Source organism: Canis lupus, chromosome 2 (genome assembly GCF_011100685.1).
Source record: "Canis lupus familiaris isolate Mischka breed German Shepherd chromosome 2, alternate assembly UU_Cfam_GSD_1.0, whole genome shotgun sequence".
In the NCBI taxonomy this organism is placed as follows: Eukaryota; Metazoa; Chordata; class Mammalia; order Carnivora; family Canidae; genus Canis; species Canis lupus.
The window spans coordinates 28229428-28301516 of NC_049223.1; the positions used below are offsets into that span (position 1 = coordinate 28229428).

Consider the following 72089-nt stretch of genomic DNA (forward strand, 5'->3'; position numbering starts at 1 on the left):
CAGGCTCAGTAAAATCAAACTGTTGGGGGGAAGGGGGGTAAAAGCATCACTGCCCAGGAACTGATGTGGACACACGTTAGCTTGTGGCTTAGGAAAGTCAAGTAAACTATACATAGGCCAAGGCGTTATTATTTTTTTTCTGACTTGTCTCATAATGTGTTTGTAGTTCCAGTGACTTCCAGGGGGATTTCAATTTTCAAAGCGTAGGTGTAGCTGAAGTAGAATGCTATGGAGAGAGCTCATTGGAAAGGAGGATTACAATCTAAAAAATTGTTTCCATCTCTCTACTTGCCATTAATATACATCATTGATTCAATCTCTGTGCCCAGATGTTACCCAAAATGTAAGGCTTATGATTATAGAAAAATGGCACAGGGAAGGTGATCAATCGTCAGATCTGCAATCTTGGTTTGGCAATCTTGGTTTGACACAGAATAGGTGATTTAGAAATGTTTTTGAATTCTGCTAGAAGGGAAACAAAACTATTCACTATTCCTTTGCAGAAATGAATTCTAAGAAAGAATTTGAAGGCTTTCACTATTCATCAGGTCTCTGGAAAATGAATCCAATTAATGCAGTAATCAATTGAAAGGGATGGACTTTGTAAATATAGCAAGTTTTGGAGAATTTTTGTTTGTTTGTTTTAAACAAGCAGCACAACCACAATCACAAGCCAATTTCCTATGTTAATGTTTTTGATTTTATTTTATTTTTTTTTGCATGACATGAAGCAAAGCAAGGGCAGGTGGGACGACGTGTTTTGTCTAGTTCTATTAAATAATTGGAAACCAGCTCACCAGTTGCTCCCAGCTGAGAGCAAACATTAATATAATTTCCAACCTGCTCTTCCAAAGTTCAAAGCTGAATATGAACTTAAATACTTGAATATTTCCCACATGTAAAATATATTTCTCTGAAACCGTGGTAGCGCGTGGACTTCACTAAATCGTGCCATGTAATTTCAGAGGGGATTAAGAATTAAGTTCTTTTTAAATGTTGTTGAGTTGTGTGTATTCAAGATAGTTCCTTATTCTCCTGACTCAAAAATGTACTATCATTAGAAGTGGAAATTCATAATAAAAAAGTTTTCAAAAATCCCTTTGATTATTTGTATTACTCTTTGCTAAACAATGGGGAAATGGGTCCTGAACTTCTAAAAGCTCTAGAATTATTACATTTTCCAACTGTAAGAGGCTTAATTTTTTGAGTCTATAGCATTAGAATATTTAAGAATTGACTTTCCTGTTTAGAATCTGAGTTATTGTACTCTTTTATATCAGATTATTTTGTATTTGAAGAATTTCTAAGTAATGTTTGTGCACAAATCAAATATTTTTTTCTTGTCATTGCTTCCTGGTGTCTATCTTACCCCCGAGTCCTGACCCCTAGTTCCCCTTGTCTGGACACGAGTTCTAAGGGGCACAGGATCCTGGCTTTATAGCCACATTATCCTTGAAAGAATAGGTAGGAAGTGGTAAAAGTCATGTCCTCCATGCAGTAAGGCTGCCATTAACACAGTACAGAATGCTAAGTAAACAATGGAAACTGTCTTTCGTTCAGGCTACTGTTACAAAACACGAGAGCCAAGTGCCTTAACCTACAGACATTTACTTCTTGAAGTTTCTGGAGGCTGGAAGTCCAGGACTGAGGTGCGGGCAGATTCTGTCTCTGGTGAGAGCCCACTTCCTGACTCACAGATGTCCACCTTCTCTCTGCAGCTTCACGTGGTGGAGAGAGCGCTCTCTCTGTTTCTTATAAAGCCACTGATGCCCTCACGAGGGCCTCACCCCTGTGACCTAATCTAACCTTAGTTACCTCCCAGAGTCCCATCTCCAAATAGCATCACATGGGGTAAGAGCTTCAGCATATAGAGTCCGGGGGAGGGGGGAGGGGATATGATTCATTCTAAAGCTCAAACCAAAGCAAGAGGAGCCCAAGGGAACCATGGCAAGACCCAAACTGAAAAAAATTCACTGCAGAACGTTGATTTGAATTAATTCCAGAGACAGAAATGTCAGTGTACCTGCAGAAGCTTCTTGCACATTCCACGTTGCATTTGTAAAGGGATGTGCCATCGAAGGGGACCAGGTCAGCATGCAGCCCCCGTAGCTGATTTAGGACCCTCCACACAAGCTTGTCTGCAAGCAGACACTCGGGGCCTTTGAGCACTGACCTCCTGCTCTACCTAGACCTACCTGGGGTCTTCGTTTTGTGAGTTTTGGATTGCTAGACATAGCCTCACTGTGATTGAATGCGTACAACTTGCTGCAGCAGAGCAGCAAGAGGGAGCCAGGATGGCATCTGGCGGAGCGTGTCTGATGCTGTTGCTGTCCCAGCTCATCCTCCCCACTGCCCTCATGTATGAGGAAACCTCCCCGTACTTAGTCTGGATGGGGTTGAGAGCAGGAGCCAGGGACGCTGGTTAGCCCCTGGGTTGCTCTCACTATCGCCAAAATAAGAGGAGATGAAGTGCTCTTGAGGCCGACATAGCCCTAGTTCAGGCACCTATTTTGCAAGCAGCTGAGGTTGAAGAAGAGGAAGAAGAAGAAGAAGAAGAAGAAGAAGAAGAAGGAGAAGGAGAAGGAGAAGGAGAAGGAGAAGGAGAAGGAGAAGGAGAAGGAGAAGGAGAAGGAGAAGGAGAAGGAGAAGGAGAAGGAGAAGGAGAAGGAGAAGGAGAAGGAGAAGAAGAAGAAGAAGAAAGAGATGGATTTTTTTTTTAAGATTGACCAAAGATACAAAGGGATTATTGGATTTGAAAGTCAAATGTCTGATCTGGTGAGAGGAAATGAAAAACGGAAAAGTATAATTAGAAATAATATTAACAGTGAGGAAAGGAAGGAGGGAGGCAAGGGGAGAGAGAGAGAGAGAGAGATTGTGCCTAAAAGTCAGATTTCTAAATACTTTGGTCATTTCCCAAACAATCACTAAGGACTGATTACGCATATGACATAATCAATATGGGATTCAGAAGTCTTCTGGAAAAATTTATTTATTTATTTATTTATTTATTTATTTATTTATTTATTTAAATTTATTTTTTATTGGTGTTCAATTTGCCAACATATAGAATAACACTCAGTGCTCATCCCACCCAGTGCCCCCCTCAGTGCCCATCACCCAGTCACCCCCACCCCCCGCCCACCTCCCTTTCTACCACCCCTAGTTCATTTCCCAGAGTTAGGAATTTAAAAGAAAATAAAACAAAATAAAAGTCCTGTTGCTTGAAGCCCTGTCCGTCAGTCCCTTTCCCCAGGGCTCCATATCCTGGCCCAGACAGATCTCCCTTACCACTCCCCAACCAGGCCTCCGCAGGACCCCTGGATGCTGACCTCAGCATTGTAAAGCACAGCAGTCCAGAGTCCAAGTACAAGGGCCTGATTTGCTGACAGTTTTATAAGCCTCCGTAAATGCCAACGGCTCCCTCCTCCTGCCTTTGTGGGGCTTACAGGTTTGCATTCTGGGGGCTCGCAGGCTGCAAAGCTCCAGCTCTGCAGTTCCCATCTGAGGCTCGGGAAGGAGCTGCCCAAAGAATCACAAAATGTGGCCCTGCCCTGGAAGGCAGCTGCCACATGAGGCAGCTGTGGCATGAGGCTGCATGGATAGCAGCAGGTCGGGGTCCCTGTGTCGGGGGGAATCTCTCTCTCCTGCTTGGGTAACCACCCTTCTACAAGTGTGCAGAAGCTTAGGACAGGCATGCTGACCAACTCAAAGGCTGGGGAGACACATGCCACCGTCCTGTGACAACTTCTTCTCTTTTAAAACATCATTAATTCCAAGAAATGGAATGCAATAATGCAATAATGGGAACCCAGATGAAGTGAGGACACCCTGCAATAATGGGAACCCAGATGAAGTGAGGACACCCTGCAGAATCTTGGAGAAGCAGAAATACTCCCCACCTCTGCTCCCACTGCAGTCAGAATAAACACACACACTGGCACAAGAGGGTACACACACACACACAACACACACAAACACACAGGTTCACACACACACACTCACACACACACACACACACACACACACCACTCTCTCAGGCTGAGAATGTTCAGCACTTAAGAAGTTGAATCTGCTAAACGGGTACATCCATGTCGCTTCTCCCCACTTAACTTGCAAAACCTGAACACCACAGAACTCATCAGTAGACACAGATCTGCCGTGCAGAGTATTGGCACCCAATACGCAGAGCCTCCTGCCTGGGGGGCCCTCGCCAGGGCCCTCCTGTCCTTAGGGCCACCACGATGACAGGTAACACAGTGTAACTCGTGCCAGGGGCCACACTAAGCATTTTACCCCCATTGTCTCATTCATTCATCACAGAGAAATACAAAACCTTTCATGGGTTGGAGTTCCTATTTTCCTATCCTTTATGATAAACACTATGGCTTAGAAAGCTTAAAAAGGGCCAAAGTTAATGACAGACGTTGCTTTGAAGCCCATATCATATAATTCAAACATATTTTGTATTTGCCACAAAGATACAGAATAGCAAAACCCCCCAAAATATAATGGTTTAAAACAATAATTTATTCTCAGGAATGTGCAGGGCAGCAGGGCAGCTGATCTAGGTGAGTGCAGGCAGAGGTGGCCCTGCTCCACGTGACCTTCACCCTTTCAGTGAACTGGCCAAAGCACCTTCGTATGACTATGACAGCAGAGGTGCAAACGTGCACATGGAAGTGCACGAGCCCTTGGTGTAGTTTTGGAACTGGCACACCAATGCTGTCTTCCCATTCTACTGGGCAAAGAAGGACATGTGCCCAGACCCAGACCCAGACCCAAGGCTGGAGAAATACATGTCACTTCTTTTATGGGAGGACATCTGAAGTCATTTAGGCAGAGGACAGATACACAACCTGCTGCCCCCAACACACCCCCCTGCCCCCATCTCTTGGCCTCACACTGTCTCCCCAGGACTATCCTGGTGAGGTCGACCATTCTGGAAACCCCCAGGCCTATCCTGGTGAGGTGGACAATTCTGGGAACCCCCAGAACTATCCTGGTGAGGTAGACAGTCTGGGAACCTCCAGAACTATCCTGGTGAGGTGGACAGTCTGGGAACCTCCAGAACTACCCTGGTGAGGTGGACCGTTCTAGGAACCCCCAGGCCTATCCTGGTGAGGTGGACCATTCTGGGAACCCCCAGGACTATCCTGGTGAGGTAGACAGTCTGGGAACCTCCAGAACTACCCTGGTGAGGTGGACCGTTCTAGGAACCCCCAGGACTATCCTGGTGAGGTGGACCATTCTGGGAACCCCCAGGACTACCCTGGTGAGGTGGACCATTCTGGGAACCCCCAGGACTATCCTGGTGAAGTAGATGGTCTGGGAACCCCCAGGCCTATCCTGGTGAGGTGGACCGTCTGGGAACCCCCAGGCCTATCCTGGTGAGGTGGACGGTCTGGGAACCCCCAGGACTATCCTGGTGAGGTGGATGGTCTGGGAACCCCCAGGACTATCCTGGTGAAGTGGATGGTCTGGAAACCCCCAGGACTATCCTGGTGACAAGGACCATTCTGGGAACTCCATAAATTCAGTCTAATGTATATTGTTTTATGCTGGGAGATAACATAGATTCTGGTTAAGAACACTGCTTCGGCATTAACATCAAAAGATGCTCTTCCTGGGGATCCCTGGGTGGCTCAGCAGTTTAGTGCCTGCCTTCGGCCCAGGGCGTGATCCTGGAGTCCTGGGATCAAGTCCCACGTCGGGATCCCTGCATGGAGCCTGCTTCTCCCTCTGTCTATGTCTCTGCCTCTCTCTGTGTGTGTCTCTAATGAATAAATAAATAAAATCTTAAAAAAAAAAAAAAAGAAGATGCTCTTCCTAAATTCCAGCTGTTGCCCACTAACTGGGGGACCTTGACCAATTAATTTAAATTCTCAAAGCCTCATTTTCCCAGTAGACAATAAATGCCATGTGCTCAAATCTGGTGAAGTGAATGTTCTCTGCCATTTAAGACTTTACAGCTCAGCAGGAGATCAACGTCTTCGTTGTCGAGACTCTTTGGCAAGCATCCGTGATGTGGTGGTGGGATGGGATAACTTTCATCTGGAAGGACAAGCTAACACTGAGCTCCTTCAACCCCAGAGGACTCCCTCTTCCCCTCCAAGGGACGGATATGAATGCAGAGGGGGCCGCTCCTCTGACTCCAGAGCTGGTGCAGATGTGCTCACCTTCCCCTAGTGGGCTCCCACTTAAAGTCCTCGAAACTCTTCGGCCCAATATATTCCCAACCAACATTACTTTCAGTGTCCCTTGACTTTGGAGTTCAAATGTGTGTGCCAGGTGAACTGCCGTATGACCTTACTTGGCATCTAATATTTGAGGAGCTGTGCATGTAGCTCTGTTGGAAATAGGTTTTTTGTCTCCTTGAACTGTTCTCAATGGGACCTTCAACAGACATGCATCCCCTTGCCCAAGTCTTTAAATCCTTCTATTTTCTAGTTCAGGTAAACCCATTTTGAATCCATTTTGATGTTTCTGTGTGTTACCAAAGGGCCGTTCGAAGTAGATGGGCTTTCAGCGTGCAGAGGGACATGCTCTAGCACTGTCCTGGCATGAGGATCACCCAACAACCCCGCAGAACCGTGGGTGTGTGGCGGGGTGCTAACAAGAGTCTAAGTTTGGGGCAGTCTGCATTAACCAGACAGAAATAAAGCAAGGGTGAAACAGTGAGTTGGGGACCCGGGAGGTGTCTATGTCCTTGCTTGACTTCTTCAGTGAAATCTGAGAAAGAAAAGAAGCTTCCCTGATGTGTGTATGGATGTGACCTTATGTGGAATCTTCAGTGTTATCACAATCTGGCCTGATGCTCCCACTGAGCCTTGCATTCTCTCAAGGGACATAAATAATCTCAGAGCATCCACTCAGACCCAGGTCACACGAGATACCCAAATCATCCAATCTTACTAAATAAGTGGCTATCACATCTTTACCAATTCTTGCTTTATCTTGGCTCTAGTGTGCCCTGCCTCTGGATGAGATTTATTAAGATACTCACTTACAGACTTGTTCCTGCTTTTTGACAATTCCCAGTTATTTAGTGCAAACCTCTGTTTCCTTACACCCTCCCCCAAATTACCCAACCAGAGCCCAAATCCTGTAACAGTTTCTTTCCAACAACGTCTTACACTGAGATGCCCTCTGTCCCCAAGCTGTACGTTCTCTCTCACTGCAACTAGTCATAAATCCCCCTTGTTTAACCACAGACATGCTCCTGGTGGCCTTCGGCTGCAGGACTTTGACGTATCTTCAGTACGGAGTTGAGTTCTAACATCTTGGTTTTGGTTACTTATTTTTTTGCTTCTGACTACTGAACACTTTGTTCATCCAGAACCACTGGGCATCTCAGGCCACCCACACAGTCAGAATCCCCGAGAAATCCTCTCTGTGTTCTGCTTGCTGTGGCATCTCGCTCACCTGGGTCAAGCGTGGTCTCCCACACCACAGGTCAGGAATCCCAGCCAGTGGACAAATCCCTACGGAGCGTCCGCAGGCTAAGCTCTGGGCTAAAGCTTGAGAGGGAATCACTTTGCCCCAAACATCATTTTAACTCTCCACCAACTACTTTACACGGTGTGGAGACAGCTGGCAGGGTTCAACTTGGTTTTCAGGGGATCCCAGCGACCTGGGTTACCATCCGTCTGGCACCTCCCACACACACATCCCCATTCCAGAGAGTCTTGAGCCCACTTTGAACCAGGATGCTGCTTCTCCAAAGTCTAACTCTGAGCTCAGAAAAGCTCACAAGAGGTGAGCCCAGAGAAACAAAGCAGGAGGAAATACTTAAGGGAGGACCCGTATCTGCGCTGATGGGCTGAGGGTTACTTGGAAATTTCGCTTATTCCATGGACAGGCTTGGGTTGAAATCATCCTTGGATTGTTCGTCACCTTCAAATCTGCAAAATTGCCTTTGACATCACAGCCGAACAGACTCCCCTCATGGGCTGTGGTTGCATTTTGTTTCCATCTGAAGTGGAAACACCCCAAGAAGTGCTTTGCTTTGCAACATCCTGTATAATTTTATTCTGTTTGGATTTCCCATCATCTGTAAAGAAAATAAATAGCTTTCTTGCGAGCAGTGTTTGGGGCAGTATAACTATAATCAGTTTCCATTTCAAGTTTCTTCTGCTCATCTTTTCATTGCAGCCAGAGGTATTAGATTCTGATGGTCCTTCTTCTCTTTGTGTATTGATCTTGGTCTGTAGCAACTGGCTGATAAACATAAAAATCTTGTGTTTATCATGTGCCAGATTTTTTTAGTGAGGTTTAATTTTTTTCCTTTACAAGCTGTTCAAGTGTGCTCGCTGTAGAGACCAGATGGTTTTTCTATCGCCTTGATGTTTCCTTCATGTGAATGATTGTCCAGAGATTTCTGAGGCTGGGCTGGGGTAGTATAGTTTCTATAGTTACTCTGGTTAGCATCTCTGCATTTATGCCTTTGCCAGCACAAAAGAATATTCAATCTATCAAAGTCTGGAAACCGCTTAAAAGTAAATGGCCCTGTGTGTTTTGAAATTATGCGAGGAAACCCCAGGTTTCAAGTGACCATTAATAAATAATTACCCTTTTCTTAACGTGTCCTGCCGATTCCTGATAAGAAAGAGTTGCTGGATGGCATAGCTGGTCTACAGCTTCGGGTGGTTCGAATGTGCCTGTCTTCTATTCCCCACAGATGTAAGCTTCCAGAGGGCAGAGGAAAGCCTCAGCCAGGTGGTTTCTCCTGTGATTTCCAGGTCTCCAGTCAGCAGCAATCTGAAGAGTGGGCAACATAACAATAATAATACTTTTAACTGAGTAGGGCATTTCGATTTTTTCTAAGTCTTTCTAGGGCCATTTAATGTATATTCACACACATGGGTGTGTGGATGTAGCTGTCTCACCAAAACGACAATATCCTTTAAAAGCGTCCCTTTGCCTCCTAATCCCATCACCCTGAAGTATCCACCGTTACTAGTTTCATATGAGTTTTTCTATACTCATCAGACACTCACTTTAAAAAAATTTTTTTGCATCATACTTTACATCACTTTCTACAACTTTCTATTTTACCTTGTGACCATTATGGACAACATGACATTCTAACTCGTCCCTTGCAGACGTGCCTTCTGCATATTAAGGGCTGCAGGGCTCCGCTGTGCAAAGTTGGCCTCCTTTGTCCACTCTGCCCTAATTCCTTCTAACGACAGACAGAGTCGCAATAAACATCTTTGAGCGTGAAAAAAAAATTACAATGGCCTACCAAGGTTTTGTTTTTGTTTTTGTTTTTTTTTACCTGTTTAGCCAAATGGGGATCTAAGGCTCTTGTCTTCTCACGTACATCACCCGATGAGCGCCCCTGCGTCAGTGAGCTGAGGTTGGCAACAAGCTTCTAAGAGATGGCACCCAGTTTCAAATGCAAGAATTATAGATATTTTAGGGAAACTCCATCCTGTTGCTTACCCCTACATTTAGTTTGAACACCGAATCCCAACATTTCTTGCTTTTAAGTGTTTCCCAAGTGAATCCACTCTTTTTCCCTCTCCCCTGGATCCCCATCAGCCCCCATCTCTCCTCCGGGTCCCTGGGATGGCCAGGCAGACCTCTCTATGCCTCTCTTACCCCCCCTTCCATCCGGCAGCCTGGCCATCTCTGTAACACTCCACTCACATGACAGCACTGCCCCTCTGAGCCCCCTCCCTGCGGTCCCTCTGCCCTCGGGATCAAGTAAACACTTCTCCACACAGCTTTCACGGTCCCCTGCTTTCTGCCATCACCTGGGATTTTGCCTTTTCCCACCTCATAGCCCATAGTCCAGGCAGGCATTGGAATAACGTTCAGTTCCTCAAAAGCACCCCCTTCCCTCCTCCACCGGGTCTCTACACCTGCCATGCCCTGAGCCCCGGCCAGTCTTGCTCTCTCGTCGCCCTCCCCCCCACACCCCAGTGACTCCAGCTGTATACACGGAGCAGGCAGCATCCCTGTGACCCACAGGGAGCTTCAGCTTTTGGGCCTCGTGGACTCCAGTCACTTTCAATGTCCTGTCCTATTTTTTTTCAAGATGTTATTTATTTGAGAGAGAGATCGAGAACCCGAGAGAGAGCACAAGTGGGGGTGTAAGGAGGGGCAGAGGGAGAATCAGGGTCCCTGCTGAGCAAGAAGCCCAAGTGGGACTCAACCTCAGGACCCAGGGATCATGATCTGAGCCGAATGCAGATGCTTAACCGACTGAGCCACCCAGGTGCCCCTGTGTCCCTAATTTTAAATTAATACTTGTTTTTTCTTGAATTTTTTCTTAAAAAGGACTCACCACACTTTATAAACTCCAGACCCCACAAACCAGGGTCCTCCTTTATCGGCCACCAAACAGCTTTGCCGCGTTATACCTCATGTACAGTGCCATTGCCCTCCTGGGCCTTTCTCTACTATGGTACCCCTGTGGGCTCCTTCATGTAATTCCAGAACCTACTCTTCTACCGATCAACATGTTGAGATTTCCCAGGCGGATCTCCCTGTGCTCCTTCCATCCTCCTCCTCGTACACGCTCATAACGTCTCTGTTTATCCCTCTGCACAGGACCCGATCTTCCGTGCTTTTTCTAACATTTGCTAATTTAGTATTCTTGGCAGAACTCGGGCACATCCTGTTGACTGGCTCTTCCAACTCATTGATAAAGATTTTTAATAAACTCAGAAACCCCTGGGATAGTCTTCTAAACACCTTCCAGCAGCTAAAGCTGCTGCCATTTATACATCACTTCCACTACCTTTGGTGTGTGGTGTGGGAGCCAGTTTTTCAATCTGCATTGGAATTCTCCTATCCCAGCCAATTTGAACTTGTTTTGCAAGTAAAATTTCATGAGACATTTTTATCAAGTGCTTTAGTAAAGTCAAAATAAGTAACATCTGCTGTGTTGCTCTTAACCATCCGTTTGGGTGATGTGTGTGCATGTGTGTACGCGTGCGTGTGCGCATGCAGACGTTTCTTTTCGAGAAGCAGGCAAGGGTGTTTGCTTGGTGGTGTTTGTCCCTAAGAAACCCATGCTGCTGTTGGTCCTGGATTTTGCTGTTCTCTGGTTTGGTGCTAGTTTCCGTCAGTTTTAGGATTTTCCCTTCTCCTTATATGTGCCTGATACTACAAACAATGTTTAGCTGGTCAATGCCGCTGAGCATATAGGACTGAGTTTCACGAGCTCACCTCTTCCTTCATTGGAGGACCTCGGGGGTTCACTCTCTGCTCCCAGCTGATTCCAATCAAAGTGAACTCCCTCCCACAGGCCTCACCCGGCTCCAGGTGCTGGCACCCACTACCCTCCGGCGCAAGATGACTTGGTGCATGGAGAGCAGACTCTCATTTCCTCCACTTTCTGGTAGCTTGCTGCCGGCCTCCCTCTGGTAAATCTTCCCAGTTGACATGTGACTCAGGACCTCCTCAGCCCATGTCTCTTCAATTCTGTGTGCCTGCATTTTCTGGAACGGGACTGGTCCCTCCCTGACAAAGACTCTCTCCCTAAGCAAACTTGAGTCAGACTCCCTGAAGCTCTTCCCCCCAATATGCCTCCCCCTTGCCATACCTGCAGAGGCCAATTTATCATGAACCCTGCTAAGTCAGTCTAGAGAGAATCCTTACCTTCCATAGCTGATCCATGGTATCTGACCGAATTCTTGATCGCATAGATGTCTGATGACCCTGAGCTGCTATTAGCAAGAAACCTGTCAACTGTTCAGCCGGCATCACACCTTTCCCTGACATCTCTTGGTGAGTTCCCATCCACAGATGCCACCCCGCTCCTTGGCTACCTGTCCGTGCTATTTAGAACTGAACCCGGTTCTGTACTGAGGTCTCTTCCTCCCGACCCCTTGTTACTGCTATACTTCCTGGGAAAAAATCTGGTTTTTACTGCTTTAACTACTGTCCAGCTCCAGTTTCCCTGATCATACCCACTCCCCTGCCCCTTGGAAAGAGACATGGAGGCAGAGTTAATTTCTGTAATAGTCCTTAGGCTCTTGAGGTGATGCCACTGAGGATTCAGAGCTTTCGTGGCAGGAGGTTGACAATCAGGGAGGAGCAGGGAAACAGATCGGAGGCTGAAAGGAGGATGTGAAACTTAAGATATTATATACCAGTAGTGATCTGCAGAAGATACAGAAAAAAAGGAAAAACAGAGATTGCATAAAGGTGAGCGTGTAAAGAAAGCTCGAGAGCGGGATCCCTGGGTGGCGCAGCGGTTTGGCGCCTGCCTTTGGCCCAGGGCGCGATCCTGGAGACCTGGGATCGAATCCCACGTCGGGCTCCCGGTGCATGGAGCCTGCCTGCTTCTCCCTCTGCCTGTGTCTCTGCCTCTCTCTCTCTCTCTCTGATGTGACTATCATAAATAAATAAAAAAAAAATTTAAAAAAAAAAAAAAGAAAGCTCGAGAGCTTCAGAGAAATGCAGATTTTGCTACGAACCATCTGTGATGGTGGCACGAAGCCTCTGACCTGAGAGGTGGAGACTCTGTGAATATTGAACGTTTTGGGAAGCTTCTTTCTCCCCACTGACCCTACCCTGTGAGCCGGCAGGTGACAGTGAGCACCCAGGTTGATACTTAGGCTGGGCGCTTGGGGAGAGTGCTGCTGTGCTGCTCTGGGTTCCCCGGGGTGAAGCAGAGGAAGTAAGAGGGTCACAGACACAGCATGTTTGAGTTCTGCTGTTTCCATGCCTAGAGCCTGTGACAGGGCTCATTTCCTGAACCATTTCTGATGCAGTATTTCAGACTTCCTGTCCCTTACGAACATGTCAGAAAATAAGCCTTGCCCCTCCAGGAACTGGGTCATTCTTAGCTTCTAATCTCTTCTCTAAAACCACAGGAGATGCCATCCTACCCATAAAGGGTGGTTTCTGGCCGACGGTTGTCCCTACGAAGACTAACCCTGACTTTATCCTAGGAGTGTCTAAGAAAGAAAATCCATAATACATTTGATGCTTGGCCAATGGCACTCCCATTGCATTTTTCTGGCTAAATGTTAAAAGGAGCATCATGAAATTCTGGGTGAGAGTGTAACTAATAATATAAGGGTCGTTAAACTAGAACTCCTCCTTTATGCTCGTGACCCCTCGCAGCCACCCCACCACCATCCGTTTGCGTACTCAGCACCCATGACTCAAGTTGGCTAGTATTTCCTCCTGGCGTTGCACTAGGCCTTGGGGAAGCTCCCTTCGGTCTGTTATCTGCCTCGAATTTACCTCCTTCCTCATTGTCTTTGTTCCAGCCCACAATCTGGCTCTCCTTTCTCCTTCTCTGCAACTTCCACGCCTGCCATCATCACCTTCCTGATGAAAAAGCAAAAATTATTCCCTACCGAGAAAGTAAAAACCTGCCCGGCCATCCGTCAGGCTAGAATAACAGAGCCAGCTGCAAAGTTAACAGGAAACAATATTTCTCCCAAGGACATACTGCAACTCTCACGAGTCATAACAACTCCTTCTTTGAGTGACTACTGCTTTTTTTTTCTTTTTTTTTTTTTTCTTTTTTTTTTACTCGCTGAGAAACTCTGTTCTCTTAAAATCCTAGACTGGGAGAGCCTTTGCTGTTCAAAATTGTACCAATAAGGGTGAAACCTCCCTGCTTTGGTCTGGAGGACCCAGTCGTTTTTTTGACACAGAGAGGCAGTCACAATTTACAAACCAGGTGCAGAACTTCAGATAAGAGCACAACATGCCATAGCTATCTTAACGTTATTGTTTCCACGGAAACACTTTGCAGGCCAGACCTGACACTGATCCGAACACTACGCTACTTTGCCTTGTGCCTATCAAAACATTGCTTCATTCAAATTTTATCTGAACTCCCATCGTTGCCCCCCCCTTTTTTTTCTTATTTTTTTCTTGGTGAGATAGTCTCCAGAGTGCCTCATTCTCATTGCATTAGATCAATAAACCCAAATGCATCAGTTTGTTCCTAGTGGTCTTACGATCGAGCTAGGACACTGAGTGCCTGTTTATTTACCACAACAGAATGCATTTCCCCAAAGGTTGCCAGAATAGCGACTAGGTGCATCCCTTACACTTACATGTGGTTCTAGATTTCTTTTCAAAGTAGTTAGAAACTGGAACTTCTTCCTTTGTTAGGGATATTCATACAGGAAATAAGCTGTTTAAATTATACAAATCTTGTACTCAAGGAGTCAGTCAGTCAATACTTTCAGGCAAAATTGGAAACAATTACCCTAGACCAGGGATCACTTTTTTTTTTTTCTATAAAAGAGCAATAGTAAATATCTGAGGCTTGATCACATATAGTTAACCCTGTTGTGTAGCACAAAAGCAGCTGTAGACAATGTGTAAATGAGTGAGTGTGACTGTGTTCAGATAAAACTTTATTTACCAAAACAAGCAGTGAGCCGGATTGGGCTCAAGGACCATATAGCTTGCTTGCTTTCTTTCTTATTTTCTTTCTTTCTTTTTCTTTCTTCCTTTCTTTCTTTCTTTCTTTCTTTCTTTCTTTCTTTCTTTCTTTCTTTCTTTCTTTCTAGATTCAGAGAGAGAGGCAGAGACATAGACAGAAGGAGAAACAGGTTTCCTGCAGGGAGCCTGATGCGGGACCCAATCCCAGGACCTGGATCATGGCCTAAGCCAAAGGCAGATGCTCAACCACTGAGCCACCAAGATGCCCAGGGCTTATAGCTCTCTGCCCCTGGTCTTGACCATGTTGATAAAGTGGAATCACAGTTCATGAGTTTGCTAATTATCTTCTCCATTGAGTATATATGTCAAATATTACATGAGTGCCTAAGGAAGGTTGATTGAAATTTGAAGTTCTTTAAGAGCCCACAGAAAAAGAGATAATCCTATAGTTGTGATGAAGGACCATGAGAATTAACCAATGTTTGGTGCCTACTCTGTGCTTGATACGTAATGTAAAATGACAAATCTTCATAGTGCTACCAGGTCGGTATTTAAATCCCCATTTTATATGTAAGAGAATCTGATCCAGAATAATTACGAAGCCTTCCTAAAATCATTAGACTGTTCAATAGTGGCACCAAAATGCAGAACCGAGTCCATCTTACTCCAAAGCGGATCGTTCTCCAATACACCCTGTATGAATTTAAGCAAGTCAGCTCTCCTCTGCCCAGCTATGTCTTCTTTCTCATCATTGTTAACAGAGCCAGGACATTCTATTCTCCTGTGTGTGTTTAATCAGAGACTTCTGTGAAGACTTAGTAAAAGAAACATTTTATAATAGTGAGCCACCAGCTTCTTCCTACAAGAGCCTCCTGACAACATCTTTCTGAGAACAAATGAGAAAGAACTAGAACTACTGAAGATGAAACTCAACTAAGCCAGCCAATGGGAAATAAGCAACAATGGTCCCAGCTGATCAACAGGACACAAAGGTAGACAAGATCAGGGACGCCTGGGTGGTTCAGTGGCTGAGCGTCTGCCTTCTGCTCAGGGCATGATCCTGGGGTCCTGGGATCAAGTCTCACATCGGGCTACTTTCAGGGAGCCTGCTTCTCCCTCTGCCCATGTCTCTGCCTCTCTTTCTGTGTCTCATGAATAAATAAATAAAATTAAAAAAAAAAAAGGGCAGATGAGATCTCTGGAGCTGGTACACGATTGAGGGATTCTGATCCTAAAAGTATTGGGCTTAATCCCTCCAAAGCCCCTGAGGTGTGTCCCGCCCCCAAATTCAAATGCTGAAACTAACCCCTAGTGTGATGGTGCTTGAATGTGGAACCTTTGGGAGATAAATGGGTTTAGATGAGGCCATGACAGTAGGGCTCCCACGATGGGACAAGTGTCCTTATAGGAGGAGACACAGGATAGCTTGCTTTCTCCCTCCATCTGTACACACACACTAGGGAAAGACCATGTGAGGACATAGTGAGAAGGTGACTGTCTGCAACCCAAGGACAGAATTCGAACCAGACACATACCCTGCTGGCACCTCCATATTGTACTTCCCATTTCCAGAACCATGAGAAATAAATTTCTTTGCTTAATCTACCCAGTCTATGGTATTTTGTTATGGCAGCCCATGCTGACCAAGTCACACCTCGAGGAAAAGACATGTATCCACAAAAATCTTTGAAATAACTAGATCTCTTCAGTAAGTTTCACTTGAAAAAAAAAAAAAAAAACTATCTAAAGAAACCACACTCTATTCACCTTTGAGACCTGAATAAAAATAGGCTGTATTGGCAGAGCATTGAAAGCTCTGCCCTTCATGTTCTCAGACAGGAAAATTTGAATTGATTTCTAGACTAGAATCAGAGTATTGTTGCCTCACCCTCAGCAGCAAACAATCAGTGGCCGGCCCTCACAAACTGCATAGATAACATATTCACCCTCTTTAGGAAACACTAAAAAGCTAGCTTCCTTAAAGTATACACTAGGAGTAATCACCACCTTGTCATGATGCATCTTAATGCCATTTTATATTCTTTGGGGAAGAGGAAGAGAGAGGATAGCTGACAGGGAGGGTAATTGAGTTACAGACTATGGTTCATGAAACCCCAGAAAGACCCACCGTGCGGTACAAGTCACAGTATGCAGCTAATATAGGCTAGGCAGGCTTTGTATGTAGGCTACATGGTGGACCAAACAATCCTCACCATGGCCAATTTTAGAAGTTATTTTCTGGTCCATCTGTATCACCCTCACCCACTCAGTCTATACAGAGGAGCTGGAACTGCAGGGAGTCCAAGCAAGTCCAGTTAACACAAGAGTCCCAGGAGTTGACCACAATTAAACACTCATATCTGCCTTATGCATCTGCTTTTGGTTCCCAGATAAGTCAATGAATCTTTTGGGGAAGTTTGAACAGAAGAGCGTCTTGGCAAATGACCACTCTGCTTAAAAAACAGACTAGAGCTAATTTCTCACCTCTGATGTGCTAGGAACGGCTTTCCTGCTTACTGAGGGGAGGTAGGGGTCTTTGCTCTGATATGACAGTTCAGGTGTCAGATAAACCATGAGAGAGCCAGGGATCTAGGACACTCATTTTGTAGGAAAAGGAACTCCAGACCAAGGTGTAGGCCTTAGCTGTCTCACTCACTAACTCTTTAAGTGTGAGTGGATCGCTAAAGCCTGACATGAACCTGAGTTTTCACACAGGGAATTGAGGATTGTAGTATTTACCACCAGGGTTGAGCTAAGAGCAATTGTGTGATGGAAACACAACTAAGGAATTATAACATTTTTTTCTTTTTCTGATCAAAATAATAGTGAAGGGGGCCGTGGGACTAGGTTCCAGGTATTTGTCATGAAAACATCTCAATTCACAATCTTCATTTCATTGGCAAGCCCTTTGAAAGCACACAGTAGGGGCGCCCGGGTGGCTCAGTTGGTTGAGCGTCTGGCACTTGGTTTCGGATCAGGTCATGATCTCATGGGTCATGTGATGGAGCCCTGCATGGGGTTCTGTGCTCAGTGGGCAGTCTGCTTGGGGATTCTTTCCCTCTGACTCTCCCCCTCTCTCTCAAATAAATAACTAAATCTTAAAAAAATAAAATAAAAAAAAGAAAAGCACCCAGGAATTCAGAGAAGGTAATGTCCAGAAAAGGTGGTTATAGAGAAGGCCCTTGGCCAACACATCTTCCTGCCTGTAGAAGCCTGGAGCGCTGGTGGGGCTCCATGATCTATGTCAGGATCATTAGCAGCTGTCACTCTGACATTTAATGATGTGTGCAGAGACATATGAAGCCAAAGTCTTGGGTTTGAGCCCCTGTTATACTGGCCTCTACTCAGGTAATTTGGGCAAGTTATTTAACTTCTTTGCTCTCTCTTTAACCAAACTGGTAAGATAGGGGTGGTATGATAGTAATTTTGATGTGCCAGCTTGTCTGGGCCAAGATGCTCACTTGTATGATCAAAGATTCTGGATGTTTGGTGAGGGTGGTTTTGAGTAAGACTTAACTTATGATGGATTTTGAGTAAAGCATATGGCCCTCCATAGTGGGTGCGTCTCATCCAATAGGTTGAAGGCTTGAATAGAACAAAACACGGACCTCCCCTAAGCAAGAGGAAATTCTCCAGCACACAGCCTTCAGACTTCATCTACAAAATCAGCTCTTCCTGATTGTCTTGAAGTTGAGCTTTGAACTCAAACTGCAGCTTTTTCCTGAGTCTCTAGCTTGCCAGCTTCTCTCTTCAGATTTTGGACTGAAATACACACACACACACACACACACACACACACACACACTCTATTGGTTCTGTTCCTCTGGAGAACCCTGACCAATACTGATGGCAATACCTATCTTGCAACGTTGTTTTGAGGGATAAATGAAAGTACTTGGTAATACCAAGTTAAATATCCTATTTTCATTATCATAAGGAAAATGAAAAAGAGAGAAAAAATCTCCTGTCATGGCTTCTACTTTAGCAAAAAATGATGCCACATCTTATTGTTTTTGTGTGTCAAGGGGATGGCATTACAGAGACAATGATCCTCTTATAGACCCAATGGGGCTAAATGTCCAACCCTGTTGGAACAAAATTGCTGTTTGTATTTGCTTGAATTATCCAATTCACCTGAACTCAAGGGAGAGGGACAACTATAAGAGCTTGCTTCTTTTAGCGCACACCAAATTTTAGGGCAGAGGCATAGAGATTGCCTCTTCCCTTTTTCCACAAAGGTAGCCTCATAAATGTGTGATCATGTGGAATCTGGTAAAGGCCCTCCTAGAGGCTACCTGTTAGGATAAAAGGAGGAAGAGGATGTGCGCCCTTGAGAATGACAGTACAGGTGGGACCCTTGACACTAAGTTTGGCACTAGATGCAGAACAAATCCCAGGGGAAACCCCATTTATGTGTCCTCTAAGCACACCTTGGACACCTAGTCTTCTCTCTACTAACCTGCTCAGAAGGGGTAGCAAAGAACCCCTGAAGATGAATTAAAAAGTTGAGATCCATGGTTAATGAACATATTCAGGAACCTCTGAAGCTCCTGTAATTAAAAAGCCAGCCTTTGGGGAAGGGTGGGGGGAACCACATCTGAGCCATTAGGAGGAGCAGCGAGAAACATGCAGGTGAATGAGCTCCCAGCCCTTCATTCTGACCATGGAATTGAATTTCCCCTTCAACCACAGAATAAAACATAATTGGATTTCTCTAAGTCTTATGGAGGTATAACTCGTAATTCGGAAGAATTTGTGTATTTAACTTTCTTCCTCATCTGACCCAGGGGGATGAATTTGAACGAAATGATGCTGGAACAAGGCTGGAGGGGGCTCTGATGCTCGCCGGGCCCCTCCTTGCTGTACTGCGCTGCTGCTGCCTGCAGAGCCCAGCTGAATACAAAACCCAAGCCTCCTCTCCACCTTCCCTCCAGTGATTAATCTTTCTGTGCTTTCCGCAGGAACCTCCCTCTGCAGTGTGCATCATCTGGCCGGGATTTCCCCTCTCCTTATCACCATCACTGTCTTTGTTTTGGGAAAAAGAAGGAAAAAAATCCATGGCTCGTAGAGCCTGCATGGGAGGGCAGCTATGTGTGGAACCCACCCCATCACATGTAAAATTCATGTGGCTCCCTCCCTCTGCCAACCCGAGCATCCTTCCTCTCCCTAAGAACTCGGGACATGCAGTGCCAACCTACGTTCTCTCTAAGACTAGAATCCCCAAATTTTTACTTATTAATAACTAAAATCATTCTCTAACGAGTGCACTACTGCTTTGAAGACACCAAAACCCCCTTCCTGAGCATGGAGATACTCCATTTCTGTGCCGAAAGAAACCAATATTTCTGAACTCCTTTACCCTTCACTGAGGTAGTTGCCATGGAAACCATAACATTAAGCCAGGCAGTTACTTACTTCCACATTACATAATATTATCTAATGCTTAGTTACTCCTGAACAAACCTGTTTATTCAGTAGCTTTTTGGTCCATGTAATCAACCATATCTGCCTTGATTTGATTAAACAAGGAGCAGCAGCATAAAATCGTCCATCGCTGCGCACCTTGCGCCTGTTACTCATCCAGAAAATGACATGCTCTGCATTTGCCAAAAGGTCTATATATGTGAAGTTGTGGAAGAGGCTCTGTCACTGCTTATGCTATGTGTGGTTATGGATTAAAGTAATTGAGATTAAAAGGACATGAAGTTAGAAACTGGAGAAGTGTTTAAGATGAAATTACGATAGTTTTGAGCACTTTTTAAAATGTGTTATTTTTTTAATCAAAAGGGGAGGAGACAGCACAGATTCTCTGGAAGTCTGTATGTAAAGTCCTTCAAGGGAAGAAAATGTTCCCACTTAGGAACATCGTCCCCCGTATTCGTAGTGGGTTTCAAGAGTACTCACTCTCCATTTCCATGTTATTTCTGGGACCATAATGGATGACCATTCTCCATGACCTTGGGGCTCCTTCCTTGTTTAGGTATGGCATTAGACAATCCCTTATACCTCTTCTGGACTAATTTTAATGCACAATTTTTGGTTATTTCTGATTCATTTTTATGCACAATTTTTGGTTATTTCTCAATGAGGGCAATAATGGATAGAATACTAAGACATAAGTAATGCTTATTGAGACAAGGTTCTTGAAGGAGTAGTGAAACTTGCTCTTGCCCATGGGTCAGTCTACTGTCCATATATAGCAAGATCTGGAGAAATTTATTACTGCCCATTTTTTCCTCCCTCCCTCCCTTTTTCCCTCCTTTCTTCCTTTTGGTTCGTCTTTTTTTTCTTCCTTCCTTCCTTCCTTCTTTCTTTCTTTCTTTCTTTCTTTCTTTCTTTCTTTCTTTCTTTCTTTCTTTCTTCTTTCTTTCTCTCTTTCTTTCTCTCTTTCTTTTCTTTTTTTCTTTCTTTCTTCTTTCTTCTTTCTTTCTTTCTCTCATCTTTTAAAAATACTGCTTTAGGGATCCCTGGGTGGCGCAGCGGTTTGGCGCCTGCCTTTGGCCCAGGGCGTGATCCTGGAGACCTGGGATCGAATCCCACGTCGGGCTCCCGGTGCATGGAGCTTGCTTCTACCTCTGCCTGTGTCTCTGCCTCTCTCTCTTTCTCTCTCTCTGACTATCATAAATAAATTTAAAAAATTTAAAAAAAATTAAAATAAAAATACTGCTTTAGACAGTCGTTGATAGTGTTTATTAAGAAATGAATTGAATTCCTAGGCTGACATTTTTTAAACATTTTACTAAGTATTCGTATAGTTCTATAACCCATTGATGAGTCTCTGATACGTCCTTTTTAAGTATGTTCTTATTAAAGACATAATGATAATGCACATTATTATTTCAGGGGAAAAAAAGATAAGGCAAAAGTCCATTAAAACCACTCAAGACTCCCACCACCCAAAAAAGAAAGATTTGTGCCATTTTAATGCAAATGGAAATAGCATGTAATTAGAGACTCTGCAGGAATACTTTTTCTTTTGATTTGGTCCATAACTCCTTTCTTCGTGTATTTTCTTGTGTGTATTGATTCTGTCATGTTCTGCTCCGTCGTGACATTTTATTTCAGGGTCTTAATTTGTTTTGCATGGAATCCTTGGTCTTTTCATCTGCAGAAAGTCAATGTTGACTTTTCCTGCTGTTCTAGAAGGTTCATTTCCCTGCAAAGTTCTCTCTCTCTCTCTCTCTCTTTCTCTCTCCTCCTTCTGCTATTTCTAACAACTCTGAACTGGCCAGCACATTGCTCTTTTCATGCAGCTTCCTTTGTCTATGAGAGCCTTCCTCCCTCTTTCTTCCTCACCGTTTGGGCATCACACCTGCCTACCCTACTCACTTCTTTCTGTAAGACTCAGTTCAGGCATCAAATCCTGGATGGAGTCTCCAGTTCACAACACTCGACTCGACCCACCCACCAGTGAATTTTCCCTTCCTGGCTTCTAGTTCTAATTCCTAACCTATATAGAATATATAGAAATAATTAAAATATTAATGTCTCAGTTGTTGATCAGTCTCTCTCCATTTATTTATTAAACAAATATCTATGGGGCCCTACTCTGTGTCAATCCAGGACAGTAGGTCATCAGAGGTAAATAAGACCAATGGGGTCTGGTCCCTAAACAAGCTTATCCCTGCATCTTGAATTTCCTAGCAAAATATCTGGCCCATACTAGACACTTAATATTTGCTTGTTCAATTGGTTTTTAAAACTGCCACCTTTTGTACATGTGTTACCTAAATTTTAGAATAGAAAAATATAAACTAACAGAAAAAAAGATTTGTCTGTACTCTCACTTAGCTACAAATTAAGTCACACTTTAATGTACATATTTTCCAAACAAAATTTTCTTAGATATAACACAAATCTTATTTTAAAATGGGGTCCAACAGCACGGGTTTCTTGTACTTGAATGCCCCACAGGCATGACCATCAGCATGCGGATGGCTTCTTGTCATGCAGGCATAAATGTTTCTGAATGAGGGGACACTCCAACGGATAGGGTGATTTTTTTAGCCATTCTTGCCTCGGGTCTGGCTCTATATTTTTTTATAACTTCACTACAGGGCAGACTGCTGACTTATCCACTCATCTGGAAACAAGAGCAAGAAAGGATAGGAACTCGGTTCCCTGAAGACAAAGAGTTCAATTTCAAGAAAGCAGACCAGGATTCATCTTTGTCTATGGTTTAATAATCTGAAAGTTCTGGTGGGTCACACAAACCTTTATCTGGGTCTCTGACTTTGTACTCCAAATATTTGCCTACAAATACACCTCAAAATGTAATGTTTGGAGTCAAACTACCTTGACTTTCAAATGTTGGTCCTACAGTTGGGAAACTGGACAATGAAATCTCTCTTTTGAGTCTCAGTCTCCTTTTCTATAAATTAGTACAATAATGAAGGATTGATCAAAGTGCATGCATATATAAAACCCTCCGGCTAATGCAGGACACACAGAAAGCATTTAACAGACATGAATGTTACAAGTCTCTCTCTCTCTCCATACATACACACATACGCGTACACACTCGTAACTCAAACACACAAAGATCACAGACTTCTCTCTTTTGGAAAATTTCTAAGTCCTTTCTCCTTAAAGTAATACAATATTAATTACATTTGCAGTTTATACACCCCCACCTTTTAATAAAATGTTTTCCTTTGGCTTGAAATCTCATCAGCATATTCTTTTTGAGTCTGTAAGTTACTTATCTCATAGTATAAGAGATTTCCTCCGCTTGAAGACTCAATGTTAGCTGCACTTAAGAGTTTTCATGGTATCCACTTCACCATTGTTCAGCCATACAATCACAGAAAAGAAAACTTTGGCCCCTAGTAGTCCTAAATGATTCCGCTTTGACACATCTATGATAAATTTTGTTTGGGGAGTTGAATTGAAACCATTTCATAAAATGGAAATTTCAGGTGGAGAATTGCAAAGGAAGATTGTTAAAGTAGAGGGCATTGTTACCACCACCCTGGTTCCCTTTGATTGTTCAGGATTTTGCACTTCAGTTGGGAAATATGTTATGCTCACGAAGACCATCTTATTTTATATCCCAAGTCACAGGCTGGAAGGCTCTACCCCTCATGTACTTCAATAGGAAACCCCCAAATTAGAAAAGAAACAAAGCTCACCCTTCAAAATGGGGGGAGTTCTGAGTTAAAAGAGCCTCAAGCAACCAATCCAGGTGGATCAAAAGAAAAAAGATGATGAGGAATATGAAAGCCAGAGTGAGGGGAACTGCCATTTAAATTCTCTTTATCTTCCCCTGGCTCTACTTGCTACAATTCCAGTAGCCTCTTTATGTGCTCTGTTAAAGGAAGGCCATGTGTTTATTCTGCTATTAACAAATCAGGAAGCCTTGCTGAAATGTTTGCTTTAGCTTAACACTATGCTTGGTGGATAAGTTTAATTCAGGTCAGCACAGTTTCTTTTGCGGTGATAATAGTGGGACCTTGCTGGGGGGTTGGGGTGGGGAGAGAATATGTAGGCACGTATACATTTGATGACAGAAACCTACTTTTATGCAATTGGCTGCCTCAATTTATCCAAATATTTGTTGGATGTTCTCATAAGCCTGCTTTTAAGGTAAACGGTTCATAAGATTTTATCACCCACCGTATTTATTTATTCTCAAAACAACTCCTTCAGTACGTATACACTTACGTTTGACTTTTTTTTTGTTTTGTTTTTTTACGTTTGACTTTTTTTTTAATAATAAATTTATTTTTTATTGGTGTTCAATTTGCCAACATACAGGATAACACTCAGTGCTCATCCCGTCAAGTGCCTCCCTCAGTGCCCGTCACCCATTCACCCCCAGCCCCTGCCCTCCTCCCCTTCCACCACCCCTAGTTCATTTCCCAGAGTTAGGAGTCTCTCATGTTCTGTCTCCCTTTCTGATATTTCCCACTCATTTCTTCTCCCTTCCCTTCTATTCCCATTCACTATTATTTATATTCCCCAAATGAATGAGACCATATAATGTTTGTCCTTCTCCGATTGACTTATTTCACTCAGCATAGTACCCTCCAGTTCCATCCACGTTGAAGCAAATGGTGGGTATTTGTCATTTCTAATGGCTGAGTAATATTCCATTGTATACATAAACCACATCTTTATCCATTCATCTTTCGATGGACACCGAGACTCCTTCCACAGTTTGGCTATTGTGGACATTGCTGCTAGAAACATCGGGGTGTAAACAATTCCCACTGAGCCTCACAGTGGCCTCGCCGGATCAACAGGATAAACATTACTCACTGAGCCCTGCACCAGGCAGGGGGCAGAGCAGCTCCCCCCAAGTGCTAACACCTGAAAATCAGCACTATAGGTCTCTCCCCCAGAAGACCAGCTAGACGGACAGGGGAAAAACAAATTATTGACCAAGCAGCACTGGAAAGTTCCAGGGGACGTTTGACTTTTGATAATTTGAGTCCACATCTAGTCTTTGAAATCTTTAGCACTTACCATCCCCACTTTATAGAGAAGGCAGCCAGACGCTCAAAGAACTAAGGTCATACACCCAAGTCCAAACATGAGTAAATCAGTGATACTTGGCTTTTTAATGAAAGCTATAGAATCTGACCCCAGGAAAATGTGAGATACATAAACTTTACATATGACTTCTGGAATGGTAGTCTCCCCCAGAGCCCACTCGTGGAAGTCCAGTTTAAGAATTCCCTATAGTAAATGAAAGGCCTGGATCTAATCTCATTCTTCTAAATGCAAGTCCAGCATACCTGCCCCCACCCCACCGCATTCTAATATCTAGACTTAAGTTCATGTGGTCCATGTCTGTCTACAGCCTTTTTTAAAATGATACTCTGACTCATTTCTTTTTTAATTTCCAGGCTGAAACAACTTTTTGTCTGCCTGATTCCTTCACTCCTGAATTGTTCTGGATCTTCTCTGAAGCTGACATGCAGCAACACATTCAGAAAGTACCATGAAGATTTATTCAAAGGATGCCCAGAGTTCCCCCTGGTGATTCCAGACAGCAGTACATCGAATCCACATCTTGTGAGCATGAGAAATTCATTTAACCTTTGGATATTTCATCTTGGGATTGGTAATCTTTTGTATGGCCATCACCAATTGTTGCCACTGATGTGCTGCTAGCTGACCTGTCTTTGGTACACTTAATGGACCTCTTATTTGAACACAGAAGCTAAAAACCTAAATAATCTATTAACTGATTGAATTAAAGAGAATGTTAAAATAACCAAGTCATCCTTCTTTGTGACCAAGTTGGGTTTATTCTAGGATTCAAGCACCATGCAATAGTAACATCATAGTTGACTCAAAATAATGAATTAAGAGAGAAAATTCCTTTCAAGCTGTGCTGAAAAGCATTTGATAAAATTCAGTGCCTGTTCGTGATGAAAATGCTCAGCAAGCTAGGAATGAGAGGAAAATATTAGAAATGCATTACATATTCTTATTGAAATTTGGAAAGGTGAAATATCTGCTTGCTAGAATGGTCGCTATCAGCATTATGCCACAAATCTTAGCCAATGCAATGAGATATGATTAAATAGAAACCCTAAATACTGTAAAAGAAGAGACTGGCCAGATTTTGTTTTTGCATACAATCAAATTCTCTACACTGAAAAATGCATCATTGACCTTTCCACCTTTGCATTTGCTGCCAGTCTTGTGGGATGAGTGCTAATATCAGCCTCTCAGACCAAGGTCGCAGAGCTAAGAGGATCTGAGCCATGCTGTTACCTTTGTCTGTCTGACTCCCAAGCCACAGGCTGCATCACCATCCCATTTCGTCTCTGCACTGTTGTAAAATGGAAAGGGTTATGAAAAGCAGGCACCAAAGTTTCCTAACCATTTCTCCTGTGTCTCCCTCCTAAAAAAAAAGAAAAAAGAAAAAAAAGAAAAGAGAAGAGAAAGAAGAGAAGAGAAGAGAAAGAGAGAAAAGAAGAGAAAGAGAGAAGAGAAGAGAAGAGAAGAGAAGAGAAGAGAAGAGAAGAGAAGAGAAGAGAAGAGAAGAGAAGAGAAGAGAAGAGAAGAGAAGAGAAGAGAAGAAGAGGCTGGGAAGTTTCTGTAAAAGTCAGAACTCTTGTCCTAGTTAAAACACACACATACATACACACACACACAAAAACAACCTTCATTCTTCATTAAAATAAAAAGACTAAACCAACAGAAAAATGCCAATGAGCAGCACATGCCCACTGGAATTATTACTCATGGAACTCAAGCCAAGGATGTGCTTTTATTTTTCATCCTAAGATCTCATGGGTCAGCAGAAGCCTCATTTTTCTAAAATAAAATAAACAAGGGATATCTGTGCCATCTCTCAGAGGCTAATGGCAAGCCCAACAAGGGCGCTATCCCAGAGTATTTCACATAATCAAATGCCAAGGAGAGTCTCTGCAGGAATGGGGGTGGGGAGGGTTAGGGAACAACTTCTCCCAGCCACCTTTGCTCTGTCCCTCTAGCCAGCACTTGTTCTCAAGCTTTTGGTTGAAATTACATCAGAGGAAGAGAAGAAAAAACATAAACATTTGCTCTGCTACCTCTTAATTTTTCAAAATATAGTTGGCTTCACTGTCCTGAGTTAATTAAGCTGCACTCCATTTAAAGCACCATTGAATATTTCTCTTTGCATGTGATTCATTTATGCTTCCTTTTCTTCTACTGATAGAAATCAGTGTGTAGGTGAGCACGTCTTGTTAGGTCCTTAGAAAAGAAACTGCATCACCAAGATCTGGTATTTATAAACTAGGCTTCGAAGCAGTCAGAGAACTCCAGAGCTATATTTTAGGGAAAAAAAAATGTGTTCTCTGCAATATATTGAAATACTGAGTGAATACTATGGGAACATCATTATTATTATGTGGCATAGATCTCTGACTTCAGCATGGTTCTTTGTGGTGTAGTCTATTAATATAAACCACCGTAGATATCCATTATAATGTACTACCGACATATGGATTTTTCTGTTCACTTTAAAATAAGTGGTTTTAATTTTATACTAGACTATCATGTAGAAGAGAATCACGTCTAACTATCTTCTGAGGTTAAATAAGAAATTTCGAGTTGTTTCCAAACACCTTGTTTCTGCAAACCTGCTGGCCATGTTGGGAACAGCTGGATTCAGAACTTACCACCTGTGCCTCCCTGGATTTGAGCAAGTCCCTCGAGTTCTGCTGTCAAAGGAAGGCTGCCTTGTCTGGTTGCTGCTGTTACTGCTCTAGTTTCTGGTGCTGACGACCTCTGAACTTACTCTCCCTTCAATAAAATGAGTGCAGATCATGGAAGGAGCTCACACCAGGATGGGATGAGTTCAGAATTATAAACTAGCTCCTCCAGCTTCATAGTTTTATCACACAACGTGGATGCAGATTTTCTCCGTCAGCATTGATTTCCTGAAACTCAAGAGTCAGGTGGATTTGAAAGAGAGTTTAAAAAATGTAGGTGTCTTTTCAGGTTGGGTTGCTCATTCTGAGTTGAGCTCAGCCAGAGAAAGACATCGTTGTCTCTGAGTGTGTTCACAAACACGATGGTGGGGGGGAAAGATGTGTGCTCTCAGCCCTACCGAGAATACACAGTCTTCTGTGAGCTCACTGTTGCCCAGCCTAACGGCTGGATGTTGCCCTCTGACCTGAGTATGAAGCAGAGCTTCTGAGGCCCTCATGTTACGCATCAACTTTGATATTTATAAGTTCACAGATGTCTCATTGTCATCTCGCTGAGCTGGGCTGTGGCACTCCCGAGCGACGAGAGCCACGCAGTGTCTTCATCCATGTAGTCCTGGCATGCACCTCGGATGACAGTCTCATCTCTCACAGGGCAATGTGGAAATGATGCATCATGGTCAAGGCTACTGGCGGTATCATCGTCATCATCATTTCTATGAATATCAATCAGACACTCAAATGAGTCAAAAGCCTTGGAACAAACAAATTAAGGTGCTTGGGTAGGCATCATGCCCAACGCAACACTCTCCCCCCTGGCAAAAAGAGAGCAAAGAGGGAAAGGATGAGGATTTATTTGGGGTTCTTTCTGGTGCCAGGCACTGTACTGGGTGGCGGGTGGCAACCACATCATCAGCTGTAGGAAGAGTTTAACCAGCAGAAGTCTTGAGAGTCCCCCAGGAAGATCCCAGCAACCGTGTTCAGATCCAAATGGAGGATCTGTGTGCAATTTAAACTTTCTAAAGGAAATCAGTGGTCTGCCATAAAGATCTAGTGTGCAGTACAAAGATTAAGAGAATGTAATGAAGAGGAAGGCAGGAGCTGCCCTCAGTCCCTTGGGCCCAAGCCTCAGCTCTGACTTGTGCCTGTCAGTTTCCTCCCTGTATCTCACAGAGCCTCTGTGACATGGGTAATAGCGGGCCTGTGCCATTCTGTTGTGGTGACACGTAAATAAGAATCCAAGCAAGCTCTCAGCACACCAATTCACACGCAAGGGCAGTGCCTGTTCTCCTCACACAGCAGATTCAGGACACCAACCATACTGAGTGGCACATGAGATCGTAGAGTCACAGCACCTGGAGACACCGAGCAAGGCTTTCCCTGGAAGGAGGACTTAGCAGCAGGTGCCGTTTTGCAGAATATATTGGAAGAGACAAACCTCCTTAAAAATACAATTGATCAGACCATATCTGATGTTCACTTTGAGCATAGGCTGAGAGTAGAAGCTCTGATATTAGCACACGGTACCCAAGCCCAGACAGGAAAGGCCAAGAATAGCATTGGCAGCCACCGAGGATCAGTAGACCTTGCTCAACACAAAAGTACCAGAGAACCAGACCAGAACAGAAATCGTTCTTCACCACATCCTGCAAAGGATTTCCCTTTTTCTTTTCTTTCCTTTTCTCTTCTTTTGAAAAATCTTTTCATCCAGTTTCTGAATGAAGGGGAAATGGAAAAAGGTAATAACACCCCACGGTGTGGTATGCATTTATGTTTGAGTCAATTACAAAGAAAACATGGATACTGTTTTCATGCCTTGCTTCCATATCCACTCATTGGTAGCAGTTCTCTCTGGGTAACTTTACTCCCTGGGGGCACCTTATCCCCAGATGCTGCTCGAGACCCCCAGAGTAGTGTAGAAGCACACATCACCCAAGGATGTCCTCCTGCCTGGAAGTCCCATGTACTGATGTCACATACTTTCCCTCATTTCAGCCCATCTACTGAGGCAGGGGTCTTGGCTGTACTGGGAGAAAATGGGATCACAGACCCTGAGCTGCAGCCCAATGCCACCTTCACCATCCCAACGGTCTTGGCACTTGGCTGCTAGGATTTCTATATTATCCGAAACTAGATGGTCCTTTACTTGAGTGAAGTCTGTTTACCTTTATGCTTCAACCCCCAAACCTATGCAGATTGAGGAGGAAACCACTGCTAAAATCATCACATTTTCTGCCTCAACGTGAAATTGTCAGAGCTACCCTCTGCAAGGTGTGAGCCAGATGCATATCTACTTTTGAATCCTGATACTTCAATCTGCTCACCTCGGGCCCCTGTGTCACATCAACATTTTGCCACTAAATTACCACTTGTCCCTGTGTGTTTCATCCTCTTGTATTTGGGTTTGGATTACCAGTTTAGTATGGGCAAGAAAGAATCATAAAAGCAGATGGTTTCACTGTGGACTCTAAGATGCTTTCTGGGCGTATGAATGATAGGGATGTGATTTTAGTTTACTAAACAAAGAAAATTTCAAAAGAAGCTCCAAGATTACACGAGAGAGGTGACCTTGGGACCAATTCGTGTCTGGTGCTGGGAACATGACATGCATCCTGCTAACCAGGGAGCAGGAGATAGCACTTCTCGAGGAAATTTGAAGAGATCTTTCCTCCTTGTTATGGACAAAGAGGCTAGTGAGTCCCCCTCCCCACCAACTTGTGCTTAGGAAAAGGTAGGAGAAGTTGGGTTCAGCAATCGCAGAAGGAATTTTCTGACATGGTAATCTCTTTAAGGGAAGCCAAGTGGAAATGGCATTTGACCCTCTGGCATCTCCATGAGACAAACATAGTAAGTGGGGAAGTAGGCGATTGACACTAAAAAGTCACCCCGGCAAAGGCGGTGCCCCCCTTTCTTCCAAGAATTTAACTGGATGAATGAAGACAGAATTATCGAAGTTGTGGGTTCTCTCAGAATACATACAATGGTGTCATTTTGTAGTTAGAATTTCCTCCCAGTTGTTTACGTTAATTTTCAAAAGGAAATCACAGAAGAAAAGCATCAGTGGGTATTGCTAAGTCATAGTTCAAATTATTTGAGGCCATTGTCCTTGAAGAATCCCAGTCTGTGAAAGGTAGGTATACCCCATCTAAGAACAGTGTAAAGCCTCTGGGGGAGACTGTCTTCTCCCGGGGTGCCCAAGAATGGCTGTACAGGTTATGTACTGCACAACTCTGGAGGATACCATTCACACCGTGGTTACATAGTCTAGGTGACTGGCATTTCTTAGAATTATGCAGTGCCCAACATGAAAAGATGAGCAGATTAAAATGCTCTTTGGTCATCATATTGACATGTCCTAAAAATTTCAGAACAGTGACTGGAGAAATGGAGTTGGTATGAAAGAGACAAATTTGGTGTAATGGAGAAGGGTGACAAAGAACAAGAATGAAGGGGCTTTCACCAAAGCATGATGAGTCTGAAACCCTGTTCCAAACTCCTTAGGAGACAAAGCAAGAGGGGAAATACCTCCAGATTCCAGAGTTGTGGTATATGTGAAATTAGAACAAGCTAGTTGCTACTCAGAGATACAGATTTCCCTGGTCCTATGGTCTGAGAGAAATTTCTCCCTACGTGTTCAGAAAGAAATAGTTGAATGCTAACAAACTCTGAAGATGATGCATTTGAATGTGAAGCAAAACATTTCCCAAGTTGAAGAACTAGGACAAGTCAATGTTCCTGAGAATTTCTTTCTTACCCTAATCCAGAATTGGGCTACTTCAGAGCACTTGACGTTTGTCTCTCATCCTTAGCAAGGGAATTTGGAAAGTGAGTTTAGAAGGAGCAGTAGCTGTGGTCTATTTCTATTCCGATCTGCCCTCCTTTCTCATAACAAGATATAATTCACCCAACACATGACTTGCTAGAGGCTCAAACCCTAGGAGCCTCTACTCTTAGAGATTGAACAGGCTCTTAAGTGGAATCCTACTGATCCTACCCAGAGCAAGGACGTTGGCATTTTGAGGCTTCTCATACATGACCCACCCCTCTTCTGCCATCCACCAACCTTACAGGTACCCGGACTGCTTAGGTTCTGTGTTTTGTGAATTTAGAAGCTGTTGACTAGTGTCATATCTCAAGTGGCTTGTGCCATGAGCCTGTTCAAGAAAAAGGCACACTTCTGAAAAGTCCAGGAGTGATCAATAAATATAGACTCAGGAGTTTGTTGAAATAGGCTCATTTTAATCCATTCACTCTCACAGAGCCACTGTGCTTGTGGAAAAAGGCTGGGGTCAGCAGAAAGAGCCATTCCCAGGAGATCCTATCATTTGTCTACACAGGATGAAAAAAGTAATGAGTTGAAACAACTCTATCTCCAAAATAAAGATATCCAGAGAAGAACTTAATGCAGTGTTGGTTGTTTAAATGTATTTTGCAAATTAAAAAGGCAAGTGCACAACTCGAAGTTTTGCTTTCCCCATGACAACACTATCAGTTGCTCTCTGCTTTTCCTCATCAGAGTTTTGCTCTAAATCTGGGCCTGCACTCTATGTGTAACCCAGGTGGGAAGCCTTCATATCTTTTATGTACATCTACAGTGTGACCTCATTAAATAGGATTTCCCAGTTTGAAGTCAATGACAATTAAGACAGGGGATCACTAAAATTTTCCTTGGCACTACTCAGGATAAAATGGTTTGCTAAGCAAATTAATAGTGTCAATGAGATTCCAAGGGAAATGTTTGCCTACTTCAGAAAACAAACTGTTGTCAAGTACATTAGAACCTCAAGCTATCAATTAGGTGCGTGCCAGACATGCTTAGATGAATGATATAGCCCAGACACAGACAGACATCGAAGCTTCCGAAGTTACGCTGCGTATTAGCTGGGTGACCTTGGACAGGTTAGCTCATGTCTTCAGGCCCTGCTTCCCTCCTTGAAAATCAAGATGAAAACATCCCAAATGAGCTAATGTATCCAAAGCACAAGACAGTTATGAAGCATTGATATGTGATGGCTGTCTTCTCTCTCTCTTACCCTTATTCCAAAATGCTACCTCTACCCAGGAGACAGAGCACATCCTATCATCCCAAGGCAAGGGACTCCACTTGAGAGTCATGAAAACTGTTTCTTTTCAAATTTTCTACTTCACAGAGTGGCCTTTAAGTTGGGTTTCCGAGATATCATTGTGCTTTAAAAAAGAAATGAGAATATCTAAAAATATAACAAGATTGCATTTTGTCCTCCTAATGTGCTTCTATAATAGGTCTCAATAGCTTTTAAAAAATAACTAAGCTGATTGCCACTGGTGGAATTACATTTGGAAATATGTATCTCTTAGCAGATGTACCAGAAAAATTATCCTCATACGCAAAGGGTAATGTGTGCATATAGCATCTATGCATGTCTCTAACCCTGAATAGAATGCATCAGCTCCATAGCAGGGGTGTGGCATATAAGGCAAAGAGACATGTGTACAGCTCTAGATACTATTTACTGAGCTGTGAAGAACTGAGTTAACCATGCCCTAGAGGCCCTGCCTCAGACGCCACATTAATGATTCCTGCATACACAAATTCATTAGTTGTTTAATTAAGTTAAATCATGAATTGAATTTGTTTAATCATTAATTAAGGAACAAGGAGCGCTGTGCTAAAATTTAGCACCTCAGGAAAAAAGGCAGAAGAAAATAGCAATCCCAAATTCCTGCTTCCTACACCACCCTGTGGTTAACCAATCTGTCCTCTCCTTCCCTACACACACAAACACACACGTGCACACTCTCAGAAATCATTCCCAGAAAATTTTTTACCTTTCCTTTTCAAACTTGGTATTGTTTTCAAAATACAAGTGAAAGTCATTTCTTTGCAGATTGTATATTTGACTTTTTTTGGCCTTCTGCAGATGGGATTTTTCTTATTTAAGGGGGAGGGAGGAGATTTGCTTAGATTCATAAAATAAAAATGGTGGCTTTTTTTTTTAACCCATGAAGGACCAATGGGCAGCAGAGGGACTAAATTTTAACCCCAAATGGATTCTTAAGAGAACCCTACCAGTAATCTCAAATGCTTCCAAAATCATTTTAAGAATTCAGATAACAGTACAATTAGAATCCCAAACAGAGGTATTCTTAGGCCTCCAGCCTATCAGAGTATTGAGAGTAAAATGGAGAATTGCATTTACTCAATACCTGAAATGAAACTCCCTTTCAGCAACCACAGTGGAATGTTGGAAGCCACCTCAAGCACTTGCATTGTGAAAACGTAAGACAGTGGTCATTTTCTTTGTGAATATCAGCAGCTCGCCTCTCGTGATCTCAGGCATGACTTGTGAATCCTATGGCCCCTCCAGATGGTTGGTGCCATAATATTGCACCAAGGCAATCTATTCTGGTTTCTAGCATTAATCAAGTGAGGCATTTCTTACAGGTGTTCCCCCAGAACAGGATGTGAATTCTGGTACACTTGATTTTGTTTCTCATGTTGCCAAGGGTTGGGGGGGGTGGTAGATTTGGAAGGTTTACTTGGCAGCATGGTGAGGGGACTCCAGGCTGAGAATCCCTGCTTTGGCATAATTGTCCATATCCTCGCAGAAGTGGCTGGGTTAGTTGTCATAGCAACAGACATAAAAATTATTCACCTGATTTTTTCCTTCTGGCTTTTCAGGGTACAGCACCATGAAGTGTGGGAAACCTCTCTCCAATTTGCTCACAACAAAGGCAGGTGAGTTTTCTCATCTATTATTCCTGAAAGCCGATTTTCAAAAAAAAAAAAAAAAAAAAAAAAAAAACATCTTTCAAAATTTAGCCTGGTGGACCAGTCAGCACGCAGACATATTTGAATGATATGTAACCAGACAGAGCAGTATACACTATATCAGATAAATTGGACCACCCGAATTTACTGACGGAGGTTCAGATCTTTGTGGACTGGAGTGAGATGAAGGATTTCACAGAAGAGGAAGTTACGGGTAGAGGAAGAAGAGAATTATTTGTTCTCCTAACTTATTGAAACAGAGAAAGGGAGATTACTGGATCCCTGTAAATTGTCTCTCTGCAGAATTATGTTGCTGCTTTGGATGATGCAGGAAAAAAATGGACATTTTTTAGTGCTTTGGAATTCATAGGCAGAAGATATATGTAAATATAAGTATTTACAAAGCTATAAATATACATATACACATATCAGTTGAGTTCATAGCTAATACTTCATATTCAAAATAATCCTACAAATATGCATTTAGTACCTGGAAGTTGTAGAACAAGGTGCCACATAAGTATGAAGTTGAATGAAATAATCAAGAGACCATCTTTACAACAGAGAGTAATAGACAAGCCCGCTAGTGACCGAAATACAAAGCCTACAAGCAAATACTTTCAAGAGAAGTACAGATGCAGGCAAATGCCACAGAAGAGCTCAGCTTCCTAACTGAAGACATCAGGAAGAGATCCATGAGATGAGTGGCATTTGGGATGAACGAAGTATTGGCAGAGAGAATGGGGACAGCCAAGGCAGAGAAGCGGGATGAGCAAGGGCTCTGAGGTGGGCCTTCCAATTTCAGGGCAGGAGTACGAAAAACTAGAATAAAGATACAATACCAGGAAGGACTCAAATGCCAATGTCAAGGTCTGTATTTAATTTGGTGAGTCACTGAGAATTTTTTGAGCAAGTAATGACATGACTGGAACTTCACAAGACAGGTTCACAGGACAGATACTCATGTGTAAAATGAGCTGCGGTGGGGAGGAGGGTGGGCCAGGGATGGCGACATGCAAAGGTGTAGCTGCCAGACTGAGCACTAGGTATTTGACAAGGAAGAATGCAGACTCAAAATGTCTCCAAGGTTCCTGTGGCTAAAGATGAGGCAGCCTGAAGATCAATAAAATAATAACTTCAATGGAGTGAAACACCCACCCACACACGCAGGCCACTGGTTACCTCCAGAGGAAATTTTCCAACCTGCTTTGGAAACTGGTAAACAAAGGGAAAGAATCAAACATTTATAGCACCTTCCTTACACAGACTCAACAATTTGGATCATTTCCTTGCATACATGTATTCCAATTAATGAATTAAGAAGAAACGATAGACTAGAACATCACTACCTTTCAACCACTAACAAAATAATAGTTCTAGGTCTGTGGTTCTCAGAGTATGGTCACTGGACCACCAGCATCAGTATCACCTGGGAGGTTATTGGGCCAAACCCAGATCTACTGAATCAGAAACAAAGGTGGAGTCTCAAAAATCTGTAGTTTAATTAGCCTGCCAGGTGATTCTGGTGCATACTCAAGATTGAAAACCACTGGCCTGGACAATTACCATCAACGGCTGCTAATATTATCATGAGCCTCCTATTAGAAATATAATACGTCACCTATGCAGCAGCTTTGCCAAATAATGCATATCATGCCTCTTTATCAAACTATCTATTTATAGGAAATGTGGGGGACTATAGAATACACTAAACAAACTTTTCTGATAATCTAATCAACAAAATTCTAACTGTGGGAAAACCTACCAGACAAATACAGTGGGTTCTTCAACAAATGAATTGTAAGGAAAAAGGAAGACAGAGGAGGAATCAGAGATCGAGCATTTTTGACAAGAAATAGATCAACTGATTGTGGTGTGTGGATTTTATTTCTATTTGATTCAGGTAGATGTCAACCACAAAAACAAAATTACAAGATAATTGACAACCAGAAGTGGAACACTGACTCAAAACATGATATTATGTTAATTATTTTTCAGTGATAAAGTGTTGTGGCTGTTTTTTTTTTAGAATCCCTATCTTTTAGAAATACATACTGAAGCATTTATAACTTCAAAATAATCTGAGTGGGGTAGATATAAAAACAAAAAATAAGATTGGCTGTGAACTGATTATTAGTTGCTGGATGATGGGTACGTGGAGGTTCATTGTGCAATTCTGTCGACTTCTGTAAATGTTTGAAATTTTCCAAAAACGATTTTTGTAAAAATAGAAAGATTTCAAAGATATATTTCCTCTACCTCTGATGCACACACAAAATATCTCTGAGGTTAGCAGCTGGGGTGATCATAAAAGTGGTGAGCAGGAGAAAGTACTGGAGTTCAGGGCAGGACAAGCTTGGTTTTGAGCATGTGGAATTGAAGGCACTGGCAGTGTGTTAATGGGGAGGATTCCAGGTCATTTGGGAAGGTTGGCTTGTAGGTTGGAAGAAAAGCTGGTCTAAGAATTACCAGGTTAGATAACATATAATATAGATATTAGCTCCATATATGCTCAGAAAAGAACAAAAAAATAAAAATAAGTTGCCAGAGTAAGTACCATTGTACACTGTTTTATGACCTAGCCTAGGAAGAGAAGATGTAAAGATGCATGTTGGGTGTTATAAGTCTCAAATGTCACAGCAAACGAATACTTGACCTTTGCATAAGTCAGGATGGGCTAGGTCATGTACAAACAATAGGTAACCCCCAAATCTCAATGATAAAACAAACTTAAATATATATATATATATTTTTTTTAATTTCTTTCTTGCGTATATGGACAGCACTGATTAGCATGGGTGCTCCTGCTCATTGGGCTTCCCTGGAAGCAGGAGCATCTCCAGAACAGATGTTTCAAGGGGAAGGCAAAGTGGTAGTTCATGCCTTAGATTAAAATCTAAGCCTCTTCCCTGTTTGCATGTCACCTCATCGCACATCTCATTCAACAAAGCGAGTGACAAAGCAGGTGCCATACTCTCTCACCCCTGAGACACATCTGAATTCCAAGAAAGCAGGATGTGCAGTCTTCCCAAATGGCCCAGTATAAGGAAAGGAACATTTATGCACAGCTCTGTCACAAACTGAATCGGGTCCCCCCTCAAATTCATATGCTGAAGCCCTAAGCCCGCATGTGACTGTTTTTGGAGGCAGGACTTTTCAAGGATGTAATAAAGATTAAATGAGGTTGTAAGAGTGGAGTCCTGATTGAATAGGATGGTGGTGCTCTTGTAAGAGGAAGAGACACAGGGAATGTGAGCTCACGCAGAAAAGGCAGGTCATGTGGGCGGACGGCGAGAAGGTAGCCTTCTGCAAGCCAAGAGGAGAAATCTCACCAGATATCAACCCTGCCAGCACCTTGATCTTAGACTTCCAGCCTCCAGACCTGTTGGAGAATCAGTGTCTGTTGTTCAAGCGCTGGTAAGCCCTGTCTTGTTATGGAAGCCCTAGCTGACACCGACAAGCCCCTGTGGCTACCACAACACAGAGGCTGTGTCTCAGGGTAAGAACCATCCTCAGCATTACACAGGTTTTTTTTTTTTTAAGGTTTTATTTATTTATTTATTTGAGAGAGAAAGAGAGCACAAGCAGGGGGAGCAGCTGAGGCAGAGGGAGAAGCAGGCTCCCCTTGTGGGGCTCGATCCCAGGACTCTGAGATCCTGACCTGAGCCGAAGGCAGACGCTTCGCCTACGGAGCCACCCAGGTGCCCCAGCATTACTCATCTTTGTGAGATTCCAGCGGCGTTACTTGGCGGTTTACACCATCTATCAGATTAAATGAACCTGGTAAAAACAAATAAAAATCAGACACAAGTAAATGCTTCATTAAGGACTCCTCCCTGTCTACGCCAAAATGTATGTTTTAAGAGTTATTTTCATACATTTCAGATGAGGATAAATAATCTAGGCTCCAGCTTTCATCCCAACTTGTTTAACAAACAAAGATGCTGCCAAGTAAACTGTATTACTTCTCTCCACTTAGAGTAGAAATGATCTGATACAGAGACTGAAGCCTACCTGCTGGCTGATGGTTACTGTGTGTCCCACTGGCTGGGATTTCTATAGACTTCTGCTGGCTTGTCTTTGCATCTGCTTCTGGTCTCCTGCCCCTGGGGGGCTGTCCTCTCTCCAGCAAAGGTAGGCTGACCATCTTTTTTTATGCCCTTCCATAGTGTCCTTTATGGTTATCCCTGCTTTTCTTTTGCGTATCAAAATTACCTTTTCCCTAGGGCACGTTCCTCAGGGGGCTGCACCCCCAGGTCTGCTCTGAAAAGGGCTGCCATGGCCCTAGGAGAGGCAGAAAGCTTGCCACTAGCTGGGGAATGCTTCGTCATCACCCATTCTGGGGCTAGGGCAGGGCTTTCCCCTGCCGGCGCCTGACCAGGACCCTGACAAACTGAAGCGGAGGGAACTTAGGCAACTTGTCCAAAGTTACAGCAGCAGATCTCGGGAAATAATAGAAGCAAAGACTAACTGATCAATTATGATGCGCCAGACGCAGAAGAAAAGTACTCAGAGTACAGGATGGATCAAATGGAAGAGACGTTTCACCTCAGTCATGGCTTGGGCCTCCAGGGCCGCAGGAAAAAAGGTGTCAAGTATCCTCTGTTCCAAAGTGAAGTTGAATCCAGTCTGCATACGCAGGACTTGCAAGGTGGTTTTGGGATGGTTGGCTCATCCTCCATCTCCCAAAGTGTGTGGGGACCTGGCAGTCCAATAGAAGAGTGGAGGTAAGCCTTGGAGAAAATTGTTGGCATTTCTTCAGGGGGTTGCCTCTTCCCTCTTATAACTTGCGAGAGGCTTGAAAGGGACACCTGCTGTTTGTCCCCTGGAGTTGAGAGGTACAGAGAATATGGGTGTCTGATGCCCGCCTATGGAATATAAAGCTGATGACAGTGTTCAAGGCTGTGAAGGACAGGAAAAGGCAGAGCTACAGTAGGAGGTCCCTGCACTTGCCCAGGCAGGGAGGTGGCATCAGGAAGCCTGGGAGTCCCATGAGCCAGTAGGCTCTGTCCAAGAGAAGTGCCCAGGGAAAGTAGCACAAAGGTGCCTTGCAGAGGCCCAAGAAGAGGGAAGAGTGGAACCCAATACCAGCTGAACCGTATTCTGCACAACTCACAAAAGAGCCCCATGGTACAGTCTGCTGAGGAGAGAGAGCTGTAGGCCAGAGTGTGGATGCTGGGTCAAGACAGGATCAACCACTTCACCTCCTAATCCTCTCCTGCTTGTTGATTAGGCCAGGGATGAATGTGAGGACAGGGAAGGAGGGGCTAACCAAGTAAAGGGATGCTGCAGCCTGCTCCCCCATCCAGTTTCCCAGTCTGAGTAGCACAGAGGGAAGGAGATGTTCCCAGTGGAGTAAGAGTTCTGAATATGTGTTGGTCATCTGAGCTGGATATTTTAATTGCTGAAACTGGAAAGTTCTCATGACTGAAATGGACCAGATGGGAATGTAAATTGGTATAGCCCCTGCAGAAAACAGTATAGGGGTTCCTCAAAAAATTAAAATTTCCATATGACCCAGCAATCCCAGTTTTGGGTATAGACTCAAAGAAAATGAAAATGGTATCCCAAGGAGATATTTGTCCTCTCATGTTCAGGGCAGCATTATTCACAATAACCAAGACATGGAAACAATCTAAGTGTCTGTCAGTGGATGAAGAGATAAGGGCAATGTGATACATAGAAATAGAGATACAGATTTATATATCTCTCTATCTAGATCTTTATCATTATAATAGAATATTATTTAGCCATGAGAAAAAAGGAAATCTGGCCACTTGCAACAATACAGATGGATCTTGAGGGCATGATGTAAACCGAAATAAGCCAGACAGAGACAGACAAATACTACATGGTATCATTGATAGGTGAAACCTGAAAAAAAAAAAATCCAACTCATAAAAGTATAGAGTTGAAAAGTGGGATAGAGGGGAACATTGGTAAAACTTCTTACACTGTCTTACACTTTCATCTATGAGATGAGTAGGGTGTGAGGATCCCATGCATGACATAATGACTATAGTTGATAACACAGTATCATAGAGTTGAAATTTGCTAGAAGAATAAAACTTAAATGTTCTCATTGGAAAAACTGAACAGGTGAAGTACATGTTCACTAAATGGGAGGAAAGTTTTCACAGTGTATGTCATTATGATATACACTTTAACTATTTTACCATTTTTTTGTCAATTATGCTGCAAGAAAGCTTAAAGAAGGAGAAGAAGAAGAAAGAAGAAGAAGAAGAAGAAGAAGAAGAAGAAGAAGAAGAAGAAGAAGAAGAAGAAGAAGAAAGAAGAAGAAGAAGAAGAAGAAGAAGAAGAAGAAGAAGAAGAAGAAGAGAAGAAGAAGAAGAAGAAGGAGGAGGACGAGGAGGACGAGGAGGAGGAGGAGGAGGAGGAGGAGGGGAGGAGGAGGAGGAGGATCAGAAAGCTATAGAAGCCACCTGTTGGGACAGAATAAGAATTGGCCCAAACTTAGATTTGAAGGTGGCTTTATGATTATGCCCCACCGAGTCTATCTCAATTAACAAATTCATTATGCTTGCCAAAGAATGGAAAATAAAGCAAAACTTTGACAGCCTCATTTAGGGAAAAAAAGAAGTATAGCTTTTGGAGTTTAACTTTGTTTCAAACCTGGCTCTCCCACTGCTGAGCTCTGTGGCCTGGGCCAGTTACTTGACATCTCTGGGCTTCAATTTCTGCATCTGTGAAATAGGTGTTAGGTTATTCATTTCCCATGATTTTTTCAGGAGAAAAGTATAATAGTTATCGGTATTTTATGGATAAGGAGGTTGAGGTGCAGAGAGGTTCTGTACGTTCACCTCTCAGTGTAGCAAGTAAGTGGGTGATTGGGATCCAGACCCTATGGCCTTATGCTTAACCACGACAATATGGCAGCCCACCAACTGTGCAGAAGGAAAGGAGAAACAGAAAGTCTGGGCATTGAGGCTGACACTATGATCCACCTTTCCCTTTAGTAATTTAGAGAAGTGGATCAAAGCTCAAGTGACATTGTCCATAAAATAGAGCCCATCATATCTGTTCCTGAATACTTTTTAGGACTTTCATACAATTCAAATACGATAGTCTTAATGAAAATACAGATTACAAATCGCTTTTAAAAAGCAGAGTTATTATGGACTGAAATTTGAGTCCCTAAAAAATTCATTTGTTGGAACCCAATCCCCAGTGTGATGGTACTTGGAGCTGGGAGCTTCTGGGAGGTGATGAGGTCATAAGGATGGGGCTGTCATAATGGGATCAGCAGCCTTGTCACAGAGGCCAGGGAGCTGTGCATTTTGTCTACACGGCGTGAGGACACAAAGTCAACAGTTTTGCAGCCCAGAAGAGGGGTCTCACTACGACCTAACCACCCTGGCACCCAGAGCTTGGACTTCTGGCTTCCAAAACGGTGAGAAATAAATGTCTGTTGTTCATGAACCACTCAGTCTATGGTTCTTTGCTTTAGCAGCCCAAACGGGCTAAGACTACACTAGATAATATTATTGCCTATTGAATGTATTTGATTTCTCACAGGGAGTTTTAGTCAAAGGAAAAAAACACAATGAAAGAAAGATAAAGAAGGAATTTCTAATGACACTTTGAGTTGCTTTCTTATTCAGACTCTGACTCATCACTGGAGTTAGTAACAACTTCTTAATGGTTAATGTCAATGGTACCAGTTTTATTTTAATGAACATATGATATTTCAGGCATCATTCCTTAGGACAGTAAATCTGTGGCATGAAAGGAAGGCCACATCCCAAGCCCAAAAGACCCCAGTTGATAAGAATTGTTTTTGAAGAACTAGCGTTGTTTACATAAATATCTTCATACAATATTGTTTTAAGGAATCCAACCTTGAGGCTCGAAGAAACAGGAGGAGCATATATATGTCTCAAGACCAGATTTTACTATTTTATCTCTGGCTTTGCAGGTCACACATTCCCAAACGCTGATGGAATCTCCCACAGCCTCTCGGTTCTAGCCCTGAGCATTTTGCAGACCATGACCTAGAGCCTGTACGTGCCACAGGCCTTTCTTGTAAAGGAAGGATCTGTCCCCTATACCAGAGTTGTCCAATGGAAATAGAATGTGAGCACAAATGCCAGTCACAGATGTAATTTTCAATTCAAATAGTCACAGTAAATTAAGCCACACACATGAAAGCCACATTTCTGTAAAAAGAAACAGGTGAGCCTAATTTTAATAATATATTTTAGGTAATCAAATATATTCCAAGTTTGTCATTGCAACATGCAATCAGTATAAAAAAATATTGAGATAGTTTACATTCTTTTTTCAGCCTAAGCCCTCAAAATCTGGCTTGTATTTTACACGGACAGCACATTTCAGTTCGGGCTAGCCACATCTCAAGTGCTCAATAGCCGTATGTGGCTAGTGGCTTCATAGTCAATAGTTCAGGTTGATGCCTTCAGCTGGCTTGTCCTGGGCCCAGGGGAACTCTCTCTGAACACAGAATGTCAAACCTGTAGGGTTATGGAACCCACCAGAGATACCATCTTATACATGACAGCAACAAAGAATATTAATATACAGTCCATTGAAGAAGGTGGGGGTTAGGGGTGCCAATGCCCCACACAGTCAGAAATCGTGTATACTTTTGACTCTCCAAAATCTTTACTACTAATAATAGCTTACTGTTGACCAGAAGCCCAATAACAAAGTTGATTAACACATCTCTTGTATGTTATATCTAATACAGAAGCTGTGTTCTTACAATAAAGCAAGCTACAGAAAGGAAAATGTTATTAAGAAAATCCTAACACGGGCACCTGGTGGCTCAGTTGATTAAGTGTCTGCCTTCGGCTCAGGTCATGATCTCAGGGTCCTGGGATCCAACCCTGCTCAGCAGACAGCCTGCTTCTTCTTCTGTCTCTGCTATTCCTCTCTATTTCTCTGTCAAATAAATAAATAAAATCTTTAAAAAAAGAAAATCATAACAGAAAACACATTGATACTACTGTACTATGTTTATTGAAAAACTTCTGCCTGTGTGGACCTGGTATAGTTCAAGGGTCAGCTCTATAGTCATCAGAAGCCTATGCAACGTAGAATTTGCAACTCACATCATTTTTCACAGATGAGAGGAGTGTGTTGTGTTCACCCATTGGTCCTACAACAGAAAGGATGTTGGATTGAAGAACATAGCCTCCTTAATTTCTCAATTCTCCAACATGTGGACAGGTTTAAGTTTGCAGATTTCTGCAAATTCAACTTCTCAGAACCAGAATCTTTATTACAAGAAACAGCTTCCTAATCTGTAGGGAACTGGTAAAGGTCAATATTTGGGTTACTTTCTTTGACTGACAGAAGCAATGAAGCTTCGCTCCCTGTACAAAGTGAATTGTCATTTTATTGAAAAACAGAATAGACATCTTTTTATGGAATTTGTTACATGCTCTGTACATTTTTTTCTTGTTATTGTGCTTAGCGCTTTTTATTATGTTTATTAGATTTCCCTTTAGATCTCTACGATGGTTTCTTTATTACTTAAAAATGGGTTTGTCGATCATTCCCCCTTTTTTCCCCCAATTTTTCACTGAAAACAAGTTACACCACCTGAGTGAATTATTTCTCTTGGCAACTATGAGGTAGTGAGGAAATTTACTCTTTCCATTCAAATTTATATGAGGTCTTTATTTCCCTGTGTGTCAGAAATGCTCCCTGCAACTCTTTTTTTGGATATTTGAAAAGTTCATTTGTAAAGATGCCCAGACATCTATCTCCAGTTCCCTTTAGAAAGATGCCATTTGGGTCGTTCCTGACCATATTGTTGATGTCATTAAGTCAGAACCATTTTGTCCACTGAATGCAAGCAGTCCTTCGAAGAAAACAGTTTTATCTCTTAAGTTCCAAGAAGACTGTTTCCCTGCCCCAACTTGTTCGTATACTACAGTCAACTTCTATGCCTCCCTGCCTATAGCAAGATCAAATCAATAAGTAATGCAAAAACAGAGAGCAATCCCAAAGCTATTTCTATTTCACATTGCACCAAATTATGTGTTTGGCTTTGTTGTTCATGATGTCACCTAAGATTTATGGCATTTTTTTTTTCATTTTTTGGCTCAGATTGTTATTAATATTAAATCCTGTTTCTCAAGCATCTACCAATTGAAAATAAGTGAGCACAAGGTTTCCCAAACATAATCAACAAAGCAGCTAATCAAATCAAGACTAATCAAGACCTCACTGTATTATCTCCCCTTTTTCATTTATTTGTGAAATATTTACTGAGCACTGATCTGATCAAGGCACTGTGCTAGTCTCTGACTCTGTTTTCAGGAGCTCACACTTTTGTAGAAGATATAAGGCACACAACTAAGTGACAAGCATGATAGACAGTGATAGTTTTGTGAGAGAGACAGAAAAAATTGCCATCGCAGTTCGAAATGGGGGGAGAGGCATCAAAAGAAGTTAAGCGTGAGACGGCATTTGAAATAGATATGAAGCAGTGGACTGGATTTGGACATCGGAAGATATGAAGTAAATAAATACCAGGCAGAGGAAGCGGGGTTCATCTGAAAGCAAGTTATCTGCTCTTGAAGAAACTACATAACTGTTTACTAATTTAGAGCACTCCTGGTATGTGCCTAAGACTCTGGGAACGTGGGGCGTCTGGGTGGCTCAATCGGTGAAGCATCTGCCTGTGGCTCAGGTCATGATCCCAGGGTCCTGGGATCGAGTCCTGCACCAGGCTCCCCATTAAGCAAGGAGTCTGCTTCTCCTTCTCCCTTTGTCCCTTCCCCCTCCTAGCACATGCATTCTCTCTCTCTCTCTCAAATAAATAAATAACAACATTTAAAAAAAAAAAAGACTCTGGGAACATGAAAAAAATGCACTGCTAAGAGAAGTGCGAATTGTTGCTTATTTAATAATGAATTATTGAGGCCATCCCCAACATAAATGTCTTCTGTTTTTGTAACTCATAGGACACTAAAACTGGTGAAGTAATGGCCCTCCCCTCCCACAGACTTGTTGAGGCTTTCTTGTTACTTGATTATGCGTTTGAGGAATAAAATACATAATACTACCCTTTAGAAGGGAAGCATAATTTCCATTCCAAACATTTGTCTTGTGTTCATACAGTTGGTAGCAGACAGAGGCACACACGCACACTCATTATGATCATTATCTCTAGCACAATCAACATTTCTACTGAATGTATTTCTGAAGGGAAAGAAAAAAGTCCCAGTCAATACATATGCTTGAGCTGGTGAAATGTCAAAAATTAGTACCTTTCTTTGATGCTTTCAATGCAAAAGAGTCTGCTTTTATAATTCATGTCTTCATTTAATCAGTAATGAATCAACAAGTTAGTCTATGCATAGGAGGGCAAAAAAAACAAAACAAAAACAAAAACAGCAGTACGTCAATGCAATGATAATGAAGGGGATTAGGGCATGCCACCCCAAAAGATGCCATTTTGGCATGAGGATTATTTTGAGCTGAAGGCAATGAGAAACAGCAGATGCAGGAGGAACACGCTGCCCTCCTCTTTTCCACCTAAAAGCAGGGCACACGCTTCTAGTGTGAAAGTGTCTCCTCTCCTGTAGCAAGAAGAAGATGACACACTGATTTGAGTCTGCACAACAAACATTACTAAATGCTGTTTATCTTCCATTCGTCTCCCCCGTATATTTACTGCCCCTTGAAGCCCAAATCCCTTTTCCTTCAACTAGTCTCTTCTCCACAATTCATCCCCTTTGTTAAAATGGCCTATAAACTCTCAAGCCAAACAACTTCTGTTTTTCACCTGTTTTCTGTGAAGCTTCCTGTACAAACAAAATAAACCTTTTCTCTTATGTCTCTGTCTTTTGTCAGTTTAATTCACAGGCCTCGTCATTGAACATAAGAGGATAAAGGAACTTTTTTTTCCCACCCAGACACTGGCGACATCAGAACTCAATAAATATTGAAAGACACTGACCAGCAGGCCTAAGATACAGTCTCAGAGGCCCAGATAATCATTCGCTCTAGCAGCTGAGCCTGGCAGACACACAGACTGAGTGCGCAAGCTAAGTTACCGGTTCGAGGCATGTTCCAGGAATGAGTCTTCTAACAGCATTGCTGCAACCTCTCTGCTGCTCCCTGACGCCTCTCAACTCAGGCCACCAGAAAAGAACGGTTTAATCTTTTTTGTTTCTGTTTAACCTTTTTTGTTTCTGTTTTTCACATATGCATGTTCTAGTTGATTAGCAGGATGATAGAAAGTATCTGTGATATGCTCAGCTGGGCTGGGAAGATAATAAACCTCATCTTCTTGGGCCTTCAGAACTGAAGAGCTTCATTGCTCTCAACCCAGAAGCACATCCTGCCATTGGAAGATTTGAAGATGCATGTGAAAAAAAAAAAAAATTTTTTAGGCTTTGTTTCCCAGGCAACTGCTCTCAATTCAAGATTGAATGCAAGCAAGAGGATCCCCCAGAGGCACTTCTGTCCCCCACTTCCTCTCATCCCCTTTATCGCAATAAAGCTGTAAACTCTGAGGACCCAGGATGCCACCTTCCTTTGGAGAACAAAAGGAGGAGATGCAAGGGATGGTTCAGCAGTGATGCTGAATTCACTAGGATGAAATGCCTGCTGGAGGGCAATAGATTGTAGAAACACCGTGTCAGATCGACAGGGAAGAGGCACAAGTTGACCCACATGTTGGCAGGCCAGAGACGATGGAACAGCAGCCATTCTGTCATTTGTCATTTGTCTTGACCTTGAAGCAGCAGTTCATCTCAGTTGATAACAGGCCAGGAAAGCTGGCCTTTTCAGACCCACAAAGTAAAGCCTTGGTGTCGGAATGACACCTAAGTTGCCACCAGGGTTGCTTTAGCACGGCACGAGCCGTAGGTGTCTACTGTTGAAATCTCCTGCCATTTGCATTGTAAGGAGCCTGAAATCACCAGGGATTTTGAAATCACCTTGGCAGTCAGTACCGACTTGGAGATTTTCCAATAGTCTCAGGACCTGTTAAATGTATGTGATACCCACATACCAACTATGAAAACACGCTTTGTCCTTGCAGTTAGAAGGTAGGGGCCACTCCTCCCTGGAAGGCATGCCTCTTACCAGAATCCTCCCCTCAGCTTTCTGAAGTGAGGCTGAGTCTGGGGAGGGGACGTGGGGAGGAACACACTTTAAATGTGTTATGTCAAGATTTTTCTTTCTCAGTGTGCTCGTGGCACTGGCCTTCCGATACATAGCACAAGGATCGTGTGCACAATTTGACGTTCGAAAATAAAAGTAGCTGTTGAATCGCTAGGTGTTGGACATTTTCTAGGTAGGTAAAAGGTACAAACTTGTTCTTTGGAAGAAAGATCCAGTTGAAAATGATTTTTTTAAAGCAAATATTCACTATTGCCCCCCATCCATCTATCACTACTTCTACCGAGAGTATTTCTGAAAAAATATTGCTAAAAATGTCTAGTTTAGAAATTCCTATCAATGATGAAGTTTGTGTAAGAAGAGAGGTTTGAAGACATAAGTTCTAGATTATTCTAGAGGAGTATTTATGACTTGTTTTCTGATTAAGATTTCTTGCTTTCGTAGCCTGACAACATCGATCCATGTATTGCTACTCTATAATTGCTACTGAGCCACAAAATTACAAATGTCCTCAAATTAGTCATTTTCCAGCCGTGTTTTTGTTTTTGTTGTCTTATGACAGCCTGTTCCATTAGACCGACAGCATTAGCTATTGAACTTTTCTCTCAACACAATTTTCCTTTTAGCAAACCTGTTCCCCCAAAGTCGCCTAAAAGACTTTTGGGATTATCCCCCTCCCTCAGCCACATCCACATGTCTAAGACTCTGTGCAAACCCCTTCGAATGGCCCAGTCATCCTCTAGACATGTGGGGGTAGGGAGACAGGTGGCAGTGTCTTCCATTTTCCAAATGTAGGACTGTGCTTGGTCCTTTCCTTTGTGTTATTTTGGTTTGACTACACAAATAATAACATAACTTAAGAATCCAGGAAGCTTTTCTCCAAGCATCATTTTGGTAGTATAAATATCAGGCCTTAAGTAGAATGGAATGCTTATAGAACATCAGGTCTGTGTGTGAAAGGAGGTTTTGGGGGATGGTGACAGTACAAGGGACACCCCAAGGAGTAGGAGCAAAGACAGCACAGCGACCCAGCACAGTCAGGGTGGCGCTTTCATTATACGAACAGGAAACGATATAGATTTGCCAACTAGGATGTTCGAATTTAGTGTTGTGAAAATTAATGTTTTGTTTTTTTTTTAAACCCAAGAATGCCAGTACTCTCTTGGTGTTTATTCTATCCAAGGGACAACTAATTTCACAGAATCTCCAGTAGAAAAACATCACAGCAAGCAAAGAGAGAAAACAAGAGGACAAAGAATGAACAGGACAGAAATGGGATAAAAAATACAAACCACGAACAAATCAAAGAGGAAGAGATGGAAGGGTGAAAAAGAGAGCGAATATAAAGCTGCCTCCGAAATCTGCAAGAGCATGATCCCCTATTTGTATAAGACAGAGTTAAAAGAAACAGAACAGTTATCCGGATGATGATATATACTACAAATGCCAAAGATTAAAAACTGCCTGATTTCACATACTCTTGACTTTCCGTTCCAGCATGTTGCTGGAAGTTCCCAGGCACATGTGTCTGTGAGCAATCCCAGCATTCGACGATGCAATATAAGAAGCTCAGGATTTTATATCTGGTAGGGGTCTTGGAAAGGATTTAGTTCAAACCCCTCAGGATGTAGATAAAGAAAGTAAGAAATGCTTCCCAGACTCGGAAATCTGTTCCCTTCGTTCCAACTCAAGTAGAACAGATGAGGAGTAATGGTAATGGGATGAGGCACACGGTAGGGGCGTTGGTGACTATGAGTGAGGCCAGTGTGGGCTCAGCAAGCTATTATCTTTGCAGAGCCGGCAGTTGGAGCGGTGCTGCTCTCTGGACCATCAGCCTCAAATTGAAAACCATGCGTCTTTCACAGGAGCCATCCTACTTTTGGAAATTCAGTGTCAGATGGGACAATCGCACCAGATTCCGGAGCAAGCTTTCTTCTAAGAACTTAAGTCATCCCTTTATGAAACAACCTAATCTAAAATGCGTTGGAAATTATTTGAGTCTGGATTCAAAAACGTCAGGCTTTTTATTTATAAAGAGACTATTTTAAGATAGGACCCAAATATTTTTTTCCTATAAATCTGTTTGAACTGTTTTTGAGACCATTAGCCAGTTTTCAAAGAATTTCCCCGTTTAGCAAAGGGAAGGTTTGAAATATTTTCAAAACTGCAGAGTTAGGGGCAGCCTGGGTGGCTCAGCGGTTTAGTGCCGCCTTCAACCCGAGGCCTGATCCTGGGGACCCCGGATGGAGTCCCACGTCAGGCTCCCTGCATGGAGCCTGCTTCTCCCTCTGCCTGTGTCTCTGCCTCTCTCTCTCTCTCTCTCTCTCTCTCTCTCTCCCTGTCTCTCTCATGAATAAATAAATAAATATCTTTAAAAAAAACTGTAGAGTTAAAAATTTTTCAAAACCATGTTTCCTCTGAAAGCTTTTTTGTTGTTAGTACCCATGGGTTTCCCATACACTTGTGTATATTATATAAGACTTTATCCCATATACGAGGCTGAAGAGAAGTCCATAAAAAGGCCACTACACTCTCCAAAGTAAATATTTTTCCCATTACAAAAATAACAAATATTCAAAAAAGAAAGTCCAAAAAAACACAAATATAATTAGAAAAACATGACTCATCACTTCATCATTGTCAACATTTAGTTATGTTTTCTTTCAGGGTAATTCTCCAACACATATTTTTTGTCATATTTTAAATCATAAAATTGATGTAAAGAAGAAACTGTAGGACAGGATGTTTGCTGGTGGCAAGGTACTTGGATTATCGAGAAAACATCTCAATTTTTCCTGCTTCAGAGTGCCTTGGAGTGCTACTACTGGTGTACCTAATACTTGTGGTGTTTTACTACTGTTTGTCTCAAGCACCTTATGGCTGACTTTTAAAGTGTGTTTCCGTCCATAAAATCTCCGCCTTTTATCGTGTCTCTTCTTTAATATTAGGTCTTAAATCACTGGAGTGTTGAACTACCAGAGTACCACTTGGGAAACTTGTCCCTCCCTCAAAGGAAACCAAAGAGTGATCTAGCAAGAAAGGAGTAGGTTGGAAGGGAAATGAGAATCAGAAAGTAGAAAGGCCCACAGCAAATGAAGAAGCATGAATTCATGAGTAAAAGCATTTCTTCCCTGGAAATTTTCTTAGACAGAGTGGCAACTCTCTGTAAGAAGGATGTTGTCAATTTAATGTAGCAATTTAGTACACATTTTTATCCCATAGAAAGGATAAAGTTTACAAATCCGTTCGCACCCAGTGAACTGGGTGTCCAGACCAGCACACCTTCCTTCAGAAGAGCCCCACGGGTCTGTGGCTTACCACGAAGACATCATGGTGGCCAGGATGTTAGAGCAATGGTGGATAGATCAATGAAAGTGTGATCTGGAAGTAGAGGGTGCTCTGAGGACCTGTACCTGTAGACTTCAGCCATCTGAGAGACTGGCGTGCTAATGGGAGTGTTAGATTTTCCTCTGTGAAGCTCCAGGACCCGGCGTGTGGATGCATCCAAGGCTAGAAGTCAGCTGTCTAAAATTAATTTGCCTCTAAATATTGAGATTTACCCAAACATAATGGTATGCCTTGTCCATGCTTCCTTCCATCCTGGAAAGTTTAATAAGCAGTTGCTAAGCAACCTCTAACTAGAAGGTTCTAAAGAGAATTTCTACACTAGGTTGTACATTTTAGGGACTTATACTGTTATCTCTCTAACATGCCTTCAACTCCCAAACTCATGGATACATGATACTGCCAGAAGGATCTCAACCTCAGGAAAAAAAAAAGAAAAAAAGCTGGACTAAGCACCAGATGACTCTGAATCCTACTACCCATTAAATTCTTAGTTTTTTGGCGGTCCACTCAAGAATCATATCCCCAGAGTCTTTTGTTTCCAAGTAAAAAAAAAAAAAAAAAAAAAACAAAACATATTTCTTAATTAATTAAACAAATCTACACAGCACAATCTATGTATCTATGTCTTGGTACAAAGAAGTCCACAAGACAATGAGTAGAATGCCCAAAACAGACCCTCTCCTAAAAAAAAATACAAAGCATATTGCTGCAGTTTTGTGCTAATAAGCCTTGCAAAGCAGTTAGATTTTCTAATTTCCTAGTTCTTATTTTTCATGACAACATCTGTTGACCTACAACTGGCATCCAGCATAGCACATATGTGCCAGAAATTGTAAAGGTAGACGGGAGCAGAAAAGGAGGGGGCTGCTGTTCAGGAGCAAGGAGGAGGAAGAAGGAAAGCAGGATTTTTGTTTTTGCCTTTGTTTTCTTGCTTTTGTTTTTTAATTTGCTTCTTAAAGCCAGAAACAAAATGCAAAATACCCACAAGAAGAGAAAATCCGACCCTGAGCTGGTATGGGGCAGATGGAGGCTCTTTGTACACATTCACCAAGTGACGGCTGGGTTGATGGAGCTATGTTCTGAAGGTCATGACTGTCCCCAAGCAAATGACCATTTAATGACTTTATTGCATTTCCCTTCCAAAAAGTGGTAACATTTCGTGCTAAATGTTTACAGGTTTTGTTTGGCTTGTTTTATGTCAAACCTGCTTCGAAGGTCAGCAGCACCCAGTCCCCCATCCTTCTAATTCTATGCTGTGTTTCCTTCTGCAAAACGAAACTATTCCTGACTTTCAGCCGTCTAAGCTAAGACAGCCGTGGGTTTCAAGGGTATTCACGGAAAAAGATGAAGTTTAATGAGCATCTATTCTCTCAAAAGATCTCATATTTTTGCAACAAACCTCTAAATGATGCATAGTTCAGGCATGAGGCCATTTGAGATTTGACCCCATTGTCACTCTGGACCTCAGTTCCACTTTGCCTTCATAGGGCTTATGTTAATAAAGCAAGGTGAGAGTGAAGACAACAATCCACCTTTTTTTTTTCCTTCCAGAAATGACACGATATTTAGAGAAAGAACAAGGACTGAATAAAAAATAATTGCGCTCACTAAAAGCGATAGCTTCCCGGCGCATAGTTACAGATACTTTTTACTGAACCACTAGTTGCTAAAACTAATGATTACCTCTGGCCTCAGTTGGAAATAACCTACTATCCAATTATAGTTTCCAGAATAGTTCCCATCTCCTCTTTAGAGCAGGAGGCAGGAGCAGTAAAAGGTAATTAGCAAGAACTGCAGGGACAGCATATTTTCTACACTGGGTGACAATGTTGAGTTCAACTGAGTGAGGGAAAAGTGGCTTTATTTTCTCCCCTTGATGGAAATTTTGACTGCTAATGTTTCTGTGTATTTGACGTGTCCTGAGACTGTATAAAACCACTCCCATGAGCGCGAGGGAAACTGAATAAAGACAGTAGAGAGAACCAAGATAATTGATGGTGGTAACCCAAGCCAGTGAGGGCTTGATTGTTTCTCAGACTCTGACAATCAATTGTCTTTGCTCTGCCCATGAACTGGGGAGGACTAGATGGGAACACAGGCTGGAAATAGATATGCATAGAGTGGTCCCGTGGAAAGCAAATTATTTTATTTTTTTAAGGTTTTATTTATTTACTTTTGAGAGAGAGAGAGAACACAGAGGCAGTGGGAGAAGAGAACCGTCTATGAGCAGGAGCCTGTTGTGGGGCTCAACCCCAGGACCCTGGGATCATGACCTGAGCCAAAGGCAGACGCTTCACTGACTGAGCTCCCCCAGACACCCCAAGGAAAGCAAATTATTTTAAAAAGGATGAAAAGTTTTAATAGAAAGCTGATAATAAGGCAAATAGGCTCCCAGTGTAACGATGTAATGACAACCATCACTGGCTCCGTGTGGCTACTTCTGGCAAAACACTCCGTTCTCAGTTCTCATTCACTGGAAAGATGTGTTCTGTATCTTCAGTGGGAGGGGGGATGTGGATTCAAGGGGCTCAAAGTCCAGTGAATGGTGGGGGGCAAGGAGGGGGCATATTGTTTAGAAAAGAATTAAAGAGGAAGGATTTCTAGGATCAGTAAAACCAGTCAATAAAAAAAAAAAATCAGTTAATAGACACGACTGAAAATTCGGGTGGGGGTGGGGGGAGCAAAAGAAAAAACTCCAAACCAAACAAACAAAAAAGGAAAAGTGTTGGGACTTTCTAGAGGCTGAGGCCCAAGACCTTCGAATTGGGCCTAAGATGCTCTGAAGTCCAGGGATCTGCAGTGGAAGGGATTTGAGATTCCCACCTGACGTGGCATCTCTGTTGTCTCCTTTTTGGGTGTCCCAGGAACCGTGTTTTGCACGTATTGGCGCAAAGCTGACCTGAATGTATGGGAATTCTACTCTGACACCCTGCTGTGGATTTCCCGTCTCGTCCCACTGCGTCTGCATTAGCCTGTGCCTTCCACCAGACGAGAGAGGTAAGAGCTCCCATATTTTATGAATAGAAGAAATGGGCACCCAAATCTGGGTTTCTCCGTCTGAGAGTGGCCAACGGCTCTGAAGATCTGGTTTCTGAAAACAGTCTTCCTGCCAGCATCTTGGGTACCTCCGGGGAAATGATTAATTCCTCCCGAATCTCATTTCCAGAGAAAAGATCAAAACTGGCAGAAAAATAACCCAACTCCATAGATATGACTGTGAAGGAGCAAAGTGTGGCTTATAATTCACACGACTGCAGTCAGAATTTTCCCTAACAAAGAGGCCTCTAGTTGTACAGAGAAATAGCAGGCAAGCTCATCAGCAGCCCACGGGGTGTGTCTGTGACACTCAGACTATGGTCCCCACCCAGGGCCCTTTTTAGATGAGCAGATCCACCAGTGCCAGCGCGACCTGCTAAGTACACCGTCTTTCACTTCTGTCTCAGACACCACAGCAGTGACATTGGGAGACCAGCTTCTGAACCCGTACCTCCCGGAACCTGCAGCTTGAGTCAATTGTTGAATAAAAAGCATGAGTCAAGCAAAATTAAATTGCCTTCCCTTCTGGCAGATTCGAAGCCCGGGAACCCCTTTCTCTTTACCTAGATGATTGGGACTGCGAAGACCGACTTTCTATTCATTTTCCCTCCTGACCTCTAATGAAAGGAATGGAATTCTTTGTGCTTTCACAAGTAGAACCTAAGAGCCTCTTGGATAATCTCCGCAAGGAAACAAATTGAGGAGTGCCTGGGTGGCCCAGTGGGTGAAGCATCTGCCTTCAGCTCAGATCATGATCCCAGGGTCCTGGGATTGAGCCCCAAAGTCATGGTCTGGTTCCCAGCTCAGTGGGGAGTCTGCTTCTCCCTCTGCCTCTCCCCTTGCTCAAGTTTGTGCTCACTTTCTCTGAAATAAATACATAAATACATAAAATAAATAGATAAAAAATACATAAGAGTTTTTTATAAAAATCTCTTTTAAAAAAAGAAAGAAAGAAAACAATTGGGCAAGCCAACCTTTGTGGCAGTGGTAACCCCCTGCAGCCTAGGTCAACCTCTTTCATATTTTCCTGGTTTTGTTCCTCCAGCTCCTTCCTGATGGACTTGCCTGCAGTTCCCTGGGTGCACCCCAACAGCAGCAAGAAGGGGAGGCGAATCCACAGCTTGCTGTTCACAGGTTTAAGAACTATTTGGCCTAAGAGGGCTTCAAAGTGCCCACAGGGCATACTTTCCTCTTTGTAGTTTTCACCCATAGCAGAGGGCTCCTGCCTCAGTTTCCCTAGCTAGCGATCGTATGCACACTCAGGAGCCAGCTCATTGGGCTAGTTTCTGAACTCTTGTCTATGTAGGGGTTATAATCCTACCACCAGGACAAGTCTTTGCACAGATATTGTGTCACACCCCCACTCCCTGGGCATCTTTCACAGTTTAGGCTGGGCCTTTCCATACATGGTAGGCCTGAGCAGAGTCTTCTCAGTCCACGACTAGGCCAGTCTCCCAGTACCCGTCCTGTCGTCCTGTCTGACCCATTTCCCTCCCTCCTCATCTGTTCACCCAGAAAGCAATGTGACTCCCAGTCAAGGCACCCCAAAGAACAGCTAGTCTTTGTCGCTGGAGCATCCCAAGGGGCTCCAGTGTCTACTGTCGCTGGGATGAAGCGCCAGAGTAGGGCTTGGGACACTGTCCCCAGATCAGGGAAGACAACCCCCAAAGTTTCATTCCACCCCTCTGCTCTCTGGATCCAGACTGACTTCCTGCCTGTTTGAAGTGTAGGTTCCCACTGTCCGTGACTTTGACACTTTGGCAGATGACACAACTCTGCTTTCTAAGGAAGAGAGTAACTGAGAACAGTCTCCATCCCTTCTCCCCATGACCTTTTTTAAATTATAGGAGCACAAAGGCAGGTTTGAACTTCTGAGAGGTAAGCCTAGTTCTACACTAGATGGAGAGAGACCTGGGCAAAGGATGAGGCTTAGTGGAACACTGCATCAAATGGGTCTCAGCATCCTCGACATTCCACCTGGAGACTGGGGTGGAGTAATAAGATCCTGGTGGATGGCACCATTGCTTGAGGCCTCCCTCCCCATCCTTCTAAATAAAAGATTTTTGGGGGGCCCCTGGGTGGCTCAGTGGTTGAGTGTCTGCCTTAGGCTCAGGTCATGATCCCAGGGTCCTGGGATCAAGTCCTGCATTGCACTCCTCACAGGGAGCCTGCTTCTCCCTCTGCCTGTGTCTCTGCCTCTCTGAGTCTCCCATGAATAAAAAAGTAAAATCTTTTAAAAAGAGGTGTTTGTATCATTTTTTAAGTAAAATCTTTTAAAAAGAGGTGTTTGTATCATTTTTTTTTAAATCTTTTTATTTTTGAAATAACTGCAGATTCCTAGGAAGTTGCAGAGATAGGACAAGAAGGTCCTCTGTCATCTTTATCCAGTTTTCCTCAGTGGTGCCATTTCACATAGCTATAGTACAACACCAAAAAGGAAGAAACTGACATTGGAGCAAATGTAGGGGTACAGCTCTAAGCTATTTTATCACTTGTATAGATTTATGTAACCACCACAGTCGAGATACTGAACTATTATTCCATGATCACAATGCCCCCCCTCTCTTTTTAAAAAGATTTATTCATTTGTTTGAGAAAGAGAGAGCCCACATTCATGAGCATGGGGGAGTAGGGGCAGAGGCAGAGAATTTCAAGCAGACGCTGCCCTGAGTAAGGAATCCAACTTGGGGCTCAGTCTCACAACACCCAGATCATAACCTGGGCCAAAACCAAGGGCTAGACACCCACTGACTCTGCCACCCAGGTGCCCTCTTCATAGTAGAACGCACTTCCCTTATCCTCACCACCCCTAATCCCTAGAAACCACAAATGTTGGTCTCCATCCCTTCAATTTTATCATTTTGAAAATGTTGTATAAATGGAATCATGCAGGGTGTAACCTTTAAGATCTTTTTTTAATTTCCATTCAGCACAATGCCTCTGAGATCCAGCCAAGTCATTGTGTGCACCAATAGTTAATTTCTTTTTATTGTTGAGTAGCATCCATGGTATGGGTGTACCACAATTTATTTAGCTATTCATCTAGCAAAGGACATTGAGGTTGTTTCTACTTTTTGGCTATTAAAAATAAAGCTTTTATGAATAATAGTGTACAGGTTTTTGTATAGATGTACATGTTCTCTCTGGGATCAATGTTCAGGCGTATAATTGTGGGATTTATGGTAAGTACATGCTTATTTTAAAAAGAGTCTGCCAAACTATTTCCCAGGTGGCTGTACCAATGAATGTATGACGGATCTCATTTCTCTGCTTCTTCCCAGCTCTTACTCTTGTCGCTAATTTTTTCTTTTCTTTTAGCTTTTCTAATAGGTGTGTAGTGATGTCCCATCCTGGCTTGAATTTACATTTCCTCCATTGCCAATATTGAAATTCCTTTTATATTCATGTTTGCCACCTATATGTCTTCTTCAATGAAATGTCACTTCAGTCTTTCACCCAATTTCTAGTTGGATTGTTTGGGTTGTTTTTTAGTGTTGACTCTTGAGAGTTCTAGATATGAAACCTCTGCTGGATATGATGTGTGCAAAAGTTTTCCCCCAGTCTGTGGCTTGTCTTTTCCACTGCTTGCCAGGGGAATTTGCAGAGCTAATCTTTTTAATTCTGATAAAGCCCAATTTGCCAGTTTTATTCTTTTATGGATCGTGCTTTTGGTGTGTTGTGTCTAAGACCTTTTCGCTTGGCCATAGGTCTGAGAGATTTTTCCTCTAGAAGTCTCTAGTTTTACATTTGACATTTAAATTTATAATCCATTTTTTCTTAATTCTTGCATAAGGTGTGATATTTAGGTCAAGGCTCCCCCTGCCATGAATATTCAATGGTTCCAGCACCATTCTGAAAACACTATCCTTCCTCCATTGAATTACTTTTACCTCTTTTATACGTGTATGGATTTATTTCTGGGTTCTGTTCTCTATCACACAGTCTTGTTTATTGTAGCTACATAATGAATCTTAACATTAAGTGGAGTGATTCCTCCTGCTTCATTTTTCTTTTTCAAGACTGTTTTAGTTATTCTAGTCCCTTTACCTTTCAATGTATGTTTCAGAATCATCTTGACAACATCTATGAAAGATTTTGCTGGAATTTTTATAGGAATTGCATTAAACCTACATGGATTGCATTGCATTAAACAGACACTGACCTGACATCTATCCTACCTTGAGCCTTCCAATCCACGAACTTCATGTGTCTCTCCGCTTGTTTAGATCTCTGATTGTCCTCAGGGTTTTGTAATATTCAGTATACAAATTTGGTACATGTTCTGTTAGATTATACCAAAGCATTTCATTTTAGATTAATTGTAAATTGTGTTTGGGGGCATGTTCATTGCTAATGTATAAGAATACACTTGATTTTTGTATGTTGATCTTTTGTCCTGCAACATTGCTAAATTCACTTATTAGTAATACACTCTTCCTTCTGGCCTCCAGGGTTTCAGTGAGAAATTTGCTGTTGTTTTAATTATTTTCTCCTACAAGTAGGTGTTGTTTCTCTCTCACTGCTTTTAAGGTTTTCACTTTGTTTTCAGTTTTCAGAAGTTCAATTATAATATCTTGATATGGATTTCCTTGGGTTTATCCAGTTTGGGGTCACATTGCTTCTTTAATCTGGGGGCTTATGTCTTTTGCCAAAGTTGGAAATTTTTCAGCCATTCCTTCTTTAAAAAAAAAAATAGATTTTATTTATTTATTCATGAGAGACATGCAGAGAGAGGCAGAGACAGAGGCAGAGGGAGAAGCAGGTTCCCTGTAGGGAGCCCGATGCAGGACTGAATTCCAGGAGCCCAGGATCACAACCTTAGCTGAAGGCAGATGCTCAACCACTGAGACATCTAGGTGCCCCCATTATTTCTTTAAATACTTTTTCTGCCCACTGTCTTTTCTCCTTTCCTTCTGGGACTTTGACTACATGAGTGTTAGATCTTTTTTATGGCCACACAATTCCCTCTGCTCTTTTTTTTTGTCAGTTTTCGCTCTAATTTTCAGATTAATTATGAATGCTCTGTCTTCCAGTTCACTGGTTATTTCTCTGTCTTCTCTACTCTACTGTTGACCCCATCTAGTATATTTTTTTTCATTTCAGTTATTCTTTTTTTCAGGTCAAAATTTCCAGTTGGTTTTCACTTTCTGTTTTGTTGCTGAGACTTTTTATTTTTTTAATTCATTTCAAATGTATTCATAGTTCCTTTCTGAAGCATTTTTATGATAATGGCCATAAAATCCTTGTCAGATAACTCCAGTATCTCTGTCATCTGGGGTTGGCATCTGATGATTATCTTTTCTCATTTGAGTTTAGATTTTCCTGGCTCTTGGTATGGCAAGTGATTTTCCAATCATATCCTGGACATATGCAGTATTATATTATGAAAATCTGGATCTTATTTAAATCTCCTGTTTTTAGCAGACCTCCTCTGACTTTGTACCAGCAGGTAAAGGAAGGAATCACCTCATTAATGCCTCATATAGGAGTGGAAATTCAGGTTTATCGAAGCCTTTGTTGATGCAGTAAGGGAGGGGCCGTCTTGTAACTTCTGGACAAGGGTGGTAGTTCAGGCTTCCCATTAAGTCTCTGATGACTCCATTCTGGCAGGAGAAGTAAGGGCCTCTCTTGATACATGGTCTCTACTGACACTATTGTGTGTATGTGTGTATGTTCATGTGTCTGAGTGTGTGTGTTGAGGAAGGAGGTTCATCACTCTGAATCAATCCTGATCCTCTAGTGGGTCCCATACAGGACCACCAGTGAAGAAGCAGTGGGTCCCTCATTCCCACTGTGGATGGAAGTTCAACTCTCTGGGTGGCCTCTGCAATGAAGTCTCCATTCCCCACTTCTCTCTTACTATTGGCCTTCTCTCTTACTGTTCCAGCAGAAACTAGCAGGAACTAAAGGGTGCCTACTTAACAGTGTGTCCAAGGCAGAAGACTGAGCTCCCTACTCAGCTTTTTCTGGCAGGTGTGGAGAGGGATCACAGTTTTCCCTGTGGTGTTAGGTCTTGTGATGGTGGTGGTTGCCTTAAACTTTTCTGTCTTGGTAGGCTGCCCATTTCCCAGTCCTTCAACTAGAGAACAACATTTTCTTGGGGCTTGTTTTGTCTGTGTGCATTAGTGCTTCCAAATTGCTGGCTTCTCCAGGGCCCAGTCTGGGACATACAATGTAAAAGGAAGACAGAGAGACTTATAACCATGTTGGTGTCCTGAGGGCTCCAGAACTGATCTGCCTTCTCTCCACCTTAAAGAGTGTTCTTATGTTTATTTTACACATAATATTTGGGATTTTTAGGGAGAAGTATGTCTACACGATCTTATTTGGAATGTTTACACCATTTTAAACTTGAAATGTAAAACAGCTAGCTTGTGAAAATTATGAAGATAATCTACCATAATAAACATGGGCAAGCAAGGAAGCATTCCCTAGGAAAACCAAATGGTCATTTATTGTGAGCTGACCCATCTGAGCAGGGAATAAGCATGATTCATTTATAGACCAATATACAATGATCTGAAAGGACAGAGAAAGATCCTTAAAGAAGAAAGAATAGAAATGGTAGCAAGCACTGAACTAGTCTTCAGAATGTCTTGAAGGGCAGGCATATGTATGACCTCCATATGAGCTACCATGAGATGTAGCACACCCAGAAATAAAGTGGGCTCTGGAGTAAGCCTTAGTATTTATATATCACTCACCTGTTGTTACTTAACCTCCCTGAGCATTTTTTCATGTCTAAAATAGGGGTAAGCCTTTAAAGGAGTGTTGTAAGATTAGAGACAAAAGTCATAAATGTTGTAGCGAGGCACTCTACCTTGCTGAAGAAACGATAAAATACGATAGGTTATGAAGATATTAAATATGGAATGATACAATGAAAATGAGCTCAAGAATGTGTGGGAAACAAAGGCAAAAGAAAAGATTTACTTCACTTCCTTACTACTTAACAGTCCACTGGTAAGTCCTTGAAACAGGCAAAGTGGCCTTCCTCTAGGGACTCAGCTGCTTCGAGGTTTAGTACTTCGCTTAGGGCCAAAGGCAATCTTAGCCCGACCCCCAGGATCCTGTGAATCTACTTTAACATATAAAAATTCCTTTAGAAACTTCCTTTATCTCTACCCGCCAATATATATGTTACCAATCACCCTCCAAGCATATGGCTCACCAATATACATCCTGCAGGGTCTGAGTTTTTACTAGACAGTAATAGATAACATTTGCCTAACAATAGCTAGCCCCCTCAAAGTCCTGGAAACCTCGTTTCCAAGACACTTTGGAGGCTTGCACTGTCCCTAACCCTTTCCCAGCCTGAAAGTATCTAATGGGCTACACCTCATGACCCCAGGGCTGCTCTGTCTGCCCCTGGGTCCTGTCCCTATGCTTAAATAAAACCAGCTTTTTGCACCAAAGATATCTCAAGAATTCTTTCTTGGCCATCAACTCTGAACCCCACCACTTCCAACCATATCAGAACTTAATTTGACAAAACCATGGAGGATATTCGAGAGATAAAAGAGAGTGTAACTTGGTGTATGAGTTAGGAGGCTGTTGTACGTTTTCTGAAAGAGGAGATAAAAATTGGAAGCCAGGGGCATATTTGGTCTGATAGAAGGAAAAAAACTGAAGAATACCAACAAATTTTTTGAAAAGGAAAAAATAACATTATTTATGACTGAATACGACAAATACAGATGAGTAAGAGCTCACTAATTCTCCGTGAATGTAAGGAGATGGTGGAATTTATTTAAAAAATTAGTGTGGGCAGCCTGGGTGGCTCAGCAGTTTAGTGCCGCCTTCGGTGCAGAGTGTGAATCTGGAGCCCCACCTCAGGCTCCCTGCATGGAGCCTGCTTCTCCCTCTGCCTGTGTCTCTGCTTCTGTATGTGTGTGTCTCTCATGAATAAATAAATAAATAAATCTTTTAAAAAAAATTTAGTCTAAGTTCTTTGCAGTTATGTGAAGTAATCAGTGCTTCTTTGCCCGCATATATAATCAACTCTTGCCAAGTACAGGCTTTCTCTAGAATCTCTTCTTGATGATTAAGAAAACAATGATTCACAGTGTAGAGGCAGAGAAGTTTTCTTCTCTTCTAGGTTCTTTGGCTGGTCTTATAATTAAATTGATATATGGTAAATTAACAAGAGAAAAACACAGAGAAGTTTAATAATGTGTGTACCTCGTGTAGACATTGAAGAGACACAAGGAAACTGAGTAACTCCATTGAAATGGTTGAAACCATCACCTTAAACATCATCTCCAGCCATGAGACGTTGGGGGTGGGGAGTTAGTTATGGGTGGGGTCCAGGAAAAGCCCATGAATCAAGGGTGAGATTGTTATGTAGATTTAAGTCACCATCTTCTCCACTGATAAGAGTTTCTAGAGATTTGGGGTCATCCCCTCTAGCAAGTACAGCTAGGGAGACACCCTTACAAGTGGAGATTTCCTTTATAAATGTAAATGTCTCTTGCAAAAGGGTAACTTCTGCTCAGTGTTCAGAGCTGGGTCTGGGTCAGCCTTGTCTGCGGTTTCTTAACAATAACCAGTTTAAAATAATCCCCTCACCAAAGAGACGCGGTAGGGGGCAAATTCTGCTCCCCTTCAATGATTATCTTTTTTTATTTTTATTTTTAATTTTTTAGTAATTCTGTAATATACATTTAAACAATTCTCGTTCTTGGGATCCCTGGGTGGCGCAGCGGTTTAGCGCCTTCCTTTGGCCCAGGGCACGATCCTAGAGACCTGAAATCAAATCCCACGTCGGGCTCCCGGTGCATGGAGCCTGCTTCTCCCTCTGCCTATGTCTCTGCCTCTCTCTGTGTGACTATCATAAATAAATAAAAATTTTAAAAAAATAAAATAAAATAAACAATTCTCGTTCTTAATATTTGAAGCTTCCCCTCTGGAGATTTCTCTGCACTTTTGATTTTTTATATTATATTGTATTATATTAAGATGTTATTATATTAATATATGTTACATGTTTTAACATATACTTATGTATCAGAGAATTTTCTAAAAAGGAAGAATTATCATAAATAATCTTATTTATGAGTAAATTTTATTTTAGCATGAAGTTTTTCATATTTAAAATTCACAGTAAAGACTTTATGGATTGGTTACTTTGTTTAATTGTGAAACGTATTTGCAAGTGGGCTAAGCTATCCATACTTCAATTGTCTTCCTTTTATTTTATTTTTGTTTTAAAGATTTTATTTATTTGAGAGAGGGAGCAGGGAGAGAGTGTGCGCGCATGCGAGGGGGAGACAAGGGGAGAGGGAAAAGCAGACTCCCCACTGAGCAGGGAGCCCAATGCAGGGACTGGATGCAGGGACTATATCCCAGAACCCTGATACCATGACCCAAGCCAAAGGAAGACGCTTAACTGATTGGGCCACCCAGGCACCCCAATCGTCTTCCTTTTATACCAAGTAACTCTAAGTCACCAATTCCACATTTTCCCAAATCCCTCCTTAGGATGCAAATCTCAGTTTAAATTTTTAACAGGTATACACTTCCAAACTCCCCTACTCAAATAACATATAAATACCCATAGCTGAAAATGAAAGATTTCTTTTGGTTTACCAGGAGTCAAGGAGAAAAGGCAAGAGGAAAGATGACAGTGGCATCATGAAGTATGAGTTGAAAGTTAATTTCTTCAGAGACAGGAAATGCCCATCCAAACACACCACACACACACACACACACACACACACACACACACACACCTTGACATAAAGTAGCAAGTAAGTCCTGCACACAATACAGAAAATACTTTCCAGAGAAATGCTTGTGCATAATTCTCATAAGAATGGCAAACTACAAAGGCTTGTGTCAATAATTTTCAAAGAGAAATCATGGCTCCTGCCATTTCTTGGGGACTCTGCTTGGAATTCTGTGCCCCCCACCCCCCCGCCCACATTATCTCATGGAATTCTTGCAGCAATTCTGGGAAATGAGCAGACATGATTATCTCAGTTGTACAGATGAAGAAACTGGGTTTCAGAGAGGCTAAGGGATTTGTCCGAGGTCACCTTGCTGGTATGAACTTGAGCCCTGACTCAGCTCTGAATTTGCTTGACTTCCAGTCCTGTTGTCTCTGTACTGAGTGCACTGCTTTGTATAACATCCCCCCACAGCACAAATAGATAACGTGGGTTCTCTTTCCGATAGGAAAACAATAACAAACTCTTTCACGTTGGGAGTACTAAATTATTTCATTTGAATATTTGTCCATTTTACTATAGGAATATTATCCGTGGATAACTCGGCGACAACTAGGGAGGAGTCTTGAGTTAATTCCTGCTTCCCTCTTGTGTCAGAGACTAGTAATGACAATTGCAAGAGCTGCATGCTGCCTTCTACCTTCTTTATCTCCCCTTTGATTCATCCTACAAATGGTTCCATTTCTTCTCCTTCCTAGTGAAGGAAAAGTCTGAGTTTGAACATTTCATCTGCTCACAAAGCATACCTCAGGTCCCTTGAAAGTCTTAGTAAAATCTATTTCCTTAAAAGCAACAATCTCAGTGTGTGATAGAATAAGATTAAATCAATACAACACAATCCAATAAACCTTCTTTGTCTCCTGTCTTCCACGCAAACTGTCTCAAAACAATTTTCAGTATTAAATAATGCTATTACCAAGTGATGAGCACTTCTCTGGAGGAAGCAGAAGGAATATGGCCGCCATGGTGGGCTTTGGGTCTATTTTAGGAAATTAGTCACTGCTTTATAAAATACAGATGTATCCTTTCTGTTCACATTGTTATGTCTCTGACAAGTCGTGCTGTTTACTGCATCTTTACATGCTTTGCAAGTGCTTTCCATTTAAAGAAAGCCTCAAATAATGACTCTGCAACATTAGCTGATTTAAAAATCTGCTTTTTATGCAGATCAGATTTACTCAAGAACGCTCTAGAATTTTCATATAAAGGGATCGTATACTAACAACAGTCTAGTTGGGAGCAGAGTCTGAAGACTTGGCAACAGTTTCTTCATAGACCATATGTTTCTCCGGAGTGGTTTTAGGGAGGGTTACGGAGGTTGTTGGCAGGGGTGCTCCAGGATCACCCCAGTTCCAGTCACCTTTTGGCACTAGTGCTGAAATTATCATTAAATACCTCTCACGCCCGCCACAAAGCTTGGTGAGACTGTCGTGAAGTCAAGATGCCCATCTTTCATGTTCTACTCTTCCTTTTCTCTCCAGCTTACTGTCACTAATCTTGTCTCCCAAACCAGTGCCAGGAGCTCTCTGCCCATGACTGCATCTGAAAAAAAAATCATACCTGGCCTTGTTATTTGAATTGTGCCAGGACAAAGCTATGCCATGAGGCAGAACTGACTCTAAAGTGTCTGTGCCACCCCACCAAGGCTTCATCTCTAAAGAAGCAGGTGCTGGGAAGTAATACAGAGGAAAGAAGAAAGGGTGCTTTTGCTTGGGGGGTCCACTGTTTCTTCCCCTCGTAACAACACTCTAGCAGATCAGAGGCATTTACAGAGAGAAATTACTAGTGACTGTACTAGCTCACATGGTAGTTACTAATCACAAATGGCTACTTACATTTAAATCAATTAAAATCAAATAAAACTAAAAATTCACTTCCTTAGTTGCCTTAGCCACATGTTAAGTGCTCACCAACTACTTAGGGCTCCTGGTTAGCATATTGGACAGCACAGGTGTAGAACACATCTGTCATCACAGAAAGTACTAAAAGACAACGCTTCTGGAAGATTGCATCTCATGTGAAATTTCTTGACTCCGATGAGTTCATAATCAATGGCCCAAAGAATGGAGATTGAGAATCCCTGAAGTGTTTTCTCTTATAACTATAAGTGACTGAGTCCAAAGCAGGAAAGAAAATAATAGGGAGTGGGGGGAAGCAGGATTTAAAAGTCCACATAGGGGAATCCCTGGGTGGCGCAGCGGTTTAGCGCCTGCCTTTGGCCCAGGGAGCGATCCTGGGGACCCGGGATCGAGTCCCACGTCGGGCTCCTGGTGCATGGAGCCTGCTTCTCCCTCTGCCTATGTCTCTGCCTCTGTGTGTGTGTGTGTGTGTGTGTGTGTGACTATCATAAATAAATAAAAATTTTTAAAAAATAAAAAAATAAAAATAAAAAATAAAAGTCCACATAAGGCCAGGAGGGGAATGGCAATCCTCTGACACTGGGGTTGATTTTTCTTCTACCAGAAACTGGATCCTACACAGCTGTGGCCGGATTAAAGGACCAAAAGAGAAATTTAGTTTTGCTATAAGTACAGAATACTTATACTCTTGTATATTCTTGCAATACCCTTAACCTTAAGAACTCTTAGAAGAAACAAAAAACCCAGTGGAATATTTGCAGCAAAATAGACACAAAATCATACCGTATCATTTTCAAGGTTATGCACATATCCCAATACATTTCTAGTCTGGAAGGTCATACATTCAATACACAGAAGTGACTTAGGACTATAATTATGGAAGGGAACTCCAGAAGATGATTTCTCCATCTCTGACTCCGAAAGTGCAATGGTAGAGGGGATATCCAATTTCATGTTGATGAATACAAATATCAAGTAGAAAATAGAAGTACATTTTTCCATTCATGCACATCACCACCCTGATTCCACTCAGTGGATTTCATGGTAGTTCTTTTATGGGGATGAACAATGTCCCTCTCCAAGGCACCCCACATCTTACCAGGTGTATCCAACCCGCGAGAGTTAGACCCCATACGTGGGAAGTGGCCCACTTAAAGAGAAGCACTACACAGCATGAAAGGTGTCAGTGGCCCATGCCTAGAAACATCTGGAGCCTCTCTGAATTCTAAAACCACAGTACAAATTTTACATCATAGAGGGACCACTCAGGTTTCAGCTACTTATAAGCCATCCATGGAGGAAATTTTATTTTATTTTAAAGATATTATTTATTGATTTATTTATTCATGAGACACAGAGAGAGAGGCAGAGACACAGGCAGAGGGAGAAGCAGGCTCCGTGCAGGGAGCCTGATACAGGACTCGATCCCAGGACCCTGGGGTCACGCCCTGAGCCAAAGGCAGATGTTCAACCACTGAGCCACCCAGGAATCCATGAAGGAAATTTTAATTGTCCTTTTGCAGAGTCTTGCTCTGAGGGCAGGTAACTCTAGGGTCTGCTGTGGTCTCACCACCTTGGCACCCTCTGGGTCCTCTTCACTACACAATCTCATTTGGCTCATACAGCAAATTCAAATAGATATTATCAACCCTGTTACACTGGTAAAGAAACTGAGAAGAGCATTTTAGAATTTCAGAAATGGAGTATCTGAGGGATTTCTAGATACATCTCTTGCAAATTTTCCTTCTTAAATGTCAGCGTCTACTTTATTGGCTCTTGTTTGGAAATGTCACACAGCAGAAAATTCCTAAACCATATGAGAGCCATTTTAACTGCCTTTGTGTGTCTTCCGTCCATGGTTCTTTTCCAAAACCAGGTTCTGGCAAGTGCCTCTAGTGTGCTGTACTGTTTATTATGCTGATCAAAGATACTTCCTACGAGCAATCCAAATTCATTGTCTACTAAATGAGGTGACATTTCTTTTCTTTTCAGATGGGTCTCCTTCCAATTGGTGCGCACACTTTGGATATATTAAAATATATCCAAATATACACTAACGTTTTTCCCCCCCAAAAATTTATCTTACCCAAGTGAACCCTCAAATTTGCTTAAGGAAAAAACAAATTACTACAAGAATATTTTCAGGTCTTTAGAAACCTGAGAATGGGGATGTGATCAGACCTCAGGAAACACAAGAATCAGGAGCCCGAATGAGCACAGACCTCTTTCTCTGTCTATCTTCTCTGCTCGTATCTATACATCTGATTTGTTGTTCTTTCTCATTCTGCAGAACCACAAGACAGGAAACATCATTAACAACATCTCTTGAGCTTTTTATTTTATAGCTTTGGCCACAAGACAGACACCAAGCTGACTCAGTTTCCAACAGAATACCTCAAGGAAGAGAGGTAGCAACCCAGCCTGGAAGAGATTCCATCTTTGCACAGGTCAGCTCTGGATGTAAACCAGGGCATGTTATTTAAAACAGTAAATGGCTAACCATGGGGAGTGTGTGTGTGTGTGTGTGCACGTGTGGATGTGTAAGCTTGTTGGCAAGAAATTACCACTGCTAATTTTCTCAGTCTCTTTTTTCTTTAAAGTCAAGATCTCAAAATATCACTAATGAATTTTCTTTATTACCTGGCAGATTAAGAATAAAATAACTTCAGATTTAAACATACTCTTGCATTATACAAACACTTTCCTCCCCCTTTTGACAAAATATTTACAAGTACCAAGATAATAATGTTTTTCACAAGTTGTCATTAGGTTGATTGGGCATCTTGTCATCTGGATACAATACATTTTGAATTGTCTGAAATATTTGAATTAAATTGACGTTGATCTCCCTCTTCAAAGAATTTTTTATTATAAAAGCATAGCTTGGAATACTAAGTAACACATTATGGATTCACAATATTTATATCACCTAAAAAAGTAATGATGAGGGCACACGCCTTGAGCATTACAAAAAAGAAAATATTAGCTGTGTCATTACTTCTCACTTAACCAAAATTTTTGCTGTCTACTCACAGATACTGTGTCCTTATTTATATTTTTCTTCTGATTTATGATCACTTGTTATCTTGAAGACAGCTTATCAACTTGATAATAAGAGCAAAATAATAAATATTTTGAATAGATCCCTTAAAGCAGTAGGCAAGATTGAAAGGTAAACATGAAAATGTAGGCATATTACCATTGAAATAAGCAAAAATAATGAATGTAAGAGATTATCTCTAAACAAATATTTTAAGAACAGGCATTTCTCAAAAGAAGATATATACACATCCAAAGGATACATGAAAATATGTTCTCATCATTAGTCATTAGGAAAATGCAAAACAGAAGTGCATTGATATGTCACTTCACACTCACTGGAAAATGATAATCAAAAAGAAAATCACAAGTGTTGACAAAGATGCAGAGAAATGTAAACTCTCGAATGTTACTGGTAGAAATGTAAAGTGTGAATGTGCTCCAGAAAACACTTTTGCAGTTTCTGAAACATTAAACATAGAGTAGAATCCACCCCTAAGTTTCACCCCCAGGTGTATATCCAAGAGAACGGAAAACGTACATCCACATAAATCTCTTACACAATGTTCATAGAAGTATTAATAATAGCCAAATAGTAGAAACAACTCAAATGTTCATGTGTAAAAAAAATGTGATACGGCTACACAGTGGAATATGATTCAGCCATAAAAAAAGAGATACTGATAGGGCCACCTGGGTGGTTCAGTGGTTGAGCGTCTGCCTTCAGCTCAAGGCATGATCCCAGGGTCCTGGGATCGAGTCCTGCATCGGGCTCCTCACATGGAGCTCGCTTCTCCCTCTGCCTGTGTCTCTGCCTCTCTCTGTGTGTCTCTCATGAATAAATAAATAAAATCTTTAAAAAAGAAAAAGAAATTCTGATAGATGTTACTGCATGGATGAACCATGAAACCATTAGGCCAGACACAAAACATCACATTGCATGATTCCATTTATATAAAATGCCCAAAATAGGCAAGTCCATATAGAGAGAAAGTACAGTGATTGCCAGGAGCTGGAGTTGAGGGGGGGATGTATGACTACTAACAGGTATGGGGTTTCTTTAGGGGATGATGAGCCTGTTCTGGAATTACATAATGGTGATATCTCAGAGCTGTGTGACTATACTAAAGCTAGTGAATTATACACTCTACAGGGAAGGAGGAAATAAATGAAGTAAGTCCTGTTATCACCTGTATTTTACAGACGATAAAAAAGAGTCATTAAAGATAAGCCATTTATCCTAAGTCACACCACGACAGTCCAAACTTTAACCACCGTGTCATGTGGAACTCTTGCAAAGTTTTCCTTGCTAGCAAAAGCTCAACGGACAAACCCAACAGATGGCATCAATTCTTTTCCAGCTGGAGACAATGATACAAAATAGAGATATTTGTGCCATTTTTAGCAAATCAGGTAGTGTACCCAGATATGCTGTAGGAGTCCAATGGCATGTAATGAAATCTGAAGGTACCTTTACTGAAATAGCCTCTCATTGGATCATTTGTAAACCTGTTCCGTCTTTGCCACATTTGGAAGCTTTTCCTGAAATGGAACAGGAGTTAGGCATTCGCCTGAAGAATGAGCATCAGTGTGGGCTTGTCATTTCCCATTTTACAAAATGGCTTAACCTCTCAGCACTTACTTTTTTTGTCTGTAATACCGGGATCATAGTAGCACCCCCTTAGAAGATGAATGTGAGGATTAAACACTTAAATTAATACACTTAATCTGCTTAGGTCGGTGCCATGGACACAGTGATTATTCATAAATGTTAGTTATTATAGTACTAATTAATATGCTCACACAGACACCATGAACAAATGATTCACTTTTCCCCATAATTCTTGTTAATATAGTTCATAACAGAAAAAACAATCACTTTTAATTTGAAGGAGAAGCTGGTCATCGTTCAGAGGCCACTATAATTGCTGCAAGAACAAGTGATTGCTCATGGGCGTAGGATGGTGAGCAGCGAAGTAGCTCAGTGATGCAGGGAAAGCCAAGGAGGAATGTGTTCTGCTGAAATTGTGCACATTTTCATAAAGTAAAATCTTTTCAAATGGGTGAAAACTAAAGCCAGTTGAATTTTCAAAGGAGAATTGCTAAGATGGGGAATGGTTTCCTGCAGGATCCCTTAGGCCCAGCACATACAGCCATTCAAAAACCCTTGGTGTCTACCTTTGTATGTAGATCCACCCTCTCACCCCTCCCTCTTCACCCCGCAATCCATCTGGAGGTCTCTGAGCTCCTTCTCTTGGCTCCCCTCTGAAAGCTAATTACCAGAGTCTCTATGGCTAACCAGAACCGAGTACAAGACAATAGTGCCTGTAAGAGCCTGGAGATCTGTAGGGCCCACCACCACTGACTCCACTTTTGCTACCACTGCACCATAGTTTTAACCCAGTTGAACAAATACACCTCCTTTCATGTAACAGACAGGTGGTTAGGGTTGCAACTCTCCCTCCTCTTTCTTTCTTTCTTTCATTCTTTCTTTCTTTCTTTCTTTCTTTCTTTCTTTCTTTCTTTCTTTCTTTCTTTCTTTCTCTTTCTTTCTTTCTTTCTTTCTTTCTTTCTTTCTTTCTTTCTTTTTTTCTTTCTCTTTCTTTCTTTCTTTCTTTCTTTCTTTCTTTCTTTCTTTCTTTCTTTCTTTCTTTCTTCTTTCTTTCTTTGTAAATGCATTAAAAAGGGAGGAAAGAAGTAGGCCAAAACCTAAAGTCCAGACCTACTTGCTTTTCAAAAAGCTGATCATTAGTTTAGAGCAAACGTCTTACACTTTTTGGAGATTATAGAGACACAGAGAACCACAAATCCATACACAATTACTCTGCATTTCATTTGAACTATATTTAAACTGCTGCAGGAATGCAAGCTACTGTTGCTTAAAAATACTTGAGAAAAACCAACAAAATTCCTAACATTAAAAGTTCAATGTTAAAAAAAAATAATAATAAAAAAAATAAAAGTTCAATGTTATAATTCTTACAGCCTAAGCTAATTCCTCTTCTAGAGATCTAGAATTTTACAAAAATCATAAAGAAAGAAATTGTTAAAATCACTTAGTTTGGAGCACCTTGGTGGCTTAGTAGGTTAAGTGTCCAGCTTTTTTTTTTTTTTTTTTTTTTTTTATTTATGATAGTCACACATAGAGAGAGAGAGAGAGAGAGAGAGAGGCAGAGACACAGGCAGAAGGAGAAGCAGGCTCCATGCACCGGGAGCCCGATGTGGGATTCGATCCCGGGTCTCCAGGATCGCGCCCTGGGCCAAAGGCAGGCGCTAAACCGCTGCGCCACCCAGGGATCCCAAGTGTCCAGCTTTTGATTTAGGCTCAGGTCATGATCTCGGGGTCTGGGATTGAGCCTGGAGTGGGGCTCTGTGCTAAGCAAGGAGTCTGCTTGGGATTCTCTCTCTCCCTCTGCTCCTCCCCTCACAATATAAATAAATAAAATCTTTTTAAAAAATCATTTGGTTCAAGTTCTAAGTTTAATAGAAACAAAAACCAAGGCACAAAAAAAGTTATATGTTATAAAAAATAAGTCACAAAGGTAAGTAAGTGGCTCGTCTATGATCAGAGCCAGTCAATACACTATTTTGTTCAGCCTTCTGCCTAAAACAAATTCTCATAATAAAGTCATCATATATATGGGACTTCCTTATTTATTTAAATAAATTGTTTAAAATAGTACTTATTTAT

At 42.2% G+C, this 72089-nt stretch overlaps 2 long non-coding RNA genes across 6 annotated transcripts; one reads left to right on the forward strand and one right to left on the reverse strand.

Annotated features, from left to right (window-relative positions):
• Window positions 1-5826: 5826 nt before the first annotated feature.
• Window positions 5827-43124, reverse strand: LOC102154159. 4 transcript variants are annotated; one of them, XR_005355359.1, is made up of 7 exons: window positions 41091-41460; window positions 40903-40973; window positions 38818-38971; window positions 37931-38049; window positions 34154-34259; window positions 27489-28234; window positions 5827-8757 (listed from the first exon to the last, which is right to left on the reverse strand). It is a non-coding gene; the product is annotated as an uncharacterized LOC102154159 (long non-coding RNA). The 4 variants fall into 4 exon arrangements; XR_005355358.1 differs by lacking the exon at window positions 5827-8757 and adding an exon at window positions 25620-25763; XR_005355360.1 differs by lacking the exons at window positions 5827-8757; window positions 41091-41460 and adding an exon at window positions 43065-43124 and having other exon boundaries at window positions 26407-28234.
• On the forward strand, window positions 41505-49633 carry LOC111091644. 2 transcript variants are annotated; one of them, XR_005355362.1, is made up of 4 exons: window positions 41506-41680; window positions 46114-47315; window positions 47455-47563; window positions 48536-49633. It is a non-coding gene; the product is annotated as an uncharacterized LOC111091644 (long non-coding RNA). The 2 variants fall into 2 exon arrangements; XR_005355361.1 differs by having other exon boundaries at window positions 41505-41680; window positions 46114-47563.
• The last annotated feature ends 22456 nt before the right edge of the window (window positions 49634-72089 follow it).